The 66893-nt window shown below is 36.2% G+C and overlaps 1 protein-coding gene across 1 annotated transcript; it reads left to right on the top strand.

Annotated features, from left to right (window-relative positions):
• Positions 1-23571: 23571 nt before the first annotated feature.
• On the top strand, positions 23572-62401 carry SMARCA5 (SWI/SNF related, matrix associated, actin dependent regulator of chromatin, subfamily a, member 5). Its single transcript, XM_047856351.1, has 24 exons — positions 23572-24200; positions 27874-27948; positions 31687-31853; positions 35318-35418; positions 37152-37252; positions 37992-38171; positions 39301-39456; positions 39551-39682; positions 41420-41488; positions 45035-45144; positions 46973-47199; positions 48892-49013; positions 49095-49247; positions 50437-50569; positions 53153-53301; positions 53714-53833; positions 54618-54728; positions 55866-55979; positions 56081-56203; positions 56922-57054; positions 57633-57751; positions 58173-58385; positions 60359-60466; positions 61143-62401. Exons 1-24 carry the CDS (start codon positions 24024-24026, stop codon positions 61206-61208), a joined length of 3159 nt encoding a protein of 1052 aa, XP_047712307.1. The 5' UTR covers positions 23572-24023; the 3' UTR covers positions 61209-62401.
• Positions 62402-66893: the final 4492 nt, after the last annotated feature.

Raw genomic sequence — 66893 nt, 5'->3', positions numbered from 1 at the left:
AGAAAACATCCAGATGGCTAACAGACACATGAAAAAATGTTCAACATGACTCATCATCAGGGAAATACAAATCAAAAGCAAAATGAGATATCACTCACACATGTCAGAATGGCTAAAATTAACAACACAAGACACAATAGGTGTTGGTGAGGATGTGGAGAAAGGGGAACCCTATTGAATTGTTGGTGGAAATGCAAACTGGTACAGCAACTCTGGAAAACAGTATGAAGTTTCCTCACAAAATTAAAAATAGAACTACCTCACAACCTAGCAATAGCACTAATAGGTATGTACTCGAAGGATACAAAAATACAGATTTGAAGGGGTACATGTACCCCAATGTTTATAGCAGCATTATCAACAATAGCCAAACTATGGCAAAACCCCAAATGCCCATTGACTGATGAATGAATAAAGAAGATGTGACATATATATATATATATATATACTATATATATACTATACATAGTATTATTTCATTATTTCATTATTTCATTATATGTATATGTATATATATGTATATATATACAATGAAATATTACTAAGCCATCAAAAAGAATGAAATCTTGCTGTTTGCAATGACATGGTGGAGCTAGAGTGTGTTGTGCTAAGCAAAATACGTCAGTCAGAGAAAGACAAATATATGATTTCACTCATCTATGTGGAATTTATGAAGCAAAATAGATGAACATATGGGAAAGATGAAAAAGAGAACAAACTGAGGGTTGGTGGAGGGATGTGGGTGGGGGATGAACTAGTTGGTGATGGGTATTAAGAAGGGTGCTTGTGATGAGCACTGGGTGTTGTATATAAGTGATGAATTACTGAATTCTGCTCCTGAAACCAATATTGCACTGTATGTTAACTAAGTAGAAGTCAACTAAAAATTAAAAAAAAAAAAAAAGACTTAACAAAAAATGCTCTTTACCCAAAACTTACCTTATCTGAGGCAATGAGGAAGTAGCCAGAGAGGTCATCATCCCAATTCTTCAAGATTGAAAAGTGATCAAAACTCAGGGGGGAACTGAAACTGTGCCCCATAGAGTTAATGAGATTAAACTACCAGAAAGTTTAAAGTTTGTTTTTCAGATAATTGTTTCCCCCTGATCAGCTATTGTGTCTTTTCAGACCCCACCCACAAACTCATTAGCTGTCTCTGCAAGGGCCTGGACTCCAGGTCCACTGATACGGTTCCAGCCTAGGAACAAGCAAGGCCCTGCATGCCTTAACCTAGACCACAAGCCTAAGACCCATCCAGGTTATACCAGCTCTTGGAGCAAGTCCATAGCCCCTTCTCCGTTCTAAAGTAATCTCCTGATGTCAGGGACTGAACTTTGTCTTGTTCTGATGTCAAGTCTCCACCCCAAAGTGAACATGGGAATATACATTACATACATGTTTGTTCAATCCACATACTCCATCTTTCCTCATAAATAATCATAAATTTCCTTACCCTTTATCAAGATGTATGTAAAGGATTCTTTGGATTTTTTTCTCCTGTCTGTTCAAGTCTATTCCAATGTTGCATTGTTCCTTCACATTGTACTTACTGGAATTCTTTTGTTATCCATGCACTCTGTTAAAAATGCTTTACCAAATGCAAAAACATGATCTAAGACAAACACAAACATGTTTGTTTGTCGATGGGACTTAACAGAGAATATATATCACTTTTAAGCTTTCCATCATTTGTGTTACACTAAGTTCCCCCCAATAGCAACACTAGGTTAAAAAATATATGTATTCATACCTAGCAATGAGGGGCTCGATGGACTCGGGGAAGATCAGTCACCCTGTCACCAAGGGACATAAAAACATAAGTTTGAGGGGCGCCCGGGTGGCGCAGTCGGTTAAGTGTCCGACTTCAGCCAGGTCACGATCTCGCGGTCCGTGAGTTCGAGCCCTACGTCAGGCTCTGGGCTGATGGATCAGAGCCTGGAGCCTGTTTCCCATTCTGTGTCTCCCTCTCTCTCTGCCCCTCCCCCGTTCATGCTCTGTCTCTCTCTGTCCCAAAAATAAATAAACGTTGGAAAAAAACAAAACAAAACAAAACATAAGTTTGATCATCAGTGCTTTCTGAGGAAAGATTACTGGTCAACAAGGGGAAATGATAAAGGACATTTTCAACTTTTAATGTGTGTGGGACCTGTTCCTGGGCTCTTAGAGAAGCTACACTTTAATGTTTATCAAAAACAAAATGACTCAGCAAAACCTCAAAGTGTGGGCCCCATTTCTGCCCCAAGCACACATTGTTCATCTGCTTCGTTAAAAAAAGAAAATAACTTGGGGCGCCTGGGTGGCACAGTCGGTTAAGCGTCCGACTTCGGCCAGGTCACGATCTCGCGGTCCGTGAGTTCGAGCCCCGCGTCGGGCTCTGGGCTGATGGCTCAGAGCCTGGAGCCTGTTTCCGATTCTGTGTCTCCCTCTCTCTCTGCCCCTTCCCCATTCATGCTCTGTCTCTCTCTGTCCCAAAAATAAATAAAAACGTTGAAAAAAAATTAAAAAAAAAAAAAAAAAGAAAATAACCAAAAAGGGGCTTTCTGAACATAAAGATGGTAAAAACAAAGAAAACTCTCTTGTTCCCATCAGATTAAAGTCATACAGCCTTGCATATACTAAACACATAAGATAAAGTCTGTAACTTTCTAGGATGTCCTTCATTATGATAATTTGTAACTCTTTATCTAGAAAATATATATAACCCTGCATCAAATGTCCCTTTCCTGGAGCACTCTCTTCTTTGTGAAGATTGTGTATCCCTGGCAGCTGTCCTAGTGTGGGCTGGAATAAAACTCTTTTCCTTTCTCTTTAAAATTTTTAAAAAGGTTTGTTCATTTTGCGTCAACAATCCTGGCCCATGGAAATTGTGAGACAATAAATATATGTTGTTGTAAGGCTACAAATTTGTGTGTGTGTGTGTGTGTGTGTTTAATGTCGTAATAGAATACAAATATGTTTCCTCTCTGGCCTCATTTTCTTTTATGTCTCCAAATGCTCTTGCCCTTCTCTCTTCCTCTACTTTAATACAGCCCCAGGTGTCCCTGGTTTTCCTGGGGCCCTAGGGTTATTCAGCCCTTCCTGGGATGAACTGCAGGCTGTGCCTGTCCTAAGAAGGCTGTCCCATCCAAACCTGACCCAGAGGGTGGGATTTAGATGGCACGGAGGGAGAGAGGAAATGCACTCAAATATGCATCTGAGGTGGTCAGAGAATCCTAGGATACGATTCTCATTCAAAAAAGAACAAGCAATTCCAAGGAACTAGAGCACACAGCATTTAGGATATCTCTTCAGTATAGTGCTTCACATCATCATGGCTTCTGCAAGTGCTCAGACTTTCAGGGGAGCCTGTGTGTTTGGTAATTATTATGTATACGAGGGCTTTTAAATGATGAGACAATTATGTCAAATAAAAGCTATATTTTCTAAAATTTACAGTTCTGTAAGTATACATGGAAAGTCGTAAACTGATTGTTACCAAGGGGATTTGATTGTTGTCATACACCTCCTCTACTAAAGTGATCTCAGTTTAATCTAAATGACTTTTCAACACTGGTTTCCAGACATACATGAAACAGAAGTTACAACTGTTATCATTAAACCACTGTTGTGTGATTCCTTAAAGTATGACACCTATTGATTAATGTCATTGTTCCTTTCGTGTCAAAAATAATTAGGAGAGTTTGTAACAATAAAAAGCAAATTACTACAAAGCTGTACTCAAAACATTATGGTACTGGCACAAAGATAGACACATAGATTAATAGAACAGAAAGGGAGCCCAGAAATAAACCTACACTTATATGATCAATTAATCTATGACAAAGGAGGCAAGAATATGCGATGGGGAAAAGACAGTGTCTTCAATAAATGGTGTTAGGAAAACGACCACTTTCTTCCACCATACCCAACAATAAACTCAAAATGGATTAAGGATCTAAATGCAAGTCCTGAAACCATAAAAATCCTAGAAGAGAACATAGGATCAGTAATTTCTTTGATATCAGCTGTAGAAACATTGTTCTAGATATATTTCTTCAGACAAAGGAAACAAAAGCAAAATTGAACTGCTGGGATTATAACAAAATAAAAAGCTCTTGCACAACAAAGGAAACCATCAATAAAACAAAAAGTCAACCTACTGAATGAGAGTACATTTGCAAATGACATATCTGATAAGGGGTTAATACCCAAAATATATAGAGAACTTCTACAACTCGACATCAAAAAAAACTTAACAATCTGATTAAAAATGGGTGTAGGACCTGAATAGACATTTTTCCATACAGATAGCCAATGGACCAATGAAAAAATGCTCAACCTAATTAATTAGCAGGGAAATGCAAATTAAAGCCACAATGAGATATTACCTCACTCCTGTAAGAATAGCTAAGATCAAAAACACAAGAAATAACAAGTGTTGGCCAGGATGCAGAGGAAAAAGAACCCTCATGCACTGTTGGTAGGAATGCAAATTGGTGCAGCCACTGTGGAAAAAAGTACAGATGTTCCTTAAAAACTTAAAAATAGAACTACCGTTCCATTACTGGATATTTACCCAAAGAAAACAAACAAAAAAACACATTATTGGTGCATATAACAACCTGGATGAATCTTCGGAGAATTATGCTGAGTGAAATAAACCAATCCCAAAAGGTTACTTACTGTATGATTCCATTTACACAACATTCTTAAAATAACAATGCATAGAAATGGAGAAGAGACTCATGGTTGCCAGGACATCAGTAAGGACAACCTGGATGAATCTTCGGAGAATTATGCTGAGTGAAATAAACCAATCCCAAAAGGTTACTTACTGTATGATTCCATTTACACAACATTCTTAAAATAACAATGCATAGAAATGGAGAAGAGACTCATGGTTGCCAGGACATCAGTAAGGGTTGGGGGTAGGACAGAGTGGGTGTGGATATGAAAAGACACAAGATGATTCTGTGGTGATGCAAATCTTCTATATCTTGCCTATATCAATGTCAAGATCCTGGTTGTGACATTGTACTATAGTTGCCCAATGAGATTTTTGTTGTGATCCCCAAACCCCATAAAGTCTTACATAATACTTAGTATAACGTGAATCACTTAGACTATACTAAATAATATAAAAAAAATAAACACAACTCATAGTGGTAACAGTAAAGGACAGTTTTAGTGATTTACCAATAAAGTTTAGGATTTAAAAATCTATATTAATAAATTTGAAGAGGGAAATAATAATTTAAAAATTGAGAAGAGCACTAGACTTGGAGTCCAAATGGTTGAAGTGTTGAGAGGATCACTAATTGCCCATAGAACTTTGGACAATTAATCTTAATTTGCTCAGATGAAAAATGATTGTGCCAGATCACAGAGCTTTTATAATTTAAATAGAACTCAAAAAGTGCTAGCTGTAAAACAAAAGACTGAAAGATAAAATTGTTAACTTGCAATACATTAAAATTAGGAACTCTTGTTTATTAAAACATACTATTACCGAATGAAAAGCCAAGCCACTAGAGGGAAAAGAAATATATGTAAATGATAAGGACTCACATCTAAACTATATAATAAACTCCTACAAATCAATTAGAAAAGGCAAACAGCTCCGTAGAAAAGTAGACAAAAGACTTGAATTGGCACTTAAGAGATATGGCAACACATTCAACTTTTCCCTACTTTATTATTTTCAAGTAAAACAAATTAAAATCACATTATGATTTACTATACACCTATCAGAATGATTAAAATTAGAAAGACTGACAATATCAAGTATTGGCAAGGAGTAGAGTTACTGGAATTGTCACATAATGAATGCTCTTACAAATTGGCCCAGCCACTTTGGAAAACTATCTGATAGTATTTGCTAATGCTCAGCAATGCATTCCTTGAAGCCCAGCAATTCTACTCCTTAGATACTTACAGAATAGAAATGCATACGTGTATTGTTCAAAATACATGGATAAAATATGCACAGCAGCATTATTCAAAATAGCCAAAAAACTGGGTATACCCAAATGTTCATAAACAGTAGAATGGTTTAAGAAAACAGTGGTATATTAATGCAATGGAATACTATACAGAAACAAAAATGAATGAACTGCTTCTGCATGCACTGGGATGTAGGAATCTCTTAAGCGATATTTTTTCAACCTTTATTGAATTATAATTGACATATGGCATTGTGTAAGTTTAAGCTGTACAATATGATGATTTGATATAGGTATATATTGTGAAATGATTACTGCATCAAGGTTAGTTAAAACTTTTATCACCTCACATGGCTACCGTGTGTGTGTGTGTGTGTGTGTGTGTGTGTGTGTGTCTTGAGAACTTTTAAGATCTACTCTCTTAGCAACTTGCAAGTATAGAATGCAGTATTGTTAACTGTAGTCACCATGCTATACATTACATCCCCAGAACTTATTCATCTTATAACCAGAAGTTTGTTTCCTTGGACCACTTTCACATGTTTCCGTACCCTCCCCCCTACTCTAACTACCCCCCATTCCCACTGGCAACCAAATAAATGAGATTGACCCATGGGAACTGTGGGATAATAAATGTGACAGCTACTGATCTTGTGGTAATTTGTTAAGCAGAAATAGATAATTGATGCAATCAATTTGAGATTTGTAGTGAAGTGTAGTGAATAAGCTAGAGAGCGGCATACGATGATGTTCAAAAGTAGGCAGGAAGAACTATATTCTACAGGATGTCATTCTAAATTTAAAGAAGTCATTGGATGGGGTTTAAGTATGTAAATGACATGATCTAAGTTTTAAAATGATTGCTCTGGGTACTATGTGGGGAACAGTTTTACAGGGCAAGAGCCAAAGTAAAAAGGCTAGTTAGGAGTTTCAGTAATCGAGGCAAGAGATGATGTTGCCTTGGACTAGTACATGGAAAGAAGTGAATGGATTCAGGATATATTTAGGATATATTCAACAGGAAGTCCTGAGAGATTAGAAGTCAGGTGTGATTAACTGGCTAGATTGTGCGCCCATTTATGGGACGGGATAGACTTGAGGTTTGAGGACAAAGTTCTGTTTTGCCATTTTAAATTTGAGATATGTTCTAAATATTCTTATAGAAAAGATAAATAGGCTGCTGAATGTGATAGAGTTTCAGGGGGAAAGCAAGGATCAAGATAGAGATTTGGGAGTTCTCAAAATATAGATGTATAAATCTAAAAAATGGATGAGGGTGCCTAAGGAGAATGCATAGTTAGAAAAGAGAATTCGTCACAGAACTAAATTCAACATGTAGAAATCAAGCAGAGGACAAGTAATCAGTAAAGGAGACTGAGAAAGAACGGGTAGTAAAGTAGAAAGGAAACCGGGAGTGTGTGGTCTCATGGACAAAGAGTATTTCAGGAAAAAGGGAGTGGTTGAAAATGTGAAATCTTACAGAGAGTTTAAAGTAAGATAAGAACATAGAAGCATCCAGTTGATTTGGCTCCATGAAGATGGTTGGTTGTCAAGAGCACTTTTAGTATAGCGGTGAAGACAACAGCATGCTTATGGCGGTCCAGATGGGGCCAAAGTGGAGACATCAGTATCATGGCTCCTTTCAAGGAGTTTTTCTATGAAAAGCCTCAGAAATATTGAGGAGTGGGAGTGTATGATATCAAAGATGTGGGGTTTTCCTTTTTTCAGAGTATTAGACATGGAGCGCCTGGGTGGCTCAGTTGGTTAAGCATCTGACTTTGGCTCAGGTCATGCCCCTGCCTTGGGCTCTGTGCTGACCGGCTCAGAGCCTGGAGCCTGCTTCAGAGTCTGTGTCCCCCTCTTTCTCTGCCCCTTCCCTGCTAGCACCCTGTCTCTCTCTCTCTCTCTCAAAAATAAACACTAAAAAAACTTTTAAAAAAAGTAAAAAAAAGAAAAGAAAGGGTATTAGACATGAGCCCATGTTTACATGCTGATAGCAAGGATCCAGGAAAAATAGCTATGATATTGGGAAAAGAAAGAATAACTTTAGGAGCAAACTCTTTGAAACGGCTACAGTTGGAATTCAGAGCCCAAGTAGACTTTGATAGGAGCAGAGATACCTCATGTAGACTTAAAATTATTCAACATTCCTATTTCTATTTCTCCTTTTGTTGGTTTTAGATTTCATGTTTTTCTAGGATTTTGTACATTTCAAATAAAATTTTCAAATTTACTGACAAAATGTTCATAATAAGCTTTAATCATTTCAATGCCAAGTGGCTTTGTAGTGATATTCTTTTTTCATTCCTGGTGTTTTATTTGTCCTTTTTCTTTTCTTTTCTTTTCTTTAAGTTTATCATGAAACTTATAATTATTAATGTATTTTAACCAAACATTTACCTTTTTTCTGGATAGGTGACACATACACATTTATATAGAAATTTTAAAAAGAAATTAATTTTCAGACACTTGAAAAGTATCTTTTGTTTTCTACTAAAGGGTACCTGCTCCATGTAAAAAACCACCTTTGAGTGTTTATCTATAAATAACTTTATTTCCCTTGATTTCAATTAGTTACAAAAAATCACAGTATCAAGGCCAGAACTGTGCACAAAAGAAAAATTAAACTTTGTATTATTGAGTGTAGATTCGTGGAGTGTAACAGGGGCTCAACATAACAGTGGCTTACAGAAGATAGAAGTTTATTTCTCTCTCAGCTAAGTGGAGCATGAGAAACTGTGCTCATCCTTCACTTACATGGCCACCTGGCTGCATAGGAGGATGGGAAATGGTGTCTTCACTCAGCATGATCACATGCCTAACTAAAATGAGAGTACTGGAGAATGGTTTTTGGAGAAGAACTCTAAGTCCATCATAATTACACATTTTAAAATGAACCTTCTCAGGTAAAAATTATATAGGAACTAGTAGAGGTACCAAACTTTTCATTTTTCTTAGAATTAGCCTTTTTCCACAATTATACACACATACACACACACACACACACACACACATGCATGTATATACTATATATGTATAATATTACAAGTGTGTGTGTGTATATGCATATACTTTGTAGTATTTATTTAACTTTTTATTGTAGGAAACCTCACAGCATGCATATATAGCATGATAATGTAAATAGCATTTTATCAACATTACCATTAAACAGAACCAGACTATTATTAGCGGAATAACACAAATTGGGTGACTTCCTGAGAGACTGAATATATGAACTGATCAAATATGACAATGTAACTCTGACCCACAAGTCTGTAGCAACCAGTCTGAGAAGCTAAACCACAACTTCTACAGTAATCTGCCCAGAATGATCAGGACTTGGTCAATACTGTCAGCTTCCCTATTTTTTATTTATTTATTTATTTATTTTTTGCCTCAAACTCAGGACCAACCAGAGAAAGGCAAACATTCTCCCCAAACCAATCATAGAAGATGCCCTGCTTCTAGTTAGTTCTCCTCTAGCTTTTCCCTCCGACAGTCTCTAATCAGAGCTTATCACCGTGAAGTTTTCCACTCCCCACTCTGCCACTTTCCCACCATGCCAAGTGCAAGTGATGGTACCTAACTCCCTAACTCTCCCTTGGTAGAGAGTAGGCTCTGAATAAATAGCCTCTGGGTGTTCTCATCTGGGTGGCCTTCATTTACTTCTTCACTCAAAATAAGCTACCAGCCCTGAGCTAGAGGTTTCGTCTTTACTCTTATGCAATTTGGTCTAATTAATTGGCAATATCACACACTGGTGGTACAATGCTCTGCAAGCCACTCTACCTTCTGTGTCTGTTTCTCCTTCTGCAAAATGGGGACAAACATTACCCACTTCACAAGGGCTAACATGAGGGCCAAATAAGTCAGTACATGCAAAACTCCCAGACCACTACATGGCACAATACATGTGATAACAAATAAATGTTAATTGTCGTCATCATCATCATCATCAAAGTCCAAGTCTTCTTTCATCTAAATTTTTTCTAACTCTGAGTACCTTAGGGATCTTTGTGAGTACAAATAAGGGTTCAACGATAAGTTTATGTTTTATTTTTCCACCCTGAAGATTGTGTAGTGTGTGGGTACAAATACATGTGTGAACAAAATCAGTTGAAATTTGGGGCGCCTGGGTGGCTCAGTCGGTTAAGCGTCCGACTTTGGCTCAGGTCACGATCTCGCGGTCCGTGAATTTGAGCCCCGCATCGGGCTCTGTGCTGACAGCTCAGAGCCGGGAGCCTGTTTCAGATTCTGTGTCTCCCTCTCTCTCTGGCCCTCCCCCGTTCATGCTCTGTCTCTGTCTCAAAAATAAATTTAAAAAATGTTAAAAAAATTAAAAAAAAAAAACAAAATCAGTTGAAATTAGTCAATTAAAATTAGAAGACAAATTTATTAAAAGTACATATTGTTCTCTTTCCAAAATATGTCATATATATTTGTGGTGACTGTAGGGAGAAAAAAGTTCTTTTTCCTTCTACCTCTCAGGTTCTCTGGCTGGACGCTTGTAAAGTTAGATTGGCAAACGATAGATTAACAAGAAAAAAAACAAACAATTTATCAACATGCACAGGGCACATCATGCAGGAGAAACCCCAATGATGAGTAACTCAAAGGGGTGGTTAGAACTTGGGCTTATATAGCATCTTAACCAAAGAACAATACATTTGTAGAGAAGTGACAAGACAAAGAAAAAGTGTTCTAGGCTTTCAAGTGTGGCAAACTGTGAGAAGGTAATATATAGCGGGAAACTAGCGGAGTAGGATATTTTTTGTGTAGATCCATCTGGGTGCTGACCTTTAGTCTTTTTCATAGCCATAAGACTTCCCTGGAGAGAGGGGATTCGCAGCACTCCTCATTTTTCAGATGTTTCTGCTTTTAGTCAGAGAAGAGAAGCCCTGGGATGGCTTTTGTGTGCATCTCTTGATTCACATTTACTTTTAGCTCAAAATAATCCTCAGGCTGAAGTGGTGTATTTTAAAGTGTCATGTTCTGTCCTCCTACATCACCGTGACACCTTGACCTCAGCTCTACTGTGGTAGGCCCAACCTCTGTTCTTCTGGATCAAACTTCATAACCCCTCCATCTTCTCCTCACTACAACTCCCATGAAAAACCTCACCCCTGTGTTCTGCTTAAAGCTCACTTCTTCCAGGGGGTTCCAGCAGGCAGTGGTGCTGTAACAGGAGCATTACCATGGAACATGGGACTTATCTAACAGGAGACTATGGCTTGAGGACTCCACCACGGTGTGGTCAAAACTCTCTTCGACATCTGCTATAAACGGAATTCCTCCTTCCCAGCCCTCCACTTTACTTTCTTCTGCACAAGTATTAGCTCTGCATCTTCTCCTGAAGTTGCTCCCCGCCTGCTCCTACTTCCCCCCTTAGCAGGTATTTCCTACCCAATAAATCTTTTGCATGTTCAATCCTATCCTAGTGCCTGCTTCTGTGAGGACATGGACACAATATATAAATAAAATGCCAACCAGCTGGAAAATACCATTCCTAACACAATTTCCACCTTAAGGTTCTGATTTGGAATCAAAGTACTTAAGATTTACTAGTTTAGTAAGGGAAATTACAGCATCATAAATAACTACTTCCTTGTGAGCTTAACTAAAATCCAGAATTAAAATTCAGTCTATTTCCAAATATAATGGTTCATCAATTCAGAGTACTGAAAGAATGTAAAACAAGAAAATTCAATGGTAAAAGAACTTGGATTTTTTTTTTTTTAATTTTTTTTTTTCAACATTTTTTTTTTATTTATTTTTGGGACAGAGAGAGACAGAGCATGAACGGGGGAGGGGCAGAGAGAGAGGGAGACACAGAATCGGAAGCAGGCTCCAGGCTCCGAGCCATCAGCCCAGAGCCTGACGCGGGGCTCGAACTCACGGACCGCGAGATCGTGACCTGGCTGAAGTCGGACGCTTAACCGACTGCGCCACCCAGGCGCCCCAAGAACTTGGATTTTAATGGCCATGAAAAGGAGTGACCAAAGTATCAAGCAGCAGCAGCCTGCAAAGTTCTTATTGTCAAGGTCCTTGTGCGGTAATTCCTGACTCTCTTGCAAAAGAGTAAGTGAAAGCCTCCTTTGACATCCCCTCCTTCTCTTTTATTTCTGAATGTGAGACTTACAAAATCTCCACTTCCTTCCACTAGGTAGGATCTGAAGTGGCCCATCTTCCTAGGGCAGAACCAAAAGTTGTGCCATTTTCTTAAGAATGCAACTCAGTGGGTCTTCTGACTGGTAACAGAGACTTAACAGAATTTTTCCCCTTACATGCACCCTGGGACATCTACTATAGACAGAAGATAAAGTTCAACACTATAAAGAGCTTCTATTTTGAGATACATCAAAAACTGAAAAGAATTTTTTAGAATTTATAAGATACTGAGTTCTTATTGTCTTTCATGATGACTTATTATAGAATAATAACTTCATACCTAAAAAGTTAAGAATCAAATTTCAAATGGGTGAAATTAATCTCTAGCTCTCACAAAAACATATTTCAAATACAATTTGGCTGAATGTCTTTCAAGTACCAATGAGCTTAGAATTGACACCTTTAATGAAATTTAAACTGTATTATAAAAATTAAAAAGATCATAGTGCTATGTAATGTGTACACGCACACACACTGAAATATTACTCAGCCATAAAAAAAGAATGAAATCTTGACATTTACAATAACATGGATGGAGCTAGATAATATGCTAAGTGAAAGTAAGAAAAAGACAGGCACCACATTATTTCACTCAAATGTGGAATTTAAGAAACAAAATGAATGAACAAACAAAGAAAAAGACAGACAAACAAACTTAAATACAGAGAGCAAACTGGTGGTTGTCAGGGGGAAGTGGGTGAGGGGATGGGTGAAATAGGGGCTGGGGATTAAGAGTACACTTATCATGATAAGCACTGAGTAAGGTATACAATTGTTGAATCACTATATTGTACACCTGAGACTGATTTAACGCTGTGTGTTAATTATACTTCAATTAAAAAAAGAAAAATAGGTGACTTAGTTGGTTGAGCTTCCAACTGTTGATTTTGTTTCTGGTCATGATCCAATGGTCATGGGATTGAGGCCCACATCGAGCTCTGCACTAAGCATAGAGTCTGCTTAGGTTTCTCTCTCTCTCCCTCTGCCCCTCCCCACTTGTGCTTTCTCTCTCTCTGAAATCAAAAATAAAGGGACGCCTGGGTGGCTCAATTGGTTGAGTGTTTGACTTTGGCTCAAGTCATGATCTCACAGCTCGTGGGTTTGAGCCCCGTGTCGGGCTCTGTGCTGATGGCTGGGAGCCTGGAGCCTGCTTAGGGTTCTGTGTCTCCCTCTCTCTCTGCCCCTAACCTACTCACATTCTGTCTCTGTCTCTTTCAAAAAATAAATAAACATTAAAAAAATTTTTTTTAAATAAATAAAATAAAATCAAAAATAAAAAAATAAAAATAAATAAAAGTTCATTTTAAAAAAAAGACCACAGGGGCGCCTGGGTGGCTTGGTCGGTTAAGCGTCTGACTTCGGCTCAGGTCATGATCTCACGGTCCGTGAGTTCGAGCCCCGCTTCGGGCTCTGTGCTGACAGCTCAGAGCCTGGAGCCTGTTTAAGATTCTGTGTCTCCCTCTCTCTCTGCTCCTCCCCTGTTCATGCTCTGTCTCTCTCTGTCTCAAAAATAAATAAACGTTAAAAAAAATTAAAAAAAAAAAAGACCACAGTGCTGAAATGGGAACATTAGTAGGTTTTTCTATAAAAAATAATTTACTTTCTGTGGCATAGACTGTAGACATATGTTGGAGATGCCAGACTTTGTGTTGACCAGTCTCTTTTTAAAGAAAACCTGCCTCCTGAGGCACCTGGGTGGCTCAGTTGGTTAAGCTTCCGACTGCGGCTCCGATCATGATCTCACGTGGGTTCGAGCCCTGCATCAGGCTCTGTGCTGACAGCTCAGAACTTGGAGCCTGCTTCAGATTCTGTGTCTCCCTCTCTCTCTGCCCCTCCCCAGCTCACACTCCCTGCCCCCCCCTCCTGTCTCAAAAATAAATAAACATTTGAAATTGGAATACAGATAGTAATCTATGAGGTACTACAATGCATAGCCCATTGGAATGCACTTAACTGGGGGCAGGGAAACAAAAAGAAAGTAGAGAAAGCTATCCTAGAGAGATGAAGGAGAATGGCAAAAATAGTGGTTACCAGCATGGACTTGAGTTGAATTTCAGTTCTTACACTTAATGCAAAATGAAGAAGAATTAACCAGTTAGGAGGCTACTTAACAGTCCAAATGAAAATATTTATAATAATCTAAGGCAGTGGTATATAGGGAAAAATGTGCTTCAGTGACAATTATGAATTATCTAGAGTGTAGAGGACAACACTCTAGGTATTCTGATTCTATGGGACTATTTTAGAATTCTAAATTGCAAATAACTGATACAAATGCAAAATAATTCTTATCCAGAGCAATGCAAATCCTGTCCTATTCAGTAAACAGTAAACTGACATTCCACCCCCACTGTGAAAGAAACTAGTTTTACCTCCATTTGTATGTTCCTGTCATCCTTCCTTTACTCCATAGAAATTTGTGCTGTTCTGACTTCCTTAAACTGGTTCTAACACCTCATTAATTGTTTCACTGTTAAGTTAAATAAAGCACACATCTAACATGCATTCTTTTTCAGATCTATATGAGAGTCATGGTTTTACTTTAAAAAAGTTTTTTCTTTAATCAGTTTCAAAAGTCTTCCACCATGATGTCCAATGAATTCCTATTAGGACCAGGTAACTTGGTTCCTGGAGAAGTGCACCTCATGGGTGGGTTAAGCCCATGTATGTCTTTTCTGGGTTCTTAGAAGTGGATCCCAAACAACAAATTTGTGGTGCTGTTTTTTCTATTTAAAATTTACCTCTCCACTAATTTTGTGCTTTGTTTTGGTTCGTTTGCATCTGATAAACTTCTTTCTATTGGTGGCAGCAATGATTGCTGATTTGGTTTTATGGTCTGATCATTTGATGATTTCTCTAAAAGAATTAGGGTTTTGTAGAGACCTATTCTCTGCTGGGTGAGAGACAACAAAGTATTAGGTTTGGTAGTGTTTTGTATATTTATCTATTGTGAGCTCAAATCAATTAAGAATTTCCTGGGGCACCTGGGTGGCTCAGTGGGTTAAGCGTCGACTTTGGCTCAGGTCATGATCTCATGGTTTGAGCGTTTGAGCCCCGCATCGGGTTCTGTGCTGACAGTGCGGAGGCCTAGAGCCTGATTCAGATTCTGTTTCTCCCTCTCTCTCTGTCCCTGCCTTGCTCGTGCTCTTTCTCTCTCAAGAATGAATAAACATTTTTAAAAATTTAAATAATAAAAAAAAGAATTTCCTGCCCAACACTAGGAAAAATACCTCTTTGATATTTGGACCAGACATTTACTGTGATGTTGTGTTTATTCTTGCTTGCCTTGAGGCCAAAATTTTAGAAGTGAAACTGTAAGCGCTCTCTATTTGTCTATAATTCAGAAAGATCTTTACTTTTCATCATGTGAATATGTAATGCTTTTCCATCTCAGGATGCTATTGACATGTGAGATCATAAACTCTGAAACAGTCCTGTTCTGATTGGTGGATAGAGGTAAATAAGCACTTACATGGATTGAATATTCCTAAAATTCCTAGAAAACAATGAAATTCTAATACTTTAAATGTGTTAGAATCTTAAAGGAAAGAAAAAGTTTCTTAGCAAAACTAACAGATAACTTTTGAAGAAGGCAAGTTCACAAAATTTAAGAAAATCTCAAGCAAACAAAAGTAGTTCAATATTTTTGGTTTAATAAGTTCAGCTATGTCTTCTCTGGCTTATCACTGTTAAGTATAGTACAAGTCTGTATCTTATTCTGGTTGGGAATGTTCTTTCTAAATTTACACTGGTTTATTGATCAAATAAGCTAGCATTACTTCCACTTAATCTTTAAGATTATAAAAAAATACAAATTTGTGTTTAGCCAAATTGAATCATTAGTCTCATTTTCAATAGTAGTTACATTGTACAGTATGTTAGCTTGGAGGTAATTTCTTTAGGTGACTTAAAACTTTGGACTTCGGTGCACCTGAGTGTTTTAGTTGGTTAAGCATCTGACTTTGGCTCAGGTCATGATCTTGTGGTTCGTGGGTTCGAGCCCCGGGTTGGGCTCTGTGCTGACAGCTCATAACCTGGAATCTGCTTTGGATTTTGTGTCTCCCTCTTGCTCTGTCCCTACCCTGCTAGTACTGTGTCTCTCTCTCAAAAATAAATAAAAACATTAACAACTTAAAAAAAAAACCTTGGACTTATATTAAATTACTTTTCATTGGATGTTGAAATCATTTCTAAGATACAACACTAAAACATTGATTACTAAGCATAGTTTTTAGTTTATATGCTTCTATTTGTATTTTAAGTGCTATAAAGAGGTTATCACTGAGGGCTTGTTAATAAATGTACTTATTTTTGCCACTTAGAGAAGCCTTATAAAGGATGTATATGGCTGTAAAATATCATGTTATATGTATTCATGAGTTTTGTCGGTCTGCTAAAATGTCAGTGTATGACATAGAGTTTATAATTACTTACTTCTAGTTTTGTGTGAAATAAAAGTTACTTTGGTTAAAATAATAAAATAATACAAGTTACAATTAATACAAATGATTGAAACTATACCTAGGAGCAATAGTTTCAGAGACATAATTGTGCACATGCTTTTGTTTTTCAAGGAAAATATTTTTTCCAAAAGCAGCCATTCTCAGAGTTTTTTGGTCTATAAACTCTATACTACATTTCCACCAGCAATGTATGAGTGATTCAGTTTCTCTCTATCCTCACCAGCATTTGGTGTTATCATTATTTTTTATCTTAGTCATTCTGTTAGGTGTGAAGTGATATCTCATTTGGTTTTAATTTGCATTTTTCAAATGGCTAATGATGTTGAACATCTTTTCATGTGCTGATTTGCCATGTGTATATCTTCTTCGGTGAATTGTCTCTTCATTTCTTTTCCTTGTGTTCTAAATAAACTCTTTGCTTTTCTATTTGTTGAATTTTCAGAGTTCTTTGTATATTGTAGATACTCATCCTTTGCCTGATATGTATTTTGCGAATATGTTCTCCTACTCTGTAGCTTGTCTTCTCATCTTCTTAACAGTCTTTCACAAGAGCAAATCTTTTTTTTTTTAATTTTTTTTTAACATTTATTTATTTTTGAGACAGAGAGAGACAGAGCATGAACGGGGGAGGGTCAGAGAGGGGGGGAGACACAGAATCAGAAACAAGCTCCAGGCTCTGAGCTGTCAGCCCAGAGCCCGACGCGGGGCTCGAACTCACGGACCGCGGGATCGTGACCTGAGCTGAAGTCGGACGCTTAACCGACTGAGCCACCCAGGCGCCCCAAGCAAATCTTTTTAATTTTGTGATTTGGTTTATCAGTTTTTCCTTTCATTGATCATACTTTTGGTTTCAGTTTAGGAACTCTATGCTTAGCCTTAGGTCCTTAGTATTTTCTTTTTTCTTTTTCTACAAGTTTTTTTTACAGTTTTCTGTTTTACATTAAATGTATCATCCATTTTCAGCTAATTTTTGTACAAACTGTGAAACCTAGGTCAAGGTGTTGTCTTTTGTTTGTTTGTTTTTATTTATCGATGTTTCTCCAGGACCATTTGTTGAAAAGCCTATTTGCACTGAGTCCACATGTTCATTGGTAATTTATAGAAATACAGTTGAGTTTTGAATGTTTATCTTGTATCCTGAACCTTGCATAATTCACTTACCAGGCATTAAGATGTTCTATGTAGATTTCTTGGGATTTTTCTATGTCAATAATCATGTCATTTGCAAATACGGACAGTTTTATTTTTCCTTTCCAGTTCTGTATTGAATATTAGTGGTGTGAGCAGATTCTTGCCTATTTCTGATCTTAGGGGGAAAGCATTCAGTCTCATCAAGCATAATGTTTGCTGTAGGTATTGTGAATGTCCTTTGTCAAGTAAGAGGAGGAAGTTTCCCTCTATTTTTTTCCTGAGAGTTTTTATCATGAATGGGTGTTGAGATTTTGTTAAATGCCTTTTCTGCATTGGTTGATATGATCATTTGAGTTATAGGCAAATAACATTAGTTGACTTTCAAATATCAAACCAGTCTTGCATCTCTGGAATACATTTTACTTGGTCAGGGTGCACAATTTTTTTTATATATTACATAACTGTATTTGCTAATATTTGGTAAGCATTTTTGTGTCTATATGCATCAGTGATATTTCTTTTCTTTTTAATAGTGTCTTTGTTTGATTTGGTATCAGGGTTATTATAGCAGTGTCATAAAATGAATTGGGTAGTGTACCCTCTTCTATTTTCTGAAGGAGATTATGTAGAATTGGTATAAAATTGTGCAAAAATATTTGGTGGAATTCTCCAGGATACTATCTGAGTCTGGAGATTTCTTTTGGGAAATTATTAAGTTATAAATTTTATTTCCTAAATATTTATAGTGCTATTCAAATTGCCAATTTCATATTGTCTGAATCATGGTAGCTTGAATTTTTCAAGAAAATGGTTTATTTAATTTAAGTTGTCAAATTTATGTTTGTGGTAGTCCCTTGTTATCCTTTTGATGTCTTCAGATCTGTAGCAATAAGTAAGTTCTGTTTCATTCTTAACATTGGTGATTTGTGTACTTTGTCAGTTTTCCTAGAAACTGTCACTTTTTTTCTGTTCAAAGAACCCGTTCTTTGTTTCATTTTATTTTATTTAAGTTTTTATGATTTAATTTCATCAATGTCTGCTTCCACCTTTATTACTTCCTTCCTTTTGCTTACTTTGGATTTACTTTGCTCCTGTTTTTCTAGGTTTTTGAGATGGAAGTTTAACATTTTTTTTAATGTTTATTTTTGAGAGAGAGAGACAGAGACAGAGACAGAGACAGGGAATGAGCAGGGAAGGGGCAGAGAGAGAGACACAGAATCTGAAGTGGGCTCCAGGCTCTGAGCTGACAGCACAGAGCCTGACGTGGGACTCGAACTCACAAACCCTGAGATCGTGACCTGAGCTGAAGTTGGACACTTAACTGACTGAACCACCCATGTGCCCCAAGAGAAGGAAGCTTAGATTTGAGACTATTCCCTTTTCTTGAATATAAGTATTTAGTACTATAATTTCCCTCTCATCACTTCATCTGTGTTCCACAAACTTTGATATATTATATTTTCATTCATATCAATTTACTTTTTTTTTCTCTTAAGCCCTCCTCTGAGACCCATGGATTACTTAGAAGTGTGTTGTTTAGTTGGAGATATTTCTTGTAACTTTCAGTTATTGATTTCTAGCTCAATTCTGCGGGTGAAGAACACACACTTCTGTATGATTTCAATTTTTAAAATTTGTTGAGGTTTGTTTCATGGCCTATCTTGTTACATTTTCTGTGGGTTCTTGGAAAAAATGTGTATTTTTCTATTGTTGTGTGGAATGTCCTATAAATGTCAGGTAGATTCTGCTGGTTGGCAGTGTTGTTGAGCTCTTCTATATCCTTGCTGTTTTGCTGCCTGGTTGTTTTTTTTTTTTTTTAACACTTTTTTAAAGTTTATTTATTTTAAAAGAGAGAGAGAGAGAGAGAGAGAGAGAGAGAGAGAGAGAGAGAATGAGCACATGAGTGGGGGAGGGGCAGAAAGAGAGGGAGAAGGACAATCCCAAGCAGGCTTTGGGCTGTCAGTAGGAGGCCCTACAAAGGGCTTGGGTCCACAAACCAACTGTGAGATCATGACCTGAGCGAAATCAAGAGTTGGATGCTTAACCAACTGAGCCACCCAAGTGCCCCACTGCCTAATTGTTCTACCACTTATTGAGAGATGCTGTAGTCTTCACTTATAATTGTGGATTTGTTATTTTTTATTTCAGTTCTGTCAGTTTTTGCTTTCCATATTTTGCTGTGTCGTTTCATGCATACATATTTACAATTGTTGTATTTTCTTGGTAGATTTGACACTTCTTGGTAGATTGACACTCTCTGTAATTTTCTTTGCTCTGAAGTCTACTTTACTTGATAATGATGTAGCCACTCTTGCTTTCTTTTGAATAATGTTGGAAGCATATATTTTTCCATTACTTTCAGTATTTTGAGCAAAGGTATCCCAAATTTCTTAACCATAGTTTTGACCATAGTTAATTCTTTTGAAAATATTTCAGGAGTGGTAGTAGTTAAAATTTACCTTTGGATTATATTTAGCTTCCTAGAGTATTTTACCTAGAGCAAATTCAATAAAGAAGAAAATATTTTTCACAAGTAGGAAAAAATGTGCAGGGAACTTGAATTTTTAACTTGTATGCAGTAAGGAAAAGGTAACTTTAAATGATCACATAAGTATATGTATAAACGCCTAATGGATACAAAGTCACCCACTGTGTGTTAGTAACCAAATATGAGGAAAATATACTTAAACGTTATTTATCTTTTTTATTTAGAGCTGAGCTAATGTTTTTGTTTAATCAAAATGTTCTTACATGGCAAATGACCCATGTAAGAGAATTCTGAAAAAAGATACATAGAAGATGTGATCATTGGTATCTTGTGTTGGAAATCTCCACAGATACAAACTCAATCAATACTGTTTTATTATTGTCATGTAGTAACAGACTTTATTTTCTTAGACTTTCACAAAATAAGTATGTGACGAAGAGAGGCTCAGCATTCCTACTTTGTCCTTGATAAATGTAACTCCTTTCTGTTATCATTCAAGGCCAAAATGTTGAGTCCTGGCTCTTGAGAATCTTTTGTCCTCTGGCAACATCTCTTTGTTCTACTCTCCAGCACAGAGCATGCTGTTCGGGTACACTAAATCTAACAGAGGAAATTTTAGGTGTAAACAATATATATTTGCATATTTGAGATAGAACACTGACATGTTTTCACATTATGACATTCTATTTCTGGGAACATGGTTAAAGCAGCATTTTTTTTTTTTCTGGAATTTTCTTGACATGATTCATCTTCCCTTCCTCATATTAAAAAAAATTAGATTACCATCCCTCCAACTGGACTGATGCTTTGGCTTATGATTCTTCAGGATTTGAATACCTAACACTTGAACACAGAGCTCACTCCATGTCAGGCACTGTATTAAACACATTACACACACTATCTCTTTAATTTTCTGATGTCATTGCAAGAATATTACCCCAATATAAAGTTGAGGTAATAATAAAAAGATGAGAAGACTGATTTCAAAGAAGTTGAAAGATAACTTGCGGACATTCATGCTGCTACTAAGTTCTTGAGCCTGCATTGGAATCTATGTTGGCCTGACTCCCCAGTTACCTTCCTACCACTATACTAATCCATGTTATACTATCAGTTCCAGAACTAGCTATTACTTTAACCTACTAGTCTTTGAAGAAAAATAGGTCTTTGTGATTTGGCCACCAGATAAGTACTACATACCTAACTTAGCTAATGTCCCTATAGCTCAGTGTCCAGGCATCCTGTGTTTTCTGCAGCTTCTCTCTCCTCTTTCTCTCTGCTTCCAGATCCTGCTCAAAATTTCTCTGTCCCTAATGTTAGATTAGTGGATTTAAACGTTCTGTCTTCTCTTCCTCCTTTCTTCTAAGTACCTTTCCTCTACAATTCTTAAGATTCTTATATAGCTTTCATATGTTCATATGAGAAACTCACAGTATAAATGCACATGTTAAAATACAATTGTCATTTTAAAGGAAATTTTGCTTATTGCTTTTCTTGCTATTTACTGCTTTCCTTAAACAGTTGTCTGGCTTAGGAACCTTCCATTTATATACTTCAGTATATAATTTTTAGAGTTTTCAAACCAGGACCCAAGATAGTTACCATCACTATAGAGTAGAGAAATATACTGAATACTAAACAAATGTTATATTCTTCCTACTTAACAATACTAAATAAATTTTTGTCAATAACTACTTGTTGCATGTCTATATGTCAGGTACCACCCTAAACACTACTACCTTTTACTCTTCCACCCAAATCTTTTTAGGTAAAAGAACATTTTAAAAAATTAAAAAAAAAATATTGTAGCGAGAGCAAGAGTGCACAACCAGGGGAAAGGAGCAAAGGGACAGAGAGAGACAGAGAGAGAGAGAAGAGAGAGAGAGAGAGAGAGAGAGAGAGAGAGAGAGAGAATCTTAAGCAGGCTCCTGACTTGGGGCTCAATCCCATGACTCTGGGATCATGACCTGAGCTGAGATCAAGAGTTGGATGCTCAACTGCCTGAGCCACCTAGGCATCCCAAAGAACATTTTTTAATATTAAAAATAAGTTTTCTCAGTATAATAATATAGAAACCCATTTTAGAAAAATAAAAAATACAAACAAAGAAGACTTAGGAAATATACACCAGCAATACTTTCAATACTTTGATGTATATCCTTCCAATTTTTATCTATATTTTTGAACTGTTAAATTTTTTTCAATTAACACCATGTAATAAACATTCTTCTGTTTATCATTGCTAAACGATTAATTTTGTGGGTGTACAGCATAGTTTTAAAAACAGTTCAATGTTGAATTCAGCCTATTGCTAACTTTATGTAATTATATGTGAAGACTATGTTGAATGCCATTGTAGGTATTTCTGTTATATATCCTTAGGCAGTTTTTTACAGTCTTAGAAATAGCATTTCTAAGGGACTGGTGGACATTTTCTAGATCTCAAAGAATTATCATTTAGTTAAAAGTTTGTAGTCTTTGCGTTCTAAGGAGGTCCTTCGTGTGTGAAATTTAACATAATTAACCAGTTAGCTAAAACCTTAATTCTTGAAAAGCATGTCTCCTCCATTCACTGATGGAATACTTGACAGGGGGATGCAAAAATGAATAAAACCTTGTGCAGTGCAAGTAATAATTTACTGTAATATGCAGATTTGTTATCAAATAGAATACAATGTGCTTAAAATCTGTACTGGATGGATGCACTAAGACCCTTAGGCTGTGTTGAGAGCCTAAGGTAGTGTACAAAACAGTGGTTAGTTGCAACATTTCTTAATGAGAAAAGAATGTATTTTTTATTAAGTATTTGGTGGTTGAGGAACAATACAACCCACCACCTCTCTTCCTTGATTACTCATGTTTCTCACTCAGAAGGCAGCGTGCAGTTTGCTTACTTTTAGCATGTAAATTTGGAGGCAATGTACCGAAGTAGAAGAAATTTAGAAATGACTGATACAGCTAACATGGGAAGACCAAAAAAAAAAAAAAAAAAATCACACTAACGGACAACTTTCCTGAGAAAACAAACAAGATGTCACTTGGGATAACCATAACGTGAACACTACGGTGTCATGCCATAAGCGGAGGCGGTACAAGTGTTAAAGTCAGCAGAGGCCTCCACGTTTCAACAGACGCCGCAAAACCTGGGCAAGTTTTCAGGGGGTGACACCGACCCCCGGCCAGGCCCAGAAGACAGGGCAGATGAGGACAGCCGTTAAGAACTGCGTTCGCGTCACGCCGGGGAGCCGACGCACAAAGCTACGTCCTCAAGCTCTCCCTCGGGGCCCCGCCCACTCCTCGTCCTAGAGCCCGCTGGGGGCCCAGAGAGGGCGTGGCCAAGGGTGAGGAGAGGAGACCGCGCAAGCGCACTCAGAACCGAGTCAATTAGCCAACTATTAATCTCGCGAGGGTTGAAAGTCGGTGGCGTAGGTAGTTGTCCTGGATGCTGGCGAGATAGATGATTTCTACCAGAGGAAGAAAAGGAGGCGGCGAAACTAGTTCCTCGCGTCGGTCTCTTTCGCTTTCCTTTCCCCTTACCCAACCCTCCGCCCTCCCGTAAATTAACCCGCCTTCCCTGACCTCGGTGACCCAGGTGGCCCCGCCCACTCTCGTCGACGTGATTCCCGCCGTGAGGTAAGCGCCGGTCGAATCCCGAGCCCCGCGGAAGAGGAGGAAGACGAGACCGGGAGGCTGCTGGGCAGGGCTTAGGCTCTTAGCTGAGCCGCGGCGCAGGGGCGCATTCGGGTGGTCCTCTCGCACTTCCGTCAGCTCGTTGCGACGTAGCCACCCAGGCCTAGGCCTCCTCATCTCTGCCGGGCCTCTGGCAGCAGCGGGTGACGCAGACGGAACATCATGTCGTCCGCGGCCGAGCCTCCGCCACCCCCGCCTCCCGAGAGCGCGCCTTCCAAGCCAGCAGCCTCGGCCGCCGGCAGCGTGAGCAACAGCAGCAACAAAGGCGGCCCCGAGGGTGTCGCGGCCCAGGCGGCTCCCTCTGCGGCCAGCTCCGGCCCCGCGGACTCCGAGATGGAGGTGAGGGTGGCTTGTGGCGCGGGGAGAGCGTGCAGGGGGGCGAGGAGCTGGTTCCCTTGCCCAGATTTTAGTGCTCAGACGCAGAGCAGTACTCCACCCCTTCGGCACTCAAACTCGGCCTCAGACCCTTTGGAACCGGAATGATTCTTTCACCCTTGCGCCCTTGTGCTTAACCTACCCACGCCGACTCCTATGGATTTCTGGCATTTCACATTTACATTACTTATCTCTTTAGCGAACCTTGCCAAATCCTCGACCCCTTTTATTAAACAGATGTTAGTGATTACTGAGGCAGAGAGGGATCTACCCGTTTTTGTTTTTTTGTTTTTTTTTTTTGTTTGTTTTTTCCCGGTGGACTCCCATAATTCCCTGGCCCATCTGATTCTTGGTTTTAGTTTCCACTAAACTTGCGGGATGGGCGAGGGAGATGCCCCTTAGTAGTCAGGGAAGGATGCACCGGGTGGGGAAGGCATTTAAAAGCTGCGCATCCGAGGATTCAGGCCTCCTTTTCTTAATCCCGGTCCTTGTGGGGGCGGTATCTGTTCTGGGCAGAAACAATGGCTAGAGCTGGATGGCCGAGTGCGCAGTGGGGATAAGCGGGGCGCAGCTGCTCCTGTGAAGGGAACGGAGGCTCCTCCCAAGCACTGTTCCTTTGGGAGGGAAGCGACCGAGGTAGCAGCAGCCGTCGTGGACGCCCATTTAATTTTGAGTCGGGGGATGGATGGGAGGATGGATGAATTGATGAATCTGGGGCGGTTAGCTTTCAGTCCAGCGCAATTCCTCTTTTGAGGCCTTGGCCTTTTTTATTCACTTATTTTTTTATTTTTTGAAAATTGGTACCGCTCGCTGCCGAGCCTGCTTTAAGGACTGGGGTCGGCCAGGGTATGGTGACAGTGCTGCGGGGGTGGAAAGTTTGGGGAGTTGCCAGGCGGGTCTCTTGGGTATGCTCCAAGACTGTGCGATGTCTGGGAACAAAGTGATTGCTTGCTCCTTCCAAATTTTATTCCTGGCCTTCGATCGGTTTTGAGATATTTTAAAGTCGTAGCCCAAAGATTTCTGGGATTTTTCCATCCTTAAGATACAAGGGGTGAAGGTAATACTGCTCTAAAAAAAATGATCTTTTATGCAGTATTAACAAATCAGTAAATGGAAGTGCAGTTTACCATTGAAGCGTTTTTGGCACAGCAGAGTTCTATTTGGGCACCCAAGGTCTAATCTAGAGTGAAGTAACATGTTAATAGTTTATGAGCGAACTTTTAGTGGTGAGGGTAGGTTTTTATGCAATAGAACATTGATATCCTGTACTTTCAAGTGATTTTAGATCTGTTTCAAATTCCTCACTAGTGTTGCCTTACTTTTCTTACTTAAGGTTTAAAGTGGTTCTTCGGATTACTAGGGCTGTTTAACTTGGATTCCAGCTCCATGGTGTGGGGGTTTGAAGATCCGTCACACTGAAAGCAGTTGTGTGTAAATGGACAATTCTCTGGACAGTGCTGTCCATAGTTTCTGTAAGCTTCTCAAAAGAGTCTCCATTCAAATTTTGGAATAACAACCAGTGTCTCACTAGAGATGTTATTTAAATATCAGAAAGAGTAATAAAGCCTAATTTGGCTTTTATTTGCTGTTTTTAAACTAAAGTGGAATTTAAGTATGGACATTCGTGTTTGATAGCCAGTACCAAATGAAGTCCAGGGTATTTTTATTTGCTCTTTGAGGAAATTAGTCTTCTGATAAGTAGAACCTGTGGTAGAACCCAGGTCTGGCTCTGAAACTGATCCATTTCCCACATATTTTACTCTCATATTCTTGCAAGAAGGATGTTTGACAATTTCGTTTCTTGAAGAATGACAGTTATTTTAACCTTCTCAGTACAGGAACATTAGTAATTTCATCTTTCATAAGTTTCTTCACTGACTAATTTTAGCCTGGATTTTTTTTCTCTGCATGTTATAGTGTGATTAAAAAAATTTTTTTAAGTAAATGTACTTTCAGTCTTTTCTGAACTGAATTTGGAAGTCATTGAGGTTCCCTGGTAAAAAACAGATTTGAGCAAAAATATGTAATATATTTGGCAGTCTTAAATGCCTTTTTCTTGTTTGAAAGTAGAATTTAAGGTGGGTGTTTTTCAAAATTAGAAAACAAATGAAATCTTGCATTCACGAACTTTTTTTGACAAGGCTGATCTTCCCAGAAATGTTAGCTAGCTTTCACATGTATTCAATTAAGTTTTCATTTTTGCTTGGATACTGATAAGTCAAGGGAGTAATTCCAGTTTTTGTTTATTATGATCTTTTTGGAGTTGTAGATTGAGCCTATCTTTGCCTTTTTTCGCTATTGACTAGACTGATTGATAGATAGGTACACTAAATGCCGACAGACTAGGCAGATAGACACACTGTGTATGTGTGTCATGTGACCTCAAGAGTCTTGGAGTCCAAATCCCCCCTCCCCCTTTTTTTTTTTTAACTATGGAAGAAATAATGACTACTATTGGAAACCACATTTTATTTTTTTAGGGTGTATTTGGCCTCATCCAATACTATTTTGTGAAGTAGCCTTACAGGTGGCTTTATCCTTTTTACTTGTGGAAACCAGAGATTTGTGATGAGCTTAAGTTACGGTTACATAGGTACCTAAAGCTCTTAGCAATGAAGTTAGACTAGAATTTAGGTCATTTGACCTCTTTACTACTCTACCACCTCCAGCCCTCCCAACTTTTTAATCACAGGTAGCTTTATTATAATACATAGTACCAAGCCCAGATTTGTACATTGTTAATGAAAATTATTCTTTTACCAACTATTCTTAGTTGCTGTTTTGATAGGTGAGTGGAACTTTGCAGTATAGTTGTTGCTGTATTTTGTTTGTGGCATTTTGAATGTCAGGGTGAATAAATTCACAAGATAGGATATTTACTACCAATTTAGGAATCAGATTGTTAAAGAGTATTTGATTTAGGATGCATGAAATTTTTTTATGTTTTTCCAGAAGATGGAAATCAGCATGACTAATGATGCTTATTTCAGGTTTATAGTTACATACAAGCAAGGTAGATACTGCAGTTTTATAATTAAAAAGGAACATGATTTCTTCTAATTTTTTTTTTTTTTCAACGTTTATTTATTTTTGGGACAGAGAGAGACAGAGCATGAACGGGGGAGGGGCAGAGAGAGAGGGAGACACAGAATCAGAAACAGGCTCCAGGCTCTGAGCCATCAGCCCAGAGCCCGACGCGGGGCTCGAACTCACGGACCGCGAGATCGTGACCTGGCTGAAGTCGGACGCCTAACCGACTGCGCCACCCAGGCGCCCCGGAACATGATTTCTTCATAGTATATACTATTTAATTTGGTTTCATAATTATTGAGTAAAAAAAGAGACAGATTTGTTGAAAGTTATTCTTTTATTCTAGGATGATGTAGATCATAGTCTTGTGTTGTTTAAATCTTGGCCAGTAGCCATGTAGTTTACATATTTGGGTTAAATAGGTTGTTTTCATCATGGCGTTTAATTTCATCAAGATATCCTATCAGGTTAGATAACAGCCATTTGAGTATCTAGCAAGTTTGCAGTAGAAATGTATTACTTAGAATGTGTTTTCAGCAGAAATTAGTTTAATAATGATGTGTTGACTATTTTTGAAGAACAATCCATGATTTTTCTTTCCTACCAGGAAGTATTTGATGATGCATCTCCTGGAAAGCAAAAAGAAATCCAAGAACCAGATCCCACTTACGAAGAAAAAATGGTATGCTCTAGGTATATGAATAGAGTCTATAATTACTTAAATTAAGTGACTGAATGGACCAAATTTCTGCATTTAATTTTTATAGTTGAGGTACAGATATTCAGTTGAAGTGTGTGTAACATAGGATACTGTAACTTTTGTTGTTTGCATAGTACTTCTATACAAATATAGAAGTACTACATAAACGCACAAAATAATATCATATAAATATTTGGGTTATTTTATCTCCCTTTATTTTATGATTTAGTATCAGAGAGTGGGGAGAGTAAAAGACCAGAGAAGTAGTTATTCAAGATGTGTGTATTCTGCATCTATTTACCATTGTACTCTAACATTTCTTCTTGAATAGTTCAATCCTTGTCATTGGTTTTTTCTTTTCTTTTCTTTTCTTTTCTTTTCTTTTCTTTTCTTTTCTTTTCTTTTCTAAGGTTTTATTTCTAGGTAATCTCTGCGTCCAATGTGGGGCTTGAACTCACAACCCCAAGATCAGGTGTCAAATGCTGTATTAACTGAGCCAGTCAGGCGACCTCATCATTGGTTTTCTTTAAACTGAATTCTTCTCAATATTTACCTCTAGCCCAGATGCTTCCAACCACTGTATTTTCATTTTTTGTTGGACATTTAAGTCCCTTTGGTACCTCTTACTTAGGAATATCCAAAATTGAATTTATTCTGTGCCTCACACATATACTTAGTGTTACCTCAATCAATGACAGTTCCTCTTAATATATACCCAAGCTGTCTATAGCAGTACTTCATAATTTTAATAATCTTGCAAGTTAAACATCATAAATACTTCTCTTTTTCCCTTATTGCCCTAATTCATTTTTCTTCTGTTGCATGGGTTATTTCGTTGGCTTCTGTATTTGCTTCCTTTCTTATGATCGGGCCTCTTCCAGATCTCTTCATACATTTTTCCAAATTTTTCAGTCTCCTAATCATTTCCTTTTTCAACATCATGGTCTTGACTAACATTTTCTTTTTTTAATCAAGCTCCCCTGTCATCTGCTAGCTCCTAACTATAGGTAAGTAAGTCTCAGTATCCACGCTTTATTCTTGAACCAAGGATACTGAATACTACTTGAGAAAACTGAATAATAGTGCTGATTGGTACCAAAATAAATTTATGGTTTTTACTCTCAGGCTTTCGGTATTTATTGCTCAACAATCCCATTTAGCCATTTTAAAACTTTACTTACTATTCTGGTTAAACTTTCTATTCCATTTCTGCCACAGCCTTATTTTCAGTCTTCCTCCACAAAGAATTAACAGGCTTTTCTTCAGTTTATTTCCTATTTCCAAACATGTATGGCCTCTGCTACCCTGTGTCATTTCCTTTTGTTTCAGAGAGAGGAACTGGTTTAAAGCTATTGATTTTAATCTTCCATTTGATTTTATGATTCATGTCCTTCAGGTTCCTAATCTTACTCTATTTTTACTTTTTAAGGATCTGTTTTTTCCCTTTAAGATCTCACATCATTTTATGTTAATATTTTCATTCACAACCAAGGTCTTTGCCTGTTTTTCCCTCAATGTTTGCCATAGTTATGTTGTTCTGAATGTAAATGTTGTTCTGAACTCCTCCTTGGTTCTTTGCAACTAGTTTATAATCCTACTACTACTTGAATGAATGAGTAGTGAGAATTTTGAAGTCATTGATCATGTGTAGAACTATGGTGAACTCTGTACTTAATTCCTTAAGGCTGTAGTTTCAAAACTTGATCATGCAGATCAAGTTTTGGATATTTTTGCTCTGATGGGTTGTGAAGCACTTTGAAAATCTTAAGACATCTAGAGCCATTAAAGGTTTTTAAGCATTAGAGATATGTGATAAGATCTAAGAATGTGGGTGGAGGGGACCCTCTTCTCTGTTGAAACATCATGTCTTAGGACTTTTCTGGTCATCCCCGTTAAAATTTTAGTGCCATTCCCAGTTCCTTTTATCCTGCTTTATTTTCCAAGCATTTACCTTCTGACCATCTTAAATAATGCCTTATGTTTATTTTTGATACTGGAATTTGATGAACAAATGTGCCTTTTCTGGTAGATACACAAAAGTAGTTGCTGAATTGAAAAGCTATTTAAGAAGATAATGTTGATTGAAAACTTTGGAAGAAGTGAAGAATACTTAGTGATTTTTAAATACTTCAGAATAGCACTTCCCTTAAAATGTCTAGCTCTGACCTATCTGAATTAATTTCCATAGCTTAATTTATCTTGATTCCAAATATAATTACAATAAGTGAATAGATTTTTTTCAGGCCCAACATCTGCTAGTTGCTTGCCTTTTTTATTATATACATATAAAGAAATGAAATACTGTAAAATACACATAAGTATATTATCAGTACTTTAAAATAATTTTTAATCTTCTTAGGGTACCTGGGTGGCTCCGTCAGTTAAACATCTGACTCTTGATTTCAGCTCAGGTCATGATCTCATGGTTTGTGAGATCGAACCCCACATCGGGCTCTATGCTGACAGTGCAGAGTCTGGTGGGGATTCTTGGTCTCCTCTATCTCTCTCTGCCCCCTCCCCCCTTGCATGTTCTCTTGTGCATGCTCTCTCTCTCTCTCAAAATAAGTAAGCTTAAAATTATAAAATAGTTTGTAATTTTCAAAAACAAAAAACTGAAGCTTGTCTTCTATAGGAAATTATCATGGAGAGAAGTATGCTGATTTCAGTGATCTTAAGTTTTTTTGGTTGAAATTCTTCCATTCTCTTAGTGTGGTAATAGAGAAGATTTCAAATGGCAGGTGTTAGAAATGAAAGGAAGAAATAGTATTAATAACTGCATTGGGTTAGTGAGTATTTCATGAACTTAATAGTTTTTGTTTTAAAGTAAGCTCTGTGCCCACCCAGCATAGGGCTCGAACTCATGACCCTGAGATTAAGAGTCTCGTGCTCTACTGACTGAGCCAGTCAGGAGCACCTTAAACATTTTCTTTCTTTCTTTGTTTCTTTTTTAATGTTTTATTTTTGAGAGAGAGACAGAGCATGGATGGAGGAGGGGCAGAGAGAGAAGGAGACACAGAATCAGAAGCAGGCTCCAGACTCTGAGCTGTCAGCACAGAGCCCGACGCGGGGCTTGAACTCACGAACCGTGAGATTATGACCTGAGTCGAAGTCAGGTGCTCAACCGACTGAGCCACCCAAGCGCCCCTGGTCAGGAGCACCTTAATAGATGTATTTCAACCTGATGCCTTTTTAAAATTTGGCACAGCTTAACCGATGAATGACCAACACATTTTTTTCCATTTCTGAATAAATTCACTTCTTTGAAAACTGTTTTAATTTTTTAATGTTTTTTGGTCAACCAAATTGCTGTATAATTGACACACAGCAGTTTTAATTTTAAGTTAATGAGGTTTGGCAAATTTATGCAATTAGTTAGCCACCTTATAGTCATGATGTAGGACATTATTATCCCGCCCAAAATGAGCTCTTGTCCTTATCCCCTTGAACACTCCAGATGAGCTTTCTATCTCTAGCTATAATTTCGTGTAAGTAAAATCATAGTACACAGTCTGTGTTTGTCTTCTTTCACTTAGTATAATGCTTTTTTATGTGTGTGTGTGTGTGTGTATATAAGGTATAATGCTTTTGAAACTCATCTATGTTGTTGTATGTCTCAGTAGTTCCTTTTTGCTGAGTTTATTGTATAGGGGCATGTTGAAGCTTTGATTTCTGAAGTTGTATTAATATTCTGATAAAATGTGTCTTAAAAACTTTTTGCAGCAAACCGACCGAGCAAATAGATTTGAGTATTTATTAAAGCAGACAGAACTGTTTGCACATTTCATTCAGCCTGCTGCTCAGAAGACTCCAACCTCACCTTTGAAGATGAAACCAGGGCGCCCACGAATAAAAAAGGATGAGAAACAAAACTTGCTATCAGTTGGCGAGTGAGTAAGAGTTTGTATTTCATAGTTGAAACAAACTTATTTTTGATAATCTTTATTAGAAACATTAAAATCACTTCATTAAGAATTTACTTCATTAAGAAAACTGTTTTAGGGCTGTTACTTATTTGGCCCCAGTTGTTGGCTTGATAAGATGTAGCCATATGTATATAAATAATTAAGAATAATGCATAATGCCTTAGCTGTTACAGCATTATACTGTTTATGGAATTCAGATGTTATCCATTCCTTGGAGAGAAAACAAATGCAGAGTGTAAGCAACCTGTTTAACATCCCTTAGAAGTAATTAGAATAGTCCAAGCTTGACTTTCGGTCTGATTTGGGATGGGCCCTAGTCATAATCCTCAAACATGCATCAAGTGGATTGCTTTTGTCTGAAGTCTGTGCTTGTGTATGGGATATAGTGATGATTTATAACACAGCAGTTTGTTTAAAATTTTTTATTATCCTTAGTTGTCCTGTAAATGGAAGTGCCAGATTGTATCCTGCTCTTAGGTGGTTGTTTAAAATGTGTAAAATACCTCTTAACATGTTTGGTTTATAAATACTGCCTTGGAATTTTTGTGCTGGTTGGATAATCAGGATGTTTAATTAGTAATAACTAATAGATTTAATATTAATAGATTTAGGGCAATTTCAGTTCTCTGGAATGACCATGTAATTCCCAAGGTGAAAAATGAAAAATAATCAGTAAATAAATACACTTAAAAGAGGAAATTACAAACTCATCAATAACATTAAGTTTACCACACAATTTACAGAAACACGGAAGTGTGAGCTATATCTTGAAGGGATTATGGTCAAAAAGCATAAGCATAATACCTTAATCTTACTTGGATATTCCAGTCATCTAATCTATCTTCTTACCCATTGTGTGTAATCAGAGTGCTTTTGTTTTAATACTTCTGAAACTTTATAAGAGACCCTTGTACTTCAGGTGTATTTAAATTGTTCTGACTTGAGCAGTTTCAGCTATTTAAATAGCATCAGATGTCGTGCTCTGGAAATGTGAACTACTATAATGGGTATTTTATAGTGTGGTTAATATGTGATGGAAAGAAACACTTGTATTAAGATTATATAACATAAAGGTATTCTATAGTAAATATATAATATATTGTTTAGCTTGGTCTTACTAGTGTTATTGGGGACAAGGAGTCTTGGTTTAGCACATTTCTTCTTTAACCTTTAGACCATCTTAAATGGAAATTTAGCTTATGTGAACTAATTAGGGTGATGGTACTGTCCTTAAGTATAAGGATGTGTGTGTGTGTGTGTGTGTGTGTGTGTGTATATGTATTTATTTATTTTAATCCATCATCCACAGTTATGTTCAGTTAACCCTCAATTTGAAGTAATAAGCACATTCCAGCCTTTATCTTCAGTTTTATGACCATAATAATCAATCATCTTGATAATAGCCTGTGAGGAGATTTTATTTAAAGAAAAAAAAAAATAAGAAAGTTAAAGTTCTTTCCTAGTTGGGAGTGCCTGGATGGCTCAGTCAGTTAAGCATCTGACTCTTGATTTGGGCTCAGGTCGTGATCTTAGGAACCAGTTCCTGAGATCGATGCAGTGCCCTGTGTTGACAGCATAGCCTGCTTGGGAGTCTCTCTCTCCCTCTCTCTGCCCCTCCCCTTTCTCTCTCTCAAAATAAACGTTTAAAAAAAAAAGTTCTTGGGGCGCCTGGGTGGCGCAGTTGGTTAAGCGTCCGACTTCAGCCAGGTCACGATCTCGCGGTCCATGAGTTCGAGCCCCGCGTCGGGCTCTGGGCTGATGGCTCAGAGCCTGGAGCCTGTTTCCGATTCTGTGTCTCCCTCTCTCTCTGCCCCTCCCCTGTTCATGCTCTGTCTCTCTCTGTCCCAAAAATAAATAAACGTTGAGAAAAAAAAAAAAATTAAAAAAAAAAAAAGTTCTTTCCTAGTTTATGGAGAATAAATTGGAATTGAGGGTAGATCTTTGTATTAAGATTTATAGGGCTAAAAGGAGGAGAAGTATGAAAAATAACTAAGACATTCTACTTTGAAGCACATGAAACAAGAATATTCTTGCATATATTTACTGCCTTGGTCTGAGTTTCTGAAGAATTCTTCTGAGAAGGCTAATTATCCTCTTCTTTCAAGCATGTAGTTTTGGTACAGATCAAACTAGCACTTAGATTTAGAAGTTACAAGAGTGGCATAATCTACTGTTTTCTAACTTAAATGAAAATATTTGTTGGAAGTATGAAGGTTCAAAATTGGAAGCCTCAGAATTGGAGAATTGAAGTACTTCTAACCTGAGCCCTTTAGAGATTAAGAAATTTGGCAATATTAAAACTGCAGAAAATTAGTTTTTAAGGGGCTGTATCCGATTCTCTTGGGATGTAGAATCTGGGCATTTGTAATAGGCTTTGAGTAGTTCTGATGAAATCTTGGATGAAGAGTCATTGTTTAAGCACTAAATTTCTGTTCTGCATATTCTGCAGCTTTTGCTGAAAGTTGTAGATTTAAGTATATTTATTTTTAATGGCATAGTTGACATACAATGTTACATTACTTTCAGGTGTGCAACAGTGATTCCACAACTCTATACATTATGCTATATTATTATCACAGTGAAAGTCACAGTTATATTTTTAATTTTTATTTTTGAGTATAGCTGACATACAGTTGACATTAGTTTTGGGTGTACAGCTTAATGATTGGACAGATTTATACATTATGCTGTGTTCCCCATAAGTATAGTTACCATCGGTTCCATTGCATCACTGTACAGTATTATTGATTGTGTTCCTGTGCTCTGCTTTTTCTTTCTGTGACCTACTCACAGCATAACTGGAGGCCTATATGTCTCCCCCATTCATCCATTTTGTCCAGTGCCCCACCCTTTTTTCCTCTGGCAACTCAGTTCTCTGTATTTACAGTTCTGATTTTGCTTTTTGTTTGTTTATTTCTTATTTATTTTTTTAGGTTTCATTTATGAGTGAAGTCATATGGTATTTGTCTTTCTCAGTCTTATTTCACTTAACATAATACCCTCTAGGTCCAACCATATTGTCTCAGATGGCACAATCTTATCCTTTTGAAAGTTGTAGTTTTTAAAATGTGATTTCTGGAGCTTTTTTTTTTTTTTTTTTTTTCTTTTTCCTGGTGGAAATACTTTAAAATATAACTTCAAATTACAAATTATGAAATTTTTCTGACTGTGTAGTTCCTTGAAATGAGATTATCACATTACTTCAGGTGTTACACTGTTGTAATAATTGCATTGTATGTAGAAAGCCATGTAAAATATTTCAGGTTTAAATTTACTAATATCTATTGTTCCACTTTTCTGGTCTTAATGTAAATGCCTCTTAAAAATTATTGTGGAATCTTGGTCAGCCACTTGACTATTATGTTGAAATAGTAGCTGGTAGTTAAAACTAAAGTGCTAATCAGTTGATTTTATCATGAACTTGACAGCTACCGACATCGTAGAACTGAGCAAGAGGAGGATGAAGAACTCTTAACCGAAAGCTCTAAAGCAACCAATGTTTGCACTAGATTTGAAGACTCTCCATCATGTATGTTATACATATTTATAACTACTTGATTTTTTCCAGAATCCCCTTTGAAACATTCTTTGGTTAATGTTTTGGATTTGTTTTGATTGTAATTTATAAAGGGAATTTTTAGTAATCTTTTGAAATTTATTGAATGTGAAATTTCAGATTTTTTTTGGATGGGAGTGGTAGCATATTAATAGCAATGCTGTATTTCAAAGGGGCATAAAATGCCATTGTGTTTGTTGTTGCCTGAATGTATGTGTAAAACTAGAAATGGATTTTGCCTTGTTTTTGCCCCAGATAAGAAAACTTAATGTGTAAAGAAAAGCACTTCATGAACACTTTGGTTAACTGATCTCAGGATTTTGTGTTAAGTTAGTTTAAAATTTTTTTCTGAAACATTTGTTTTTGTTTTTTTTTTTTTTCAATGTTTATTTATTTTTGGGACAGAGAGAGACAGAGCATGAACGGGGGAGGGGCAGAGAGAGAAGGAGACACAGAATCAGAAACAGGCTCCAGGCTCTGAGCCATCAGCCCAGAGCCCGACGCGGGGCTCGAACTCCTGGACCGCGAGATCGTGACCTGGCTGAAGTCGGACGCTTAACTGACTGCGCCACCCAGGCGCCCCTGAAACATTTGTTTTTTAATGGTTTTCCTAAAGAAAACCTGGTTAACCAGATTTAAGTTTTACATATATATAATTTTGTCTGGTGGCATGTTTGTCTTTACTGAAGCCTGATAGTTTTTTGTTTTTTTTTTGTTTTTTTTCCTGATCTCCTTTCTCTTACTACTGGATAACTTGTTTGTGTGGTCATAATGGTTGTTAACCAACAGCAAAACTTTATAAAGGTCACTATAGGACCTACAGTTTGGACTTGTTATTTAAATTAACTGTAATTTTAACTCTTAGCAAGTTGAACTTCAGACAAGACAGGATCTGGTTAGAAATTCAGCGATCTGTTTAAAGTATGTATTTTCAGGGGTTTTTTTGGGCTGTGGAATACCCAGTTTCCATTTCTTTTCATGAAGTTAGAAAATAGAGCCAGGTGTTTGGAGCAAGGGGAGAAGGAAATTTGAATTATTTGGGTTGTTTCTTTCTCACATTTCTACATTGTAGCTAGTTTCCCCAGAAAGCAGTGGTTTTTGAAAGACGATAGGGTATATAGATGTGCATATTTAAAAAAAAAATCTGGTGATTATGATGTATATACTTAGTAATTTTTCTGGGGTGGGAAATGTGTAGTAAACCCCAGAAGAGATATTGTCTCTTTTGAGCCTGTTAAAAAAGTAACTTATAAAAGGTAAAGGAAAAACAATTTCTGTATATCTTGTCTTATTTCCCCTTTGTTAGGAGGAAAACTAAATCCCCAGAGAATGTCTATGGGTTATCATGGAAGGTGAAAACACTTGGTTTAAAAACATTTGTGATAACATTAAAAAAAGGATATAAAGAGCAAAGAGAGTCTCTAGTACCAATATATATTGGTAACGTAAGAACTGAGTGATTGGGGTAGGTAATCCGATGCTTTACAGTCATGTTTTTTGCACTTGGTTATTCTCCTTATCCGTCCGCTCCTTCTCGGCTCCAGATCACAGTGGTTGCTTCTAATGACTTGCAAATTGAAGACAGGAAAGTCACAGAGTAAACCTGTGCAAGTCCAAGTTAAACCCAAGTATCAGATGAAAGGGACAGCCTTTCTTTATTTCTTGTGTCTTTAAAATGTGCATTGTGTTTTCTCTCTTATTCTCAGATGTAAAATGGGGTAAACTGAGAGATTATCAGGTCCGAGGATTGAATTGGCTCATTTCTTTGTATGAGAATGGCATCAATGGTATCCTTGCAGATGAAATGGTATGTGTTTCATAGTTTTTTAGAAGGCCATATTTTTGTAATTGAAAATCCTTTGTACCATGAAATTTATACAAGTTAAGACAGTAGAACATAATTTTTGTTGATTACAATCTAGAACTGTTAGCAAACTAAACTCTGTCAGACTTGGCTTTAGTTGCAGAAGCAGAATCTATACTTCAGTTGTGAGGAATTATTATTTATAAAAGTGTAATAAATTTGAAAGTAATACATTTTGAGAAACATGTTTTTGACAGACTTTTGTAATAAAATGTTTTGGCTGTTTCCCTCCACTTCTGTAAAACACAAGTGAGGCTCATTGATTTCTCATCAATGAATATTTTCTCAGTGTGGCAGCTTGTATAATTCTGTCTCAAAACATTTACCTCGTTTACTGCTTATTAGTTATGTAGTGAAATGTTTCAAAATTTCCATACAGCGATAGTGCTAAAACACTTAATTGCATGGAGTCAAAAGAAATGGGTCTTACTTCTAGCCCCGCTATGCGACTTTGGGAAAGTCACTTAAACTTCTGGGCCTTATGGGCATGGTAGTAGTACCTCCTTATAGACCTCTGAAGATTAAAAAACAACACTGCTGAGCTTGACACATATCATGTGCTTGCAATTTGTTAGTTATTACAAACACAGCTTTGCTTTTGAATATTTTTGTATGTCAGGAAATACAAATATGGATGTCTACTTTGTTTTTGTTTTTCATTGCTTTGTGGTTACTCTTTCAGGGCTTGGGAAAGACTCTTCAAACAATTTCTCTTCTTGGGTACATGAAACACTATAGAAACATTCCCGGTCCTCATATGGTTTTGGTTCCTAAGTCTACATTACACAACTGGATGAGTGAATTCAAAAGATGGGTACCAACACTTAGATCTGTTTGCTTGATAGGAGATAAAGAACAAAGAGTAAGCTTTTCATGTTCCTTTACATTTTTGATATTAAAACAGTTTGAATTTAGGTTTAGGGGAGGGGGGTAACTAGAAGAGGATAAAAGAGAAGGAGTCCAATAGTAAACTTGGGTCTTCACAAATATTCGTAATTTACAGATGTCATATTATCTTGGTGGTCAAGAATCCTACTGGGGAAAGGAGTTGTAGACTGTATGATGCCATATGAATATAGTTTCTTTTATTTTGAGATTGGTTGTATAAAATCAAAGGGCATGTTCTCATTCTAGAAGCAAAATCCTTGTTTAAAGAAGTTTTGAGTTTGAGAAGTGGTTGGAAATTTGAGGAGCCAGATTTTGTTTAGATTGATATGCATAATGGTAATTAATAGTCACGGTATTTTTTAAAGATGGATTGAGCCAATCGCAGTATTTTAGTTAGCTGGTGTGGTATTTATTGAAATAAGTTAAAATGTTGGTTAGTTGAAATTTTTTGGAAGGAAATAATGATACTTTTGAGAATATAAAGTTCAGATTTTAAAGTGTACTATGTTAAAAGTAAATGTACTTAATTTTGTTTCCTCTTCATTTAGCAATCAGTGATGATTCTAGATTTGTTTTTCTCTTTGTATAGTTATTTTGGGTATTTTAAGTTACCAAATTGCTTTTTATGTTTTGGAGCCCAATTTAAACCACTTTTTGCTTTACTTTCTTGTAAAATAAGACTTACAATAGCAAAGCCTTAATAGATTGTAAATATGAAAGGAGTGAAAATGGTTACTGCAAACCATCCTTGAGTCTTCACTTTATGGCACAAACCATACACTCCTTTGCCTAAACCTGTCTCTCCTAAGAATTTTAGCACCTGTTGGAAATGAAAAAAGACATTTAAGAGTTATTTAGTTTATTGAATTTTGCACTGATCAATTTGTCAATTATTTTTTTACTAAATGGCTCTGACACTGAAAAATGATTAGTGAAAATGATTAATGAAGTTAGTTTGAGCCATTTCTGGATGCTTGCATACTATAGGTAACTATCTCTTTTTAATATTTCTACCCTCTTTTATGTATTAGATTACTTGTCATCAATAAATTTAATGTATAGTTTATTTCTGCTTGATGTAATTTTTTTCTCTTGCTGCACAGGCTGCTTTTGTCAGAGATGTTTTATTACCAGGAGAATGGGATGTATGTGTAACATCTTATGAAATGCTTATAAAAGAGAAGTCTGTTTTCAAAAAATTTAATTGGAGATACTTAGTTATAGATGAAGCTCACAGGATCAAAAATGAAAAATCCAAGGTAATTTGGTATTTGGAAATGAAAATCATTTGTACCTTCATTTAGAATTTGATCAATATGTAGAATCTTCTAATGATGAATTTGGTTCTTTTAGTTGTCAGAAATAGTGAGGGAATTCAAGACTACAAATCGACTATTATTAACTGGAACACCTCTTCAAAACAACTTGCACGAGCTCTGGTCACTTCTTAATTTTTTGTTGCCAGATGTCTTTAATTCAGCAGACGTAAGTATGTCTTACCGTTTGGTTGGAATGTTAATGTTTTTGTTTAGTGCTATACATTTTTATAGTAAAATTGACCTTTCAGCCCTGCTTGAGATAATTGTTAATTTTTCATCTTTTATATGGCCTGGTGTAACCTACCAAATTTTTTCTATGCCTCCTGAGAGTTTACTTGTGTCTTTGGGTTTCTTTTTTTTTTTTTTTAACTTCTTTTTTTAAAGTTTATTTATTTTTGAGGGAGGGAGGGAGAGAGAGAGAACACGAGCTGGGGAAGGGCAGAGAGAGAGAGAGGGAGACACAGAATCTGAAACAGACTCCAGGCTCCCAACTGTCAGCACAGAGCCCTACATAGGGCTCAAACACACAAACAGTGACATCATGACTTGAGCCGAAGTTTCATGCTCAACCAACGGAGCCACCCAGACAAATATCATTTTACAAACCATTGTTTTCCCCCTCTGGAATATCATAGATTCATATACCAAACAGGTAGTCACGGCCTGAATTTCAGCGGCTGTCGGTGGACTGCCTGTGTTCTTAAGTACTGCTCAGGTTATACCCCAGGTGAATTTGTGAGCTTCACATTGCTTGTGTTTTAAGTCCCATAAATGTACTCTTCCCAAGATTGTCTTCAAATTCGGTAAAACCTGTCTAGCCATCTTTTTTTATGGTCTGACAAACATTGAACCTAAACGTTACCTTTTAATAGATTATTTGCACTCATAAAAATGGTTAGGTACTCAAACTATTGGCTGTACCTAAGAATATAATATGTATATTGAAAGTCTATGCCGTTTGTAATTTCAGTGTTTTGCTGAACCAGAGTTCATTTGTTCATTTTTTAACTTTGTTTCCATGGCTGGAGAGAGCAAGAGATACAGAGAGCGTGCGCGCGAGCGTGTGCGTGCGTGTGTGCGTGCGCACGAGCGTGTGCGTGCGTGCGTGTGTGTGTGTGTGTGGCTTTGAAGAACTCAATTAAGTTCCAAAAGGGATAATTTTGGATTGTTGTGTTAAGGATCATTTTAAAAGAATAGAGAAATTTGTGTTCTTGGAAGACATTTAACTCAGAAAAATACTTTAGTTCTGCTTTTATGTATTTAGACGCTTTTGTTTGAGATCATTTCTTTTTCTTAGTGCATTGATACTTTGTTTAGCAATAAGTTAAAGTTTTCTTGTAGTTAACACCGTTAATTCTAAGATTATGCTTACTAACAGAGCACAAATATGTACCAGATATGCTAAAGAGGTAAGAATATGGAAATGTTACCCTTTTTCAGATCCTACCCAAATACTAATGAAATGTTGGTAATTTAATTTAGTTAAAATTGACTGTTCTGCAAACTTTGTGTTTGAGTAGTCTGAGTAGCCTTAGAGAACAAACTAAAGTGATTTTAATTTTTAAGCTTTTCTAAAGAAAGATATTTTTCAAGAATATTAATTCTCTAATTCTACAGAATTTCTCTTCCAACTATTGTTTTTTTTCATTGTGAAACTTGTCATCTTTGTTTTTGAGAAAATTGTTTAGGAAGTAATCTGATTCTCAAAGTAGTTCTAAAATTAATTGCTAACAGTGACACGTGAAATGTATGGGATTGAACCAAATGATTTTTTGCAATCTACAACTCAAATACTCAACTAATTCTAGAAATCATTGTTATCTCTAGCATAAATAGGGTATTTGTAGTTAATACTGGTAGTTAATATTTCTGATCTTAATATATTTTTGGTTTGTTAATCTAGGACTTTGATTCATGGTTTGATACAAACAATTGCCTTGGGGATCAAAAGCTGGTTGAGAGGCTTCATATGGTAAGTATTTTGGAATAAGGTTAAAGCATATTTCTAATGGGAAACATGAGTAGAGAGGTTTAAATTAGTGGATTATTTTTCTGTTAACAAACAAAACATAGTGACCAGAATCAGATCTATTTGTTTTTATTTTTATTTTTATTATTTTTTTTAAGTTTATTTCTTTATTTTTGAGAGAGAAAGAGACACCCAGTGGGGCTGGGGCAGAGAGAGAGGGAGAGAGAAAGAATCTCAAGCAGGCTCCGCACCCATAGCACAGAGCCCGATGCGGGCTCAATCTCACAAATCGTGAGATCGTGACCTGAGCTGAAATTAAGAGTTGGTTGCTTAACCAGGTGAGCTGCCCAGGTGTGCTGCAGAATCAGATCTATTTGAATCCTATCACTTAACCATTTGTTCTTACAGTAAGGGGGAGCAGGGTGAGGTATGGTGCTTTTAATGTTAGAACCTAAGATGAAATCCTAATTTAATAAATGCAAAAGTAATCTGAATTTAAGACATGTGGTTCTCAAAGGCTAAGGGGGTCAGTCTTTTGTTTTTAAATCCATTGTATAAGCAACCGCTAATAGTGCATTGTGAGCAGAGTTGGTAATTTTTTGTTTTGATATGTAGCTTTGTTCCTTCTTCATGAAGGTTCACAAGTGAAAGTTGGTAGGTAATTTCTCAAATAGAACCCAGATTAAGATAGCGTGTTGAGCAGAATAAAGCCAGAGCTTGTAAACATGGCATACAAGGCCTTCATGACCTAACTCATGAGTTCTCAACTCATATTGACATTTTGGTCTAGATAGTTTTAGGTGGTTTTCCTGTTTAACAGCATTTTTGACACTTCCATCCACTATATGCCAATAGCATGTCCCCATTTGTGACAACCAAACGTGTTGCTGGGCATTGTAGGTGCCCCCTGGCGGGGTGTGGGCAGCTCTCCTCCCCAACCCCCATGATTTAACTTTTCTGACATTCTCTAACTTCTGTTACACTTCTTACATCAATTTAATTTGTTAGAATTCCTGACCCCACACTGTCAATTTTCTGTAAACATTGTGCTAATGGCAGTTTCTTTGTCTTTGCCTATCCTTTCTGCTACATCTAGTGTCCCCTTTCCTACTCTCCCCCTCTTTCCTACCTAGTCCAGCACTCAGTGATAATGTCGCCTTTTCCACTGAATACCCAGGGCAAGGCCAGCCTAGAAATTTCTTTGTATCCCATCTTTAATAATCATGGCATTCTAACTAGAATAGGACTTTGCATAGAGTTTTGAAATGTTTAATCTACAAATGTTTTTCCTGCTGTGCATTGTAAACACAAAGTCAGGAAACATGTCTTACGTTTGTATCTCCAGCACAGTGCCTCATTCATAGTGAATATTTGAACAGAGGAATAATTAAGTTTATGAATGTTCAAATACTTGTTTCTATATAAATTAATTATGTGTTTTAAAATTCTCGTGTACTGAAATTTAATTATATTAAGTATTTGAAGGTGATAATCTCCTAGATCTCTTTGTTTCAATTTAGGTGGCATTTAAGCATGTAAGCACCCAATTTAGATTTACTTACTAGGAGTGTGGGGTATATATGTAGACTTTGCTTTAATAAATAGGTACATGTACATAAAGCAACCTAAAACAATCCACATAACAAAACCATCCACTTTCGGCATCTCTGTTTTGTTCAGAGTAGTATGAAGATGGTTACCAAGTTGGGGCCTGGTAGCTACCTTTCTGTACTCTGTCTTGAAGTTCCCACTGTAGTTCCTGTGGTCTCATGATGAAAGAGGATATTCAGAGTCAGCATAGGTATACTTAGAAATGAGATTTTTCTTACTTGATGTATTAGTTACCTGTTATTGCAAAATACTCCTAACATCCTCCCCCCCCCAAAAAAAAACCCTTAATAGTATATATTTTAGTAACTCCAGAATTTATGGGTTGGCTGAGTGGTTTCTTTGCTGGTTTTACCTGGATTTGTCCAGCTGCGTTTACCTGGACAATTCTAGAAAAGGGCCGCCAGTGGGGCTGAAGGTCTTCACTAACATGTCTGGCAGTTGGTGCTGGCTGTCAGCTAAGACTATACTAGCTTCCTTACATGATGATATTAGAGAAGTGTTGCTGATTCTTTCACCAGTTTTTAATTTGTTACATATTTTTATAGGCTAGTATAAATAGAACATAGGAAGATAAAAATAAAAAATCTTTAGTTTTGTAGATGTTTTTAATTTCATGAAAATGAACTACATACAATATAACATGGGTAGGTGTACAAACATGCTGAATAAAAGAAATGAGATAAAATGTATACAAATACAGATATACTGTATATATATGGGTAAAGTTAAAAATAACAGGCAAAACTAATCTAGGATGTTAAAATAATAAGATTATTGTTTACCCTTGGGGACAAAAAAGAATAGTGACTGGGATGGTTGTAAGAGGGATTTCTGCAGTATTCTATTTTTATCTAGGTGGTAGTTGGTTACATGGGTATGTTTACTTGATTAAAATTTATTCAATTGTATAGTCATGATTTGTGTACTTTATGTATGGTCTACTTCTGTAAAAAATAGGGTAGTAAAATTTTTTTTACCAAGTTTTTATTTTAATGGTATAGTATAGTGTACCATACAGTGTTATATTAGTTTTGGGTGTACAGTATAGTGATCCAACAATTCAGTACATCACCAGTGCTTATCATAAGTGCGCTCCTTAATCCCCATCATCTATTTCACCCATCTGCCCACCCACCAAAAGGGTGGTAAACTTAAAAACTGTAACCATAAAATCATTTAAATGTGAGCGTAGCTTTAAGTACTGTTGGACAAACTACCTGCAAGTACAGTAGTCCTGTCCCGTCCCGTCCCTCCCCCTCCTTCCCCACCACCTCTTGTCTGCAGGTGATATGTTCCAAGATTCCCAGTGGATGCCTGAAACCACAGATAGTACCAAACAAACCCCATACATACGGGTTTTTTTTTATACATACATGCCTGTGATAGTTCAATTCATTTAGTCAAGGTAAGAGATTAACAGCAGTAATTATAAAATAGGATAATTGTAAATATTCTGTAACATAAGTTGTATACATATGGTCTCTCAAAATACCTTACTGTACTGTTGTGATAAGATGATAAAAATGCCTACATGATGAGATGATGTGAAATGAAGGACATTAGGCATTGTGCTATAGGGTTAGGCTACTACTGACCTTATGATACGTTAGGAGGAGGATCATCTGCTTCCAGACTGTGGTTAATACACAGATAAGGGAGTACTATGACTAGTTTTAAACCTGAAAGTCAGTGACTATTGAAAGCATCAGTACTTAAATGTTTTCAGTATTTTGTGACAATATGGCAAGTATATATTCACTGTATGTGTTGAATGAGTAATGATCTTGTATTACCCTTTAGGAATTTGGTAATAAGAAATTACATATTTAGAAGGGAGAAGTCCTAAAAAATAGATAAATTTCCATGTAATAAACAATCTTGAGATCCTGAAATAATACTTATAAATAAGGTCATCTCCATTTCTTTTTGATCTGAAAGGTTTTGCGTCCATTCCTCCTTCGTCGAATTAAAGCTGACGTTGAAAAGAGTTTGCCTCCAAAGAAGGAAGTAAAAATCTATGTGGGTCTCAGCAAAATGCAAAGGGAATGGTATGTGTTCTTAGACATTTTGAAATCACTATTGATTCTTCACTAACTTTTGTTGGTACCTTGTTTTCCTAATTGTGTCTTCAAGGAATTCCTGTTTGCTCTCTGAACTCAGACTGAAGAGTTTTCTGGTCATATGACTTAGGACTTGCTAATCAAATTTACAATACAAAGACTTGAAACTAGTAGCTGACAGAATCAGAGTGGGAGGTTCATGAATCCAAGGATTAAACTTCGCATTTAACTAAACAGGGGTATATATATAAACCCTTCTACTTGGATTTTTTAAAAAGAAACTGATGGCACAGATGTAGGCATATAGTTAACTTGGTGATTCACAAATACTGGATTGTGGATTAGTGCTAATCTCTGATGAAGTTGGAGATTGTAGAGATAGAAAATTCAGGTGCTTTCTTTTAAATTGTAAAGCTACATATGTTTAATTTATAAGACTCCATTCTGAGTTGATGTGTTATTTTAGGCAGGATAAAATGGCCTTTTGTGAATTTATGGTGGTAATACATGGTAGCTATTTTTAAACATCTCTCTAGGGCGTAATAAAAATGTTGAAAACCTTGTAAGTTTTCTCTTTTCTTAGGTTTTATGTGTGTATGAAATCCAAAAGGCTATAAACCACCAACTTAATATTAAAAAAAATTTTTTTTTATAGATAGGCCACCATGAATCTACAAAGTGAAGTGGCTGTAAAAAAAAAAAAAAGACATTATTATCTTAGCATATATTAATATAAGTATAGTGTTCAAAGGAGGGAAATAAACAGCGCCCTTTTCTTTACTGGTTATGGTATATTTCAAGTGTATTTAATTCTGTACTTGATAAGTATTTGCAAAGGGCTGGAGTTGTTGATAAAAGGACAGAAAAGATAGAATGTAAGAAATGGGCACATTATCTGGGAAAGAGGTAACTACTGTGGAAGGTAGTCCATCCTAAATGTCCTCAAAACTTTTGTAAGGCTTTTATAAGGTTCAAAGCTATTAGGCTTTGTCTTCTGTGGCTCTAAAATAACTACAACATTGAGTCCATTATAAGGGAAGAGAAGTCTTTTTTTTAGTTAAAAACTTTGGTGAACTTTGTATCAGTCAGAAATGTGATGGAAAGGTCTACCATGAATATTTTCTGCCTCGTAATTGGAATTGTTAAGCATAGATGGCTTTAGGTTATTGAAATTATTTTGTTCAGAGGATTCAAGGTCTTGAAACTTTGGTATTTAGACAGATTACTCTTACCTGCAGGATGTTTAAGTTCTTGATATGCATTCAAGGCTTTTTACAATACATATATGGCTATAGCTTTACTGCCCTCATATCTCCTTCTCCCCCCATGTACCTTCTGTTTATATTTAAATCACATTGTATTCATTTTTTTCTCATCATCATGCCTTACCCTGACATGATTCTTTCCCCCTCCCCAGATCCTCACATTCTTACCCAAATTCTAAACTAGCTACATTGAATAGTGGTACTCTTCCATTAGGAAAAGACTACGAATTAAAATTACATTTAAAGCTTAAGTGTTAGTTTTGATTAGTTAATGTTGTGTAATACTGCTTCTTTTAATTCATCCCAAGGAGACATACTGTTTTGGACCTCAAGGCCCAAAGCCTAAGTGAACATTGGAACAGTGGGGGCAATAAAGAAAAACAAGAAAAAAGAAAGATGTTATAATAGATGGTAAACTCCTAACCACATCTTAGAAGTTGATTGGTTCTTTACAGATATTTTTGGGTTGAGGTGGGGGAGGGAATTAAGTATCTAACAGGGACTGGTCAGGGAAAACTTGAGCCTTTTTAAAATGTTTTTCTTCTCAATAGGTATACTCGGATATTAATGAAGGATATAGATATACTAAACTCTGCAGGGAAGATGGACAAAATGAGGTTATTGAATATTCTGATGCAGTTGAGGAAATGCTGTAATCATCCATATCTCTTTGATGGAGCTGAACCTGGTCCACCTTATACGACAGATATGCATCTAGTTACCAACAGTGGCAAAATGGTGGTGTTAGACAAGCTGCTCCCTAAATTAAAAGAACAAGGTATCTATGTTCTTAGTATCAAATTGAGAAGTGATGAAAACTGTTTTAAAATTTCTAATGTAAAATGAGGGACCACTACAATTTGAAATTACTAATCTGGTACTTGTAAAGTTGAAGTGTGGGACATTTACAAATTTCTATCCATTATCTGAGCTTCACTTCTACCCCCTAATTTTAGGCTTATAAATCTTCTTAGTGATCAGTAGTTAGGGAGAGAGTTCTCATTTTATGGATGCTTTCCTGCATATATCAGCTTTTTGTTATAAAATGCCACGAATACGCTTTCCACCTTACACAGGTCCCAGATACTTTGGTAGACAGTGTTGTGTTCATGGTATTGTTCAATTATTTATATGGGTATTTACATAATTATTAAATAATAAAGTATTAAATTAAATTTAATTAATTTTAATTAAAAATTTAATTGTTTAAACAAGTTAAACAATAAAATATAAATTATTAAATATGTGCATGGACCCAAAGCAGTTTTGTTTATAACATGTTGACTTTTTATATGAAAATGAGTATGTCTGTAGTATATGTGTAGAGATGTGTTTAAAATACATGACTATAGAACAAATTTAGTATGATGCCAGCTGCAACAATTACAAACTTATGGCAAAACTTGTTTATACATATCTGCTTTTCTCCTAGATTATTTTGAAGAAAGCCCTAGACATCAAAGCATTTCGTACACAAATTATTCTGTAATGTGAAATAATAGAAATTTCAAATTTTTCAATTTGTGTTTCTCGGTGTGTTTTGATAAGAATGATTTTTGTACCAGTCTCCTTTAGGATATTGACTATCAAAAACCTTCTAAGAGTTGTCAGTGAATTGGTTTGCTTTTTTCTTACTGCTTTTATACCTTTTTGTGGAAATGTATTTTCTAAAAATGCCTTCTTTGAAAGCTAAGTAGTAATTAAAGGATTGAATTGGTGGAGAGAAATAGCAAGAACTTGGTAGGAATACTCAGATATTAATGCAAGCTGTATTAAACCCTGTAAGAAAAATGGGGGCCTACTGAACATCCTTAGTATTTCAGGTGTAAGAAGGTGAGACAACAGCAGATTATTGGCGTCAGCTTCCAAAACAAGATAATTTTATAATCATTTTTTATAATGATCCCTTGATCTTCATACATTCCACTGAAGGCATTGTGCAGCTGGCTGAAAAAATGGAAGGCAGTTGGATAACTTGAATCATGGCATAAGTGAAGGAAGACCAATGTAGATGTGAGGCCACATTTATATTCTAGTCTTTTGATCTGGATTTGGGTCTTTAGAACCACAAGGAGATGGTTTTGAATGTGTTAGGGGATGTTTGGGGCCATCATGTGGGAGAATTACAGTGGTGGTGATGGAAAGTTATTTTTAAATGTATGTGGAATAAAAAGAATGGTTCTCTCAGCCTTGGGATGGCAAGACCTCCCATGCCAGAACAGATAACCCTTTTCTGTTTAGTGTGTTGTACAGATTTTCTCCTTTTTCATTTGTGCCACAATGGGAAAAATGTGGAAATGACTGACTTGGGTAAATAAATAATGTGTAGTTTTCTTCTTATGACCAACTAGGTAACTTGGAATTAAGGGGGGGTAATTGGTTAGTCTTAGTTTTGGTTAGCCTTAAATTTTTAAATAATTTTTTTTTACTTTTGAAGCTTCTGAAACTAGGATATTCTGTTTGCTAACAGGTTCACGAGTACTAATCTTCAGTCAGATGACAAGGGTATTGGATATTTTGGAAGATTATTGCATGTGGAGAAATTATGAGTACTGTAGATTGGATGGGCAGACACCCCATGATGAGAGACAAGTAAGTAAAACCCAAGGAGGGAAGATGAAAAATAATCAGATAAAACAATTTCCTGACATTTGTTTTATTTTATATCTATAGGAGTCCATCAATGCGTACAATGAACCAAACAGCACAAAGTTTGTTTTCATGTTAAGTACACGTGCTGGTGGTCTTGGCATTAATCTTGCTACTGCTGATGTGGTAATTTTGTATGATTCAGATTGGAATCCCCAAGTAGATCTCCAGGCTATGGTAAGAGATGTTCTATGCTTAACGTTTTCATTGGCGCAAGATAATAGTCTAAACTGTCAGTGATTTAAACCCAGTAGCATTTTATTTTTCTCTGACTTAATAATTCAGTGAGGGTATTTTATAGATCTTTCATCTAAAGCAGGATATTTCCGTCTTTATAGCTTTGCCATATCTTAGGACCTTGGAGTCCAGCTATATCCTGTATATACTGATGACAGAAGGGGTATGACAGAGAGCTGAGGATTGCCTAGGATATTTTTTCTGAGTCAGACCTGAAAGTGTTCCCACATTCATTGGCCAGCACTCAATCACATAGCATAACTGGGTTGCAAGAGAATTGATAAATGATAGTATAGTTGTGCCTTGGGGGGAAAGGGAAACAGGTTTGGTGAGCTACAAACCTCCCTGTTTGGGAGTGTGGGAGTACTTTGGCTACATCAGGAAGATCATTTTTAGGTTGAGAAAATTTGTGATTTGTAGATAAATATGAAAACTTACGAATTACTAAGTTTGGTACCATTAATGACCCATAATGTTGTTGACCATAACTCACGTTGGTTGCTTTTATCCTATACTATTTATAGGGGTAGATGGGGAATGTTGATCAATTAGAAATAAGGGATGTTTTATAAAAATGTGTTTGTTGAACTTAACAGGAGTTAAACAGAAATGGAATTTAAATTAATTTGACTACTTATTTGTAGTTAATTGGGTTATATTGTTGTGGAGTTCTTTTATTCATGTTACTTCTTTTCCTAATTAAGCAGTGAAAATTTATATATGATTTAGGTGGAAAGGCAATTTGAATGTAAACATAAAAATAGATTTAGGAAAGATTTTTATTATCCAACCTAAAAATTACAATTTTTTCTGTTTTAGCTAGAGACGTGAATTTTATGTCAGTATAACCTAGTAAAAGTAACCAGGTAGTTTCTCACAGATTTAGCATCTGATGTATTCCATACCTCTTAAAAGTTTCCCTTGTGAGATAACCAATTAATCTTATTGAAATGGAGAATCTTTGAGAATCTAAAAAATATTAATAGAAATAGAAATCTATTTTTCGAGTAGTTTTGTTACCTTAAAAACTGTTTCATTCTTGAGAATATTTTATTTGCCAGTGTACATAATCAAATGTTATTTATGTGAATTTTTAACTGTATTCAAAGTAACATAGTAATTTACCTAGGACCGGGCACATAGAATTGGACAAACCAAGACAGTCCGAGTGTTCCGCTTTATAACTGATAATACTGTGGAAGAAAGAATAGTGGAACGTGCTGAGATGAAACTCAGACTGGATTCAATAGTCATTCAACAAGGTGAGCCTTAGAACTTTGAAAAATTTACCAAGTTGGATTGACACATTTGCTTCCTAGATTTTTAAGGTTCTTGTTATTGAGCACCTATGGAATCAAGCTAGCAGCCTGGACGGTATTTATATTCCAGAGAAAAGTGAGCTTTAGTTTTATTAAGATTGGTTTGGGCTCAGGAAGGTTGAAGTTTGCATGTTGACTTTGTCAGCAGTTTTTTTATACCATCTGAGCCTATTTTCTCATCTGTTAGATGGGGATAATGGCAATACTGTTTAGGACTATTAAGGATTAAAGGGGATAATGCATATAAAAAACCCAGCATTTAGTGTGGTACACATTAAATAGAGCTGTGGTGAGTATGATTTACATGTACTAATAAGCACTCTATTAATTACTCTGGGGTAAAATGAAGAAATACAAATGAAACTCAAAGAATCTGATGTTATTCTTTTTTCTAGTCTGCCAACTATTTACTGAACAGCCACCAGATGCCAGGCATTGTTCTTATTGCTGAGAATACAGTGGTGAATGAAAGCAACAAGTGTGTTTACTTCCATAGAGTTTATAATTTAGTGAGAGGGTGGGTGATGTAATGTTACAATGTAATGTTTATTACATTAATGTAAATAGGACTAGAGGCTAAGAGTGGGATTTTATTTTGGGTTGATTGAAGAGAGTGAAGTTCTTGTGCCAGATTAGCTTTTAAGGAAGACATTTACATTTTCATGGAGCTATATCACAGTAAGGTTGGTGATGGGATGTGTAACACGGAAAAATAGGGGGGAAAACCTCATTAACCTTGGAATCACATTGGTTTCTTTCCTTCTCAAATTTGCATTATGAGCATGTACTTTTTATCTGTCTATAAAGCCCAGAGATACACTGGTTAATACTGCTCACTGATGATTCCATGTTACCTGTCTTCGTTTTGTCAACCAGCTTTTAATTTTCATGTGAGTAAGGGACTGTTACATTTCTTTGATATCCCATTAATGCCAGCCATAGTGTTAGTCGTGTCTCTGCATATGTGGCAATAAATGATGGCTTATTGTTTTTATTAATAATTACTATCATGTGCTTACTTTGTGCCAAGCAAGGTGCTAAATTGCATCCATTACTTCCTGTAGTCTTCATGCCAGCTTGAGGTTGGCATAAGTAGAGGCAAGTCACTAGTTTACCATTCGTATAGCTAGGAGGTGACTCGTCGAGGACCAAGAACTATATTAACTATTAGAGTGAAGTGTTTAATTATGAAAGTCTCTGGGGCCTGCCCAACAGTGAGTTTTCTCATGGGTAATGTAATGGCTAGTTCTTTTTTTCCCCCTCACATTCTTCATCCATGTTTTTAGAAAAACATCTGCCTTGTGTTGTTTTCAATTCTCATCTTTGAAACACTTTTTAAAAAATATTAAAAATTAGTTGACAGTCAGCTCAGAAAAGCTGTTTGAGTTTTTTACTTAGTTGGGTTTATTGTGGAGGAGGGTGTCAAATTTTGGAGCACATTTTGTGCTAATAGCTTTACAGGAATTAGTCAAACAGTAAGCCTCAGGTGTATACTTTTGTATTACTGTCTCGTGGAGCAAGGAACATAATTAAAAATATAAGAAACCATAGAATACTTTGTCTGAATAGCTCCCCCCGTCCAATAGGGAAGTAGTTTTAATAAGGCTAAGAACATTTTGATAGTGAGATAGCTTTCAGTCCAAAGAAACAAGTTCTGTAGGTCTATCCTAACTTTGTAACTCATAGATGTTTGTGCATTCTGTTAGGGATCCAAAGCCATGATACATAAGCATTTAAGATCTGAGAGAACAACTTGGATCTTTATTCACTTATTACAAGTTGATTGGAATACAAAACTTGACGCTTGTATGTTGTATGTGAATGGCCCTTCTGGGTGAAAGTAATTTTTTGTATTTTGGCTTGTTTTGTTTTGATGCCTGCATTTTTTAATACAGTTACAGTATTGGCCAGATTCCTACCAACTGAAGATCTTAATTTTCTTATGTTGAATTTGTTCTACAATCAAAAAATACTTTTAGGAGTTTCAGTTCTTAAAATTAGGAAATTGTCAGAAATTGATGTATGTTTCAGACCTTAGATAAAGTTTGGCAATGTAAAAGTTTTTTAGTACTTCACTTTTTGTTTTTTTTTTTTTTTTTTTTTTTTTTTTACTTTTCTAGGTAGAAAAAGCTGATTGGGGAGTTAATATTAATGCTTTTCTGCTTATCAGAAATTTCTTGTGTTTATAATCTCATCTGTTGAAACTTAAAAACCTTGCTAATTTGATTTTCAAAAATCCCAAATTGCTTTTATTCAGCCCATATAAGAATGTATTTTATTGAGATGGTATACAGTAGGCTTCATTATGTAATAGATAAACTTTAGAATATTTCAAAGCTTACAACTACGAATTTGGCATTGTTTATGTGAAAATGAAAATTATCAGAAATGAATAAACAGAAATGATTGATGCTTGAGGCAGAATACATGGTATTACATCTAACATTTAAAATACCAAGTTTCCAGTAAAATATAGTTTAACATTATATAACATGTGTTTTGTTTGTTTTTGTTTTTTATTTCCAGGAAGGCTTGTGGATCAGAATCTGAACAAAATTGGGAAAGATGAAATGCTTCAAATGATTAGACATGGGGCAACACATGTATTTGCTTCAAAGGAAAGTGAGATTACGGATGAGGATATTGATGGTATTTTGGAAAGAGGTGCAAAGAAGGTGACGTACAGATTAAATGACAATGTTTTTATTTTTTTAAGTTATTTATTTTGAGAGAGAGATGCACAAGCAGGGGAGGGGCAGAGAGAGGGAGAGAGAATTCCAAGTAGGCTCCACGCTGTCAGCACAAAGCTGGACACGGGGCTTGAACTCACAAACTGAGATCACGACCTGAGCCGAAATCAAGAGTCAGACCCTTAACCAGTTGAGCCACTCAGCCACCCCTAAATGTGATAATGTTTTTAATATATAAACTGTTTTAAATCAGAACTGTTTGAGGAAGTACTTGTTAATGTGAACCATAAAAAGAAGCTTTTGTGTACTGTAAAGCCTAATTTTGACTACAATTCTTCTGGATTTTTTTTTTTTTTTTTTTTTTTTTTTTTTGTCTCTAATCTGTTTTTTTCCCTAGACTGCAGAGATGAATGAAAAGCTCTCCAAGATGGGTGAAAGCTCCCTTAGAAACTTCACAATGGATACAGAGTCGAGTGTTTATAACTTTGAAGGAGAGGATTATAGAGAGAAACAAAAGGTAATTTTGAAAGACATTTTGGTTACTTGAACACTTTTACTTGAAACTTGCAATTTTAAGTGTTAGGTGTAATGCCTTGTAAATTTGTCTCAAAGCAGTCATTTCTGTATATTCACATCTAAATTATTTTCAGTTAGTAATCTCTGAAATGTTTTAAAAATTTAATGAGGCTTACTGTATATACTATTATAGTTGAAATATGGGGTGATTATAGTTTGGAATCTTTGAAAATTAAAATAATTGGCAAAGAAATTTGTCACAACCTTACTAGATTTTTTTTTTTTTTTTAACAAAATTAGCTGGTAATTAAAGGGAAAAACTTCCTAATTCCTTAAACAATATTTGTTTTTATTGTAGAGAAATTTAAAAATACCTACAGGTTGGAAGAAAAAAAGAATTCTACTCACTGTTTTTTCTGTTAACATTTAGGCCTGTATATCCTCTGAATGTTTTCTGGGCTAAGTACACACCTATATTTTTCTCCTAGTTTGGGTTATAGCACATTCTGTGATATTTTTCCCCCTACCCGATAGAATGTTCTTCATTTGATCAAGAGGTACTTACTATGTACATATGTTATTTACTGGACACTGTCCCATGTATTGATTAGTTTTGAGCAAAGTAGCATAGTTCCTATTCTCCTAGAGCTTATAGTCCAGCATTTTACGAATGTCTTTGCATTACAAACAAGAGTTGTAATGTACACAGTAAGAGTTGCATTCATATAAGATTTGTGACTGTATATAATAAAAATAGGTAATATGAATTATTTCCCATATACTAGATAGCATTCACAGAGTGGATTGAACCACCAAAACGAGAAAGAAAAGCCAACTATGCTGTTGATGCCTATTTTAGGGAAGCTCTTCGTGTCAGTGAACCTAAAGCACCCAAGGTGAGTTGACAGAGCAATAAAACATTTAAAAATACCGGAAATGTAATTTTTTTCTTATATTCTTGCAGTAAAATCAGATTGAGAATTAGGTATTTTTGTCACTTCTTACAGTGTATTTCCTTCAGTTTTTGTTAAAAAATCTTCTAAAAATTAGTTGTGAATGCATGCATTTAAAATTTGATTAATGTTCTAAAAATAGAACTACCCTATGACCCAGCAGTTGCACTACTAGGCATTTATCCAAGGGATATAGGTGTGCTCTTTCGAAGGGATACATGCACCCCCATGTTTATAGCAGCACTATCAACAATAGCCAAAGTTTGGAAAGAGCCCAAATGTCCATCGATGGATGAATGGATAAAGAAGGTGTGGTATATATATACAATGGAGTATTACCCGGCAATCAAAAAGAATGAAATCTTGCCATTTGCAACTACATGGATGGAATTGGAGGGTATTATGCTAAGTGAAATTAGTCAGAGAAAGACAAAAATCATATGACTTCATTCATATGAGGACTTTAAGAGACAAAATAGATGAATGTAAGGGAAGGGAAACAAAACTAATATAAAAACAGGGAGGGGGACAAAACAGAAGAGACTCATAAATGTGGAGAACAAACTGAGGGTTACGGGAGGGGTTGTGGAAGGGGAGATAGGCTAAATGGGTAAGGGGCACTAAGGAATCTACTCCTGAAATCGTTGCACTGTATGCTAACTAATTTGGATGTAAACTTTTAAAAATAAAAAGTAAAATTAAAAAAAAAAATTTGATTAATGTTCAATGTTAATAATCGATCATTTGCTTAGAGAATTGGCTGTCACGGTGTATGGAAACAGGAAGGTTACCATTAATTAAAACAGGTTTTTTAAAATTTTTTTTTTTTTTTTTTTTTCAACGTTTATTTAATTTTGGGACAGAGAGAGACAGAGTTTGAACAGGGGAGGGGCAGAGAGAGAGGGAGACACAGAATCGGAAACAGGCTCCAGGCTCTGAGCCATCAGCCCAGAGCCCGACGCGGGGCTCGAACTCACGGACCGCGAGATCGTGACCTGGCTGAAGTCGGACGCTTAACCGACTGCGCCACCCAGGCGCCCCAAAACAGGTTTTTTAAATGAACAATGTTTTTGTCTTTAGGCTCCTCGACCTCCGAAACAACCTAACGTTCAGGATTTCCAGTTCTTTCCTCCGCGTTTATTTGAATTATTGGAAAAAGAAATTTTGTATTACAGAAAAACTATTGGGTACAAGGTAATGGGAGTAACACTTTGTTCATAACTAATCTGGTTTGTTTTTAACAAATGGTATATAGCAGTATTGTTTTTCATGGTTGGATTATTTTTTTTTTTTAGGTGCCTCGAAATCCTGACCTACCAAATGCAGCACAGGCACAAAAAGAAGAACAGCTTAAGATTGATGAAGCTGAACCCCTTAATGATGAAGAGTTAGAGGAAAAAGAGAAGCTTCTAACACAGGTATAGTCTTCAATCAACATAAAACTTAGTAACTATCATTTTGTAAGGTACTGTGTTTAGGTTGTGTTGGGGTATACAAAGTACAAGTCTTCTTTAAAAAATGGAGTAATTGGAGATGATAAAGCATGCTACATTTTGATTGTTATGAGTTGTTGAGGTAGTTTAGAAGAGGAGAGATTTGCACCAGCCTTGGTAGAGTGGATAACCTTTTGATCACCTTTCTTTCAGTATTCTCATTTCCTTTTCCTGTGAATCTTCCACACTGGTATTAAGTTACTATTCTCAAATACAAGTTTCTACTTAACAACCGTTAGGGTTTAATCAGGGTCTTTCAGAATCTGGCCTTACTGTAGTATCTGGCCTACTTTTGAAGCTCTGTTTTTCTTCTGTTTTCCCACTTGTTATGTCTTTGCTCTTTGCTATATGTTTTTCATTCCTTTTTGCAAAGCCCTGCTAATCCTCAGCACTCAGCAAAAAGGTCACCTTTGCATGCAGCATTCCTTACTCTCTTCCACTCAGATTTAATTGCTTGGTTATCTAAGCAATATATGACATATTGCTAAAAATGCACATCTGTGTGTATGAAAAGTTACCACTTTAAAAACTTAAAAAGGAGTAGTTGAAAATTTACCAATTTTTCTTAAGTGTTACAGAAAAGTGTAGTAGCATCTTATCCATGTTCAGTGTGTGTTAATATTTTGTTTCTGCTGCTTTGAAGGGATTTACCAATTGGAATAAGAGAGATTTTAACCAGTTTATCAAAGCTAATGAGAAGTGGGGTCGTGATGATATTGAAAATATTGCAAGAGAAGTAGAAGGAAAAACTCCAGAAGAAGTTATTGAATATTCAGGTAATTTTCTTCTTATTTTAATAGATACAAGAATGTTCTCAGGTTCTTTGGAGAACTATTGGGGAGGTTTAGTTTTTTTGTGTTTTTAAAAAATCAAGTTAGGTCTTTTAAAAAATCAATTTAGAAAATGTTCTTTAAAAAAAAAAAGATACTTTTATTTTTTACCCTAGTGAACTGGCTATAGCCAAGAAAATAATAGGGTACTGAATACACTGAATAATTGTGCTTTCATTTTATTTTTCTCTGTAATGACTCAAGTATTATAAGCCTCTGTTTCCTGAAGTCACTTGGATTGTCATATCAGTAGGTCTGGTTGTGCTGTGATGAGTCTGCTTAGGATTCAATAATAGAAATTTAAGAGTTGGGAGATACTTAAATCATCCAACTCATCTTTTTTTTTTCTTTTTTTTTTTTTTTTACAGTTAAGAAAATTAAATAATTGACTTATTTACTTTGTAGTATTAGATACGAGAGAAATGGAAATATTTCTTAATCCTTAGCAAGTTAAATAAATGAGAGCATTTGTGAGAAATTATTTATATCTTCCCCCTGTCCCATCTGTCCAACTTTTTTACCAGCTGTATTCTGGGAAAGATGCAATGAACTCCAGGACATAGAGAAGATTATGGCTCAAATTGAAAGGGGAGAGGCAAGAATTCAAAGAAGAATTAGTATCAAAAAAGCACTTGACACGAAGGTACTTTGTGTATTAATAAATCTGGCAGTCAGTAATATAACTTCTCCCTGAGAATATACGAGTTAAAGTAACTTTTTAAAAGGAAAGGAAATGATGGTTTCAAATGTAAATTTTCTTCAAAGAACAACATTCAAATGAAGTCTCAACAGAATTTACCTTAGTACGTCAGTTGATGGATCTTGGTCAGCAACCCTGTGATTTAGCTCTTTCCTACATAGTATCAGAAAGTCTCAGCCTATATTTCTCTTTAGAATAATAAAGACTATAAGGTTGTTTCACAACAAAGGTTATATAACGTAGTTGAGGTGCTTTGGATAGAAAATTCTGATTTGGAACATAACATTTTTAGCTAATTTTACTAACGCTGATTTGAAATATGTATTATACAGGATTTATATAATATAAAATTTAACTTTGATAGATTGGACGGTACAAAGCACCTTTTCATCAGCTGAGAATATCGTATGGTACTAACAAAGGAAAAAACTATACTGAAGAAGAGGATCGTTTTCTAATCTGTATGCTTCACAAACTTGGATTCGACAAAGAAAACGTTTATGATGAATTACGACAGTGTATTCGCAACTCTCCTCAGTTCAGATTTGACTGGTTTTTGAAGTCCAGAACTGCAATGGTGAGTTCTTGGGCCTTTTTGTGTAACGTAGCAAACCATTCAGAGTAAGTATTGCTTAATAGGTAAAATTGTGGTTTCATTCCATCTTTGGAGTACATTTTAGTTACAGTATTGTAAGTATTAGAGGTTAAATCAGATCATGAGAAAACAGTTATCTATAGTTAAAAAGCTGTTACAGAGGGGCGCCTGGGTGGCTCAGTCGGTTGAGCATCTGACTTCAGCTCCGGTCATGATCTCGCGGTTTGTTAGTTCAAGCCCCGTGTCAGGCTCTGTGCTGACAGCTCAGAGCCTGGAGCCTGTTTCAGATTCTGTGTCCCCCTCTCTCTCTGCCCCACCCCTGCTTGTGCTCTGTCTTTCAAAAATGAATAAACATTAAAAAAAATTAAACTGTTATCATGGATAACTTAAAAAATTTCCTGGTTCTATCCTTTAGTATCACATATCTTGTAACATCACCACGTCTGATAAGCACTGGTTTTTGATATTATTAATTTTAGTCAGGTTCTAAACGGGAAGCATCACCATCAGTTCCACCTTTTGAATGTGATGATCATAATTTAAAACTTGAATTGTTCAGAAAATTTTGGTTTTCTAAATGAACATTTTTAATTTTATTTTTTAAAATTTGCATCCAAATTAGCATATAGTGCAACAGTGATTTCAAGAGTAGATTCCCTAGTGCCCCTTTACCCATTTAGCCCCCCTCCCACAACCCCTGTAGTAACCCTGTTGTTCTCCATATTTATGAGTCTCTTCTGTTTTGTCCCCCTTCCCTGTTTTTATATTTTTCTTTCCCTTATGTTCATTTGTTTTGTCTCTTAAAGTCTTCATATGAGTGAAGTCATATGATTTTTGTCTTTCTCTAATTTCACAGTGCATAATACCCTCCAGTTCCATCCACGTGGTTGCAAATGGCAAGATTTCATCCCTTTTGATTGCTGAGTAATACTCCATTGTGTGTATGTATATATACATATACATACATATATACCACATCTTTATTCATTCATCCATTGATGGACATTTGGGCTCTTTCCAAACTTTGGCTATTGTTGATAGTGCTGCTATAAACATGGGGGTGCATGTATCCCTTCGAAAGAGCACACCTATATCCCATGGATAAATGCCTAGTAGTGCAACTGCTGGGTCGTAGGGTAGTTCTATTTTTAGTTTTTTGAGGAACCTCCATACTGTTTTCCAGAGTGGCTGCACCAGCTTGCATTCCCATAAATGAACACATTTCTATAAAGAAAGAACTTGTACTTAGGCCTCTGCCCATTTGGATGTTGAGTCTGGATTATTTTAAAAAGCTGTTTTTGATAAGCAAGTTCCTAAAGTTATAATTCAGGAAAGTTGGGCTTCAGTGAGTTAATTCCTCTTTTTGTGCATTTTACTGCTTCTGAGCTTTTAACTTCCATCTTGTTTTATTTAGGATGAAAATGCTAAAAATGTTCTGTAGTTTTAGGTTTGGGATATACAAGGATAAGCAAAGTTTAAACACCTTTCGTAGTAAGATTTCTCTCAGCGTATTTATGTTGTCACTCTTTAAGATGGAGGATGGTGCCCAGTCTTGTCGTGTTTGACCTCTGGAGGGTTATTTTTCACTAAGGGCATCTCTTGTGTATCTTTGTTTGGGAAATGTTGTACTATAAATGCATTATAAATATAATTAAAGAGTGATTCAGCTGCTGTTAGGTCTGTTTTATACATTTTATCTATGGGGGTTGTATAAATGATTTTATATTACATTAAAACATTACAATTTTCTTTTTATTTTAGGGAATGTGTGAGTGGGGGGAGAAAGAATCTCAAGCAGGTTCCATGCTAAGCATAGAGCCCGACCCTGAGCTGAAATCAAGAGTTGGACACTCGAGCCACTCAGGCACCCCAAAACATTATAGCTTTATAACTTGGGTATCATGAAAACAATGGAAAGTACATGTTTACCATATAATTTTATTTTTACAATTCAGGAACTCCAGAGGAGGTGTAACACCTTAATTACCTTGATTGAAAGAGAAAACATGGAACTAGAAGAAAAAGAGAAGGCAGAGAAAAAGAAGAGAGGACCAAAACCTTCTGTAAGTATTCATGAATATGTAAATAACATTCTTAGAAGACTTTTCTTTGTAAGAATTTGAACATTACTTAGCTATCATTGAGGTGTTGGTCCTTTTTTTTTTTTTTTTTTTTAAACTGCTTTATGCATTCTGTGGGGAATCGGATGGTAGTTCATAATTTGGGCATTCATGAAAACCTAGGAAGGCATGTCCTGTGAATGCCAGGAGCTTACAGTTGACATTGAGGAGTACAAGTTACAATTTTAGAATATGTAAACTTCCAAGATTTGGCTTATTGTCCCAGTGATATCTTAGCAGTGTGAATACAGATATTTTAAGAGAAAAAAATGTCATATTTTTAATTAGATTTAATAATTTAAAAAGTCATGAATAAATGAATGCCTCTAATGTCCTTGGTATTTATGTAACTTCATAAAGTAGTACTGCTTTCTTTTGGTAGGGCATGTTATACTGGTTTGATGTGTTGACTCACTATTGCTTATTGTAAATCATTTCATTAGCAATAAAATTTGTGTTAGTAAAGTGAGTAGATAAGACTATTTGGAGGATTAAGATTATAATAGGTGAGAAAGTCTAAATACATATTACTATGTAGCAGTTATTAATAAAGTAAAAATAGTCTAGGTTTTACCTTTATTGTCTTGTGCTGAAAAGCAATCCTTCTGTTCATTTGTAGACACAGAAACGTAAAATGGATGGAGCACCTGATGGTCGAGGAAGAAAAAAGAAGCTGAAACTATGAATACATATTTGTTTCATAATCACTAACTTTAAACCAGTAGTTCGTTAATTTACGGGTCTTCATAAGATGTACTGTACAATGCTCAATTGTTATGTCATTCAAAGACATCAGGTTCATCTGTTTACTGAGCTAGAAACATAGTATGTAGTTTCACTTTTTTAAATGCAACAGCTGTGCTGAAATTTTTTTTATCATTAACACTTGAAGTAATAAAACAGGCTTCATTTATTAATAAATGTTTCATTTGATTTATTTTTCTATTATAGTTTCATTTGTGAAGATTGTGACTTTGTTTATCAGCTATGATTTCTACACTCAAAGCTTAAAAAAAGAAGCTTAAAAAAACAAGCAAACAACTAAAATTGCAGATAACAAACATTTGTCCCTTTGGTCTTAGTTGTGTAATTGTTTTCATTCACTTTGCCTTTGCAGAAATTTGGGTATCTTTGTAGTGCTGTATGGAGTCTCATCTGGGAAGATTATGTAAATTGCATTCTCCTTGATTATTATGGGTAGAATGGAAAAAAAAGGCAAGACAAATTATCCTTAAATTCTATGCATATTTCTGTTATGCTTTGTGTCTGTAGTTGGTTCTGAGGTGTGAATATGCCCTATTCTGTTGGAAGACTGGCCTTTTAGTTGTATAGCCAAAGACATTTAGTATTTTCTGGTTCTGTAATGTGTTACTGTACCATTTTGTAAAAGGAATATTATTTTTACTGTTTGGTAAATGTTTTGACATACTACCTTCCTGAAGCAGCCACAACTTAGAAAGAATGTCAAAACTAAGGTGATAGTTTTTTTTAAAAAGACCCAGCCAAAATAAGGTATGAATTTGTCATACTGTTAAATTGAAATCGGTAACAAAGTGTGTCCCCTTCCAGTTTACCTTTTTTGAGTTTTTAGAGTGAAAATTTTATATTTTAAAATAATTTCTAAGTGTGAATGGCAAGATTGAGTATAATACCAGTGTTTATTTTCTCTGAACAGACTTGATAAACTGGAGACCCTGAAGCAGGATTTACCCAAATTGTAGTGTCAGGATTTTAGCTGTACCAGAGGCCTTTATGTGCTACACATAATTTGTATAAAGTTTTATATGTGCAAATTGGGTACATAAACAGTTCTCCATTTTTCTAAGGGAATGCAATAAATGTAGCATCGTGAATAAATATAACTTTTATAATCCTTAAGTGGTCTTTTCTTTCCATTTCTTCAATTTTCTCATTTTTTACCTTTTTTCCTTAGGACATTATCTCTTTCCTTTAGATTTCTTCTAAAATTCCTATCACTTGTCATCTGCCCATACATGGAGATTTTTATTTTCAGTGTTGATTTTTTAAAGTATTACTAATACTGCTCACTTTTCCAAAATGTGGAATTGTTGGTATCGGTGTCCAGCAAAATTCAGTGTCTAAGACGGGCTGTAATTTGAGTTTGTGTTCCCCTCCAGATTGACCTCATTTTAACTTTGGGTTCTGAAAACAGTTTTGGGTCTTATGTACACAAAATTTGAGGAATGATCGCTCTTTTCATGAAACAAGTCACCATTAAGCGTGGGAGCCTCATTTTTGAAGAAATACTTAGAAAAATATAAGGCTAAAGGTAACTGTTGAAAGTCACCAAAGACAAGTTTTCAAGAGGAAGAGAAACAGCCTAATAGCATCTGGTGCTAATGGGTTAGGGATGGGAAGAAGTAAACTGTGTGTGATAGAAGACAAACAGCAATATATATTGACTAGTTTTTGGTATCTACCAACCAATTGACTTACCAATTTAGTGGCTTCAAATCTTTGTCAAGTTGAATTACACTTTTTAAGTACTACAAAAATAATTATGAAGATTTTATATATATATATATGATTATATATAAAATTATAAACATACAGAATTTTAAAGATCTGCATGTCCTAAAGAGTGGTAGATGGGTTTAGTTCTACCATTTTAAAAAAGGAATATTTAAAAATTTCCTAAAGAGCTGCCAGCCCTTAACACTTCTGTTAGTGTTTTAGTGGGCCAATTCAGTGGGCAGTCTCAAGCTGAAAAGATTTGAAGAGGTTGAATCAAGTGCCGAATGATGGACTTGCTCATAGAACATGGTTGACCTGATTCCCAAAGACCATTTTCAAGGAAGGAGCAGCTTTTTATAAATCTAGTGTAACCTATTTCAGTATACAGGCCTACCTCAGAGATACTGGGGATTCAGTTCCAGACCACTGCAATAAAGTGAATGTTGTAGTAAAGTGAGTCAAATGGCTATTTTGGTTTCCTAGTGCATACATTTACAATGTAGTATAATAGCATTGTGTTTAAAAAAGCAACGCACATGCCTTAATATGTGGTTGCTAAAAATGCTATCATCTAAGCTTTCAGCAAATTGTAATCTTTTTGCTAGTGGAGGGTCTTGCTTTGATGTTGGTGGCGGTGGTAGTTCAAGGTCGTGATGGCTGTGGCAATTTCTTATAATAATGAAGTTTGCCACATCAACTCTCCATCCAATGAAAGATTAGCAGGCAGTGCTGTTAGCATTTTATCCACATTAGAACCTCTTTCAAAATTAGAGTCCATCTTAAATTCTGCTGCTGTGCATCAACTAAGTTTATGGAATATTTCTAAGTCTGTTGTCATTTCAAGTCTTCACAGCATCCTCACCAGGGATAGATTCTATCTCAAGAAACCACTGTCTTTGTTCATAAGAGGTGACTCCTCATCCGTTGAGATTTTATTAGGAGATGGCAGTTTAGTCACATTTTTAGATTCCACTTATGTCTTGACACCCTTCAAAAATTATTCCAGAGGGTTCTAATCACCTTCTTCCCAACTCCTGTTCATGTGGATACTTTGACCCCTTCCCATTAATCATGAATGTTTTCAATGGCATCTAAAATGGTGAATTCTTTCCAGAAGGTTTTCAGTGTACTTTGCCCAGATCAGTAAGAGGAATCACTATGCCAACCTTATGAAGTGCATTTCTTAAATTAGAAGACTTGAAAGTCGAAATGACTCCTTGATCCATGGGCTGCAAAATCGATGCTGTGTTAGACATGAAAATAATACACATCTTGTCTATCTCTGTTAGAGTTCTTGGGTGGACCAGATGCATTCAACATTGTCAAATAAGTAGTAATATTTTGAAAGGAACTTTTTTCTGAGCAGTAGGTCTCATCAGTATTCAGTAAACCATGTTGTAAACAGATGTACTGTCATCCAGGCTTTGTTCTTCCACTTACAGAGCACAGAGCACAGGCAGAGTACATTTAGCATTATTCCAAAGGGCCCTAGGATTTTCAGAATGGTCGGTGAGCACCAGTTTCAACCGAGAGTCACCAGCTGCATGAGTCCCTAACAAGAAAGCCTGGAGAGAGGTGCAGAACAGCCAAGTTAGGGAGCAGTCAGACCACATGTAACATTTATCCATTAATTTTGCCCTTTTACATGGTCATGGTTTATGGAACCCCAAACAATTACAGTAACATCAAAGATCCCAGGTCGCCATAACAATTATAATTAAGTTTAAAATACAAACCTTCAATTTGTAAAAAAAACAAAAAACAAAAAACCCCACAGTATCTGCAAAGTGCAACAAAATGAGATATGGCTGCTGTATCTGGATCCAAAATACTGGTGTATAGGCCCCACACTTAAGATTTATGGCAGTCAAGTTTTATGCCACATCCCAATGCCTAAGATTGGGTGGTCACTGATCACTGGTAAAATTTGCAGAAACAGCTGGGGTAGCATTCTAATGTCCTCACCATGTACACCTCTCTTCCTGAAACCACTTTTCTGCTTAGGTCTCAGGCATCGCTCAGCATTGCAAGTTTCACCTGAGGGGGGGAGGGAAAGTATCACCCTGAGTCTGATGTATTTTGAAAATTGATATCACAGTAATCTTTAGACTTAACAGTAATAGGTAAAGGTTTCAGAGCCTAGGAGCTTGTTAGAAATGTAGAATCTAAAGCCTCAGGCCAGACAGGCTGAACCAGACTCTGCATTTTAGTAAGATATTCAAAGGTGATTCATATGCACAGAAAAATTTGAAAAGCCACTGCCGTAAAACAGATTTTGCCAAAGCAAAATAAAACCTCAATAGCCGTTTAATAATACCTTTATATTAACATGATATCAAGGTAACATGGATTTTTTTTTTTTTTTTTTTTTTTTTTAGTTTAGGAGAGGAAAATCATTCAATACTATAAAAAAGGCTTTTATCTTAAATTTGGGGGATGCAGATAATTTTACCGGGTGCCCCTCTGGTGAGTTTCAATATGCTGGTGAGTTTCAATATGCTAGTATTTAAGTCATTACATCCCAAATATGTTAGGAGAGTGGAGTTTTACCCCACTGTATAGGGTCTGAGGACCAGCAGCAGTAGCGGCAGCCGGGAGCTTGTTAAAAATAGATTCTCAGATCATATTCTAATCTACTAAATTGGAATCTCTGTGGGTGGGGCCCTGAAATTTAAGTCTTAAACCCATCAGGCTCAGGCATACTGCAGTTTGAGACATACTGTATTAGTACATCTCCATATACCCGTCGGTTATCATTTCCCTTTCCTTTAAATGGAATTATTGGACTTGTGATTGTGACTTGGTCTTAAACTAATAAATCTAGTCATAAGACTAAAAGAATAGTGCTGAGCATGTCGATAATTCAATGAATGACACCTGAGCAACCTCATTCTTATAATGAATCCAAGGCACTGGTTTGGTGGTTAAAGAACGAGTCTTGCTGACAATGATTTTGGATGGATTGGGTCCTCTCACAGGAAGGACATTTTTTAACAACAGAAAAAGTAATTCCCAGCATATCTGCTGTATATTCTTTTCAGACTCACTTTTTAAATGGTTACTCTGGTTTGAAGTCAGAAAAGCAGTTTCCCATGTTGATGTACAGACAACCAGATCGGCTTCCCAGATACGGTCAAGCTCAACTTGGCAGAGAAGGGTCTTCAAAATTCATTGGACAGTTTGGACTTCTGAGGAGTCACCATAACTATATAATGGAGTTATGGTCTGATTACTGTTAAAGTTGCTTACAGATGGGTTGTTTCTCACCTGAGGCATACGTCTCAGAAGAAGGGAAGTCCATTGATCTAAAAAAAAAAAAAAAAAAAAAAAAAATCCATGTTATCTGGATGTTAATATAAAGGTGTCTGTTAAACAGTAATAAGAGACAAAATGTACCCTCTAAAATGGACATGGTACTGCTTTGAGTATCCATACTTATAGTTTCCACATCCATTTGCTCTCATGAGCCTTGTCATCTGGGAACTAGTTTGAAGACCACTTATTTAGAATCGTTCAGGGTGATATGTTGAATATTAATTTTCCTATTTTTATCCTGAGATTGGGTCAGGAACTCAGGATTGGCTCTTCCACTGTTTCAAGGTTTTGCCCCCAGCAAAGAAGAATATGGACTGATGATACTCCAAACTCTTCTTTCCAAATGCTGTTTGCATGCCCTCTTGATCAGACAGTGTAAATTGTGTGGATATGTCCCTATCTCCCAGTTGTCACCTTTGAAGGAAACAAAAATCTGCTTTAGGGAATTTACAAAGTAGGAAAAGTGATAGGGACAGGGAAATTGGAGGCTACTGTTGAAATGTGAGTTGCTGGACATATATACCTGAAAGAGGGCAGCAGAGGACTGGCTGAAAACATCAGATCCTGGCCATTCCCTTAA

The sequence above is a fragment of the Prionailurus viverrinus genome, chromosome B1 (assembly GCF_022837055.1).
Source record: "Prionailurus viverrinus isolate Anna chromosome B1, UM_Priviv_1.0, whole genome shotgun sequence".
In the NCBI taxonomy this organism is placed as follows: Eukaryota; Metazoa; Chordata; class Mammalia; order Carnivora; family Felidae; genus Prionailurus; species Prionailurus viverrinus.
Note: the sequence above shows the minus strand (reverse complement) of the source record. Positions and strands in the feature narration are given on the sequence as shown.

Excerpts from the sequence above, each read along its gene's own strand:
- SMARCA5 (XM_047856351.1), top strand. The coding sequence starts at position 24,024 with ATGTCGTCCGCGGCCGAGCCTCCGCCACCCCCGCCTCCCGAGAGCGCG. Across the intron at positions 39,457-39,550 it reads TCAAAAATGAAAAATCCAAG|TTGTCAGAAATAGTGAGGGA; the intron begins GTAATTTGGTAT and ends TGGTTCTTTTAG. Across the intron at positions 57,055-57,632 it reads AGAAGTTATTGAATATTCAG|CTGTATTCTGGGAAAGATGC; the intron begins GTAATTTTCTTC and ends CTTTTTTACCAG.